Below are 68378 nucleotides of genomic sequence, written 5' to 3'. Positions count from 1 at the left end.
TACTGTTGGGGAGGCGGCGGTGGGGGGTGGCGGGGAAGCTTTATTGTTTCAAGGCCCATCAGTCTCTGTTCACTGGCCCCTGGCAGTGGATTCCTCTAATTGAGGGCACAGCATCAAGGAGTCCTGAGTCCCAGCCATCCCAGCTTTTATGCCAGCCCACAGAGGTGGACAGACAATGCCCCCAGCAAAGACCACCCTGGCACTTTCAGCCAACACAAAGGGACAGAAGGGAAGGGACAGTTTCCCACAGGCCTTTAACCATACCCCACCCTTCCTGATAGCTGGGGTCTCAGGGTCAGAGGCTGTACAGTTTGTGATCATGATCTAATTAAGTATGTGAGCGTGGAGACCGTGGACAGCCCGTCAGGAGCTCCTTCGCCTCCGTGTCCTGACTGCTGTTTATCTAACTTCCCCCTTCCCTTGCTCTTGCTTTCTCACAGTGCCCAGGTTTCTGTTCAGAGGCCACCACTCCTCCTCCACACAGCCCACGGACTTCCCAGCAGCAGGCCCCCACTCAGAAGGTTCCGATGGGTCTAAGGTTGACAAAGATCAGCTACACCAGTCAGCACCCAGCGTTCCCTGGACACAGGACTTTCTCCAGGAATGGCACGTGACCCAGTTCAGACCAATGGCATGTGAGCAGTGGCTTGCTGAGGAATGATGGAAAAGACGTCCTCAGCCTGAGGACAGAGCTCGGGAAGACTCCCTCCGTCCTAGTCTGGATGTTGTGGTGGCACATGTACCCCAGTGACAGCTGTTGCAATTTTGTCCCCACTGGGGAAGCCAGCCAGAGGAAATTGTGACAAAGTGGGGCCAGAGCCCCTGGATCCAGCCAATCCCGAGGCCCAGCTACCTCTGGACTTCCAGATCCAAGAGCCAAGGAAGACCTTTTTGTTTAAGCACTTGGATTTGAGTTTGTTGTTGTTTATAATACCCCCAAGCCCCTAAATCAACAGTGTGACTCACTGAAATAAACACGTTTAGAACAGTGATAGGGTCTCCCTCCAGATGGCACAGGGTTTGGATTGGTCCCGGCTTAAGCGGCAGAATCGTCCTGGGGGCCCTCACCTCTCACCTGCCCACACCCCGCCCCGGTCTGGCTGGCATGCTTGGGGAATCCCCGAGAGCCTCTGGCTTACCTGACCCCTCGTCAGAGCCAGAGAGAAAGGTGACATCTTTCAACTCTACTCCAGGCAAGACGCAGGGAGAAAAGGCTATCATCCACTGTATGTCAGGGAAACCCCTTAGAGGTGAGCTGAGAGATGAAAGGAGATATGTGCCCCTGCAGGTGCTCCCTGGGTCCCCAATCCTCCACCCAACAGGGCAGACAGAAAACCATACAGACCGGGGTCAGTGTTCAACTTACGGACAATCGACAACGTTGTCCATACAGACTGCCGAGGAAGCACTCAGACCAAGGCTCCCGTTTTGCAGCATGGAAGGTGTGACGTGGAACCCCAGACCATGGGACCCACTCTCTGGGAAGCGGCCAGCTGACAGGATGGCCCACCTGAGGCTCAGCGCCCCACCTTCCGCTGTGTTTCCTGTTTTCCAGGGTGTGGGGTGTGCACCGAGCCGACAGGCCGTGCATGGGGCCGGAAAGCAAGGGTGGGAGCGAGATTGGCCCCTGCAAGTCATTCTCAGGGGCCTGCTGGCAGACTTTGTGCTGCCCGCTCTGTGGTCTCCGGCTCCGTGGGGTCGGCGGTCCTGGCCCAGGGTGGTCGGAGGGGATGGCGATGATTCCACCAGGGGACAGAGCAAAGGCTCTATTGAAGCTGAAACTTGCTAGCGAGGACCTCGTCACAACGGACCACAAGGCAAAGAGTGACTACACCGGGGGTCATGATCAGCCCTCAGCCCGAGGAGCCGGGGAGGCCCCTGCCTGGTGGGGGCCGGAGGGCACGTCTGCCATGCACAGGATCACAGGGGTCTCACGGTTCTTCTGTGCCCCGGGACAGCGGTGAGTAGCGGCCAGTGATAGGGGAGTCCGGGCCCCCCTCCCAAGGCCGGCCGAGGGGGTGTGGTGTCTGTGGGGACAGGGGCGGGGGGAGGAGAGCACCCTCCTGAAATCCACTTTTGAAACCTGCACCTTGATTATTGTTGCCTCCTTTTTCCAGGCCCTTCGCAGGCTGTTGTGAAGGAGAAATGGGGGGGGGGGGGGGGGCTCGGGGCTTCTTGCAAGTAACGAGTAGCCAGACCCGCGTTCTAAACAGCAAGCCATCTGCTTTCCTGCGTTCGGCCAGTGAGAGAGAGACCAAGAGAGACAGAGTGAGAGAGACAGATACACAGAGAGACAGAGGGACAGAGAGAGTGAGAGAGACAGAGGAGAGAGGCCTCTGTGCAGCACCAGGCTCGTTCCAGGGGTGGGAAGTTACTGAGAGCAAACGCCGGGACGGGGGGTTCAGGTTCTGGTTCTGCTTCTGGTTCTGGGTAGAGCCACCTGACAGGCTCCTTGCGGAGGCAGGTGGGGGACAGAAGTCCCCCAGGGGCCAGGAGGACGGGGAACTTGACTGACTTAGCAGGGCTCTCTCTCTCTTGGCGACACGCCTCTGAGACGGGCCTGGCGGAGAAGGGACTTGAAGGATCCCAGCTGCCGTCTGTTGAAGGAGGATCCTCATCGAGCACCCGGGGGCAGATCCAAACACGGCTGCACAGGCTTCGGACCCGCAGGCCACGCAGAGCCAGCGGGCGTCCAGGCCGAGCCACCAGCTGGCCGCCTCCTGGCGAAGGCATTGAGTTCATCGTTAAAGGGCTTGGTTTGGAGAGGTGACAGAATTGTTTCGAATTCCGTGGGGTGAGTACGTGAGCATTAAAATTCACGTAACTGTGCACCCAAGCAAAGTACACTTTTGCACATGAAAACTGGTAAAAATAATAAAAACAACAGCAAACAGGGGCCCTCCCAGTGCTGGACACACATACTTTATTCACATTCCTCGCCTGACTCTGTGCGATGATCTCTGTGCCCAGGTGAGCAAGCTGAGGCTGATCGGGAGAGAGGCCTTCCCAGGGTCACATCTCTGGAGGTGGCAGCTCAGGGACCGGAGACCCAGGCCCACCCCGGTGCCCTGAAGGGCCTGGCACGTAACAGGTGCACGGGGCCAGTCTGGGGTCTGGAAGGTCGGCCACAGCCGGCCCTGCCCCTTCACTGCGTGAGGGCCGCAGAGAGCAGGAAGTGCCTGCCTGCTTGGGCCTGTCCTTCCGGAGGAGTCACTCCCGGTGGCTTATTGACCAGGATCTTCTGCTGCACAGCTCGCCTGCTGGACAGAACGGCCCGCAGCTGCCCGGAACCGAGGCCACCATGCCTGCCCCTTGGAGGTTAAGGCAGAGAGCGGAGGTCCCGGGTGGCCTGGCAAAGACAGCCCAGGCATTTGGGCCAGAGCAAGGGAAAGCGCCCAGCATGCCCCAGGGAACCTGTCCTCCCCTGTGCTTTCCTCGGGGTCTCCTGGGCCCCCACCTCACCCGTGGCCTTGCTGTGCTGGCCTTCCTGGATCCTTGGAAGATGCAGCACTCGGGAGTGCTGGAGACCCGGGCTCAGCCCCAGCAGGGTCCCAGCTGTACTGTGTGACCCAGGCGAGCCTCCTGACCCTTCAGAACCTCAGTTTACTCATCCATAAAATGGGGATGATGACAATGTGGTTGAGGAGAAATAAGACAGAAGAAGGGAAATCTCTAGGGGGTTAAGCTATCAGTCAGGACCTGCCCTGATGAGCAGCACCTGAAGGTTTCATATAATTGATTGATTGATTGATTGATTGATTTCAAAAGTCTCGGGGCGCCTGGGTGGCTAAGTCAGTTGAGCATCCGTCCGACTTCGGCTTGGGTCCTGATCTCGTGGTTCATGAGTTCAAGCCCCACATCGGGCTCCGATGTCAAGCCCCACATCTGACAGCTCAGAGCCTAGAGCCTGCCTCCGATCCTCCGTCCCCCTCCCTCTCTGCCTCTCCCCTGCTCATACACTCTCTCTCTCAAAAATAAATAAAACATTAAAAAAAAAAAAACAAAAAACTCTGGGACTCCGATGAAAAGGCAGTTGAGGGGACCTGAGGTTTCCCGGGTGGACTCTCGGGGGCAGGTGGGAGTGGGGAGGAGAGAACTCAGGCATGACCGCATGTCTGCTGGTCCATGGGCAATTCGCGTCACAACTGGGGACACCCAGGCTCAGAGAAGGTGAGCACCCTGCCTGAGGTCACACGGGCCTCCATCAACAGAGCCAGGAACACCACCGAGATCAAGGGATTTGTAATCACAGGCGCTTCTTAGTGGATCTCGAGGACCAAGAGGGCCACCAGAGCATTTATGAGACTCTCCCTCGTCTTTCCAGAAAATCAGGTCCCATTTGTCATTTGCTTACCAAGGTGCAAACAGACCTGCGGCGGTCCTGTGTTTCCTTCTCCAAATGAGGAGCTGACTTTCCGGGGCGGTGAGGGAAGGGAGCGGACCTCCCGGCAAGCCGAGACCTGGCCTCGGAGCACCGCCAACCGCCCGCACCGTGGACATCGCCTGCGCTTTGCCCCCTTCAGCCGCAAGCTTGCTGGCTCCACTGCACAGACGGGGAAACCGAGGCACGAGGAAGGTGTGCCCCCAGGGTCAACCGGAAGCCAGCAAATGTCAGCGTCAATAGATGTGCAGACCCCAAGAGTGCTCGGTGCCACCACCATGGTGTGAACCGCCTTTCGCGCCTTCCCTCAGGTACATACCCTCCGGGTGAGTGGGGGGTGGGCCCTGTGGTTTGTGCTGGCTTATGAAACATCTGTCCCACAGGTTCTGTGACTCAAGGGCTCTCGTGAGGCTGCGGTCAGGCCGTCGCCGGGGCCGTGGTCCCCTCCAAAGTTCTGCCAGGGGGGATCACTTCTCAGCTGGCTCACGCATGCGTCCCATTTCTGAGATAAAAACGGAAGCTTAGCGAGGTTAAGCGTCTGACTCAAGAAAATACAACCTAAATTGTCAGGGTCAGGTGCATTTGTCTCCCCCCACCCCTCCCCGCAAGGAGGGTGCAGCCAGGGGACGGCTTGCGCCTGTGCAGGTGGGGCGGCATTTGCGGTCTCCAAGGGAGGGGACCTGCGGCCACTCCATGGGTGGATGTCGCTGCGTTGAGTCCTGGCATGGCCCGGCGGGGCCGGTTCCTGACTTCACAGATGTCCCTCAGGCCAGGACGGGACATCTGCCCAGGGTGTCCTACTGATGTCTGGAGCAGGGGGACCCGGGCCGGGTTTGCCAGCTGAAAGCCCTGTTTCTCTTCTCCGTCACTCAGCTCGCTGCCCGTCTCCAGCGGCTGGAGCTAGCACGCGGCTGTCACCGGGACGCAGTCAGCTGACGACCCCGTGATCCCCACTTTGTGGATGGTCCCGAGTCCTGCCTGTGGGGTCCTGCCTGTGGGGTGAGTGGGCCCCACTCACCAGCTGTGTGAGTTCGGGCTCCCTGCGTCTTCTCTCTACCCTTCACTCTTAAGAGTGTGAGACCAGAAGCCCGACCCCCAGGGGGGCTTTGTGGACAGGTGGGGTGACCCATGTGAGCCCAGGCCAGGGCATTCTCATCCGTCGTTAAGCTAGTAATGCCGTTGCGTGATAAGAGTCGGGGATCCAGGGCGGGGAGAGAACCAGGCGAACCCCAGCCCGCCACTTCCTGGGTGAGCCATTGCTGTCACCAAGGAGGGGCGGTCATAACCACAGGGCCTCCGGCCTCCCCATGGGGGTGGCCCACAGGGGACCCAGAGCCGGTGAACATATGGTCTCTGTGCTCCGTCTTCTGGTTTTCCACTAGAGGGCAGTGGTGAGTAGGAGCCGTCCCTCTAGGTTTGGACAGACATGGGGACATGGGACCCGCAGAGAGCTGGCCTGATGTCTGGATCTGGACGGGGAATACCGAGGCCCAGTTGTGCGGGGGATTCGTCCCAAGCCACTCGGAGAGAACCGTCCCCCAGGCTCCCTGGGCTCATCCGTGGGCTTGTTCACAAGGGTGTCGGGGGCCTCCAGCCTGGGGCCACTGAGGCCGCCGGCTCCAGGAGCCCGAATTTCAAGTCCCTGCTGCCATTCTCAGGCTCACAGACCCGCTCAGATCCGCCTTCGTTCACAAACCTGCGTGCAAAAGACGGTCTTCATTATCAGGCTGGTCGCTTTCCCTGATTACGGAAATAGTCACCTTCAGGTTACGTTGTGAATGTTGTTTTCTCCAGTCTGATTTTGCTGCTTCCTCTAAAGAGCATTTTCAAAAGCAAAAAGGGGCTCCAATCGTCTGTGGTCCGCCCCACCCCGGAGGATGCTGTGGAGGACGTCCTCCTGTGCTCAGTGACGGGCCAGCCAGGACCCAGCACCCCCGCCCCTCCACTGAGAGTCCCCGGCCCCCGCACAGGGGTGTGGGGAGGACAGCCCTGTGGCCCCATCAGAAGCACCACGCTCCGGCTCCTTGGGGCGTGCAGAACACCCTTTCAAGTGTACAGGTGGTTGTCCCCCTCGTGGTCCCCTGTTCCCGGCCTGTTTGTCTCGCTGGCCGCAGGGAGCTCAGCGCTGTGTATCCCACAGGAAAACAGGTCCGTGAGGCCCTTTCTCCACACACACGCTCATTTCCTGGGATCTCCTGGCTTCTGTGCATCTCCCTCACTCCGATGTGACCGCATGGGCCCTCAGGGCTGCCCCGTCCAGTCGTGTCCCCTCGGGGGACAGGTGGCCGGGCCAGCCCTTTAGGGCCCCGGCTGCGGAAAGGAAGGTGCCCTTGGCTTTACTGTTAATAAGCAGGATTTCTAATATGGTGTCTAAAGGACGGAGACAATAAATTTAGGGCTTAGGTGACTTGTTTTCAAGGGAGTTCGGGGCCCCCTGGCGCCTGTGCCCGAGGCGAGATGGCGGCCGGCCACCTCATCCACACCAAGGAGGCCCTGGGGCTTCTTACACGCTTCCTTAGCCCATCAACCCTAGGTCAGAGGGCCTGTGGGACACCACTGTGTCGCCGACAGAATTCTCTCTCCAAGAGCAAGGACAGGCATGGCGCCACCCCACACGGGCCCCTCAGCCAGGACCACACACACGCAGGTGAGGAGGAGTCGTGACCCCCGTGGTCTGACCCACAGGGCTCCCAGCACAGACACTTCCAGCTTGCAAACAGGGAAACTGAGGCCCAGAGATGGCTGTGTATTGTCTGTATGGAGCCGGGATTAAAAACACAGGGCCCCTGGGGCGCCTGGGGGCTCCGTCGGTGAAGCGTTCCGACCCTTGATCTCGGCTCAGGTCGTGATCTCACAGTTCGTGAGTTCGAGCCGCACGTCGGGCTCCTTGCTGTCCGTGCAGAGCCCGCTTGGGGATTGTCTGTCTCTCCCTCTCTCTCTCTCTGCCCCTCCCCTGCTCTCTCTCTCTCAAAATAAAAATAAGCATTAAAAAAAAAGAGAAACTGCGAGGCCGGGGTAGGGGGTAGGCAGAGCTCCTAGACCCCAAGACTCCAGCAGGGGAAAGTCCCACAGTAGGACCCCTGCTTGCAGACTTTCGGGATCAGACTGTGTCCACATTGCTGTGTGGCCTGGGGCCTTTATTGTCCCAGCCGGCAGGAGGCCCAGGGCAGCCTGGTGGGGTGCTCAGAGCCTTTGAGATCAAAGGCGTGAGTGGGGTGCTGGCCCCCTGCAGGCCCTCACCCTCACCACCTCTACACCCCTCCGGGCTGGTGACCGGCATCCTCCCCTGGGCACCGTCCGAGAGCTTGGAGGACGCCCGACAGGTTCCTGGGGACCGAGCCACGGGGCTTGGCCGCTGGGCCCCCACTAGGCCCGGGAAAGCGGGGTCACAGCTCAGTCCCTGCAGGATGCCACCTAGTGAATCGGTGGAGCCCCCACGTGACCGTGGGCATTGGGAAGGTCCCCGGCCCCGAGTGGGCCAGGCGGGAGAGCCGCCCCATGCAGCCAGGCTCTTAGAGTTTCCGGAAGAGCGGGGCTCTGGCTTCCTTGTGTGATCTCTGCCCCCTGGATCCTTGAGAGGAATTCAGAAGTCTCTAGGCTGCACGTGCTGAGGGCAGCTGGCGGTGGGTGGCCCTCACGGGGGTGGCAGCTCTGGGACCCGGCCGTCCTCCCTGGAAGGAGCCCCGTCCTGGGGCAGCACCGGACACACGGACAAGCCCGTGAGGCTTTGCGGGAAGGTCTCTAGACTGGACAGCGTCGGGGCCGCCCGGCCGGTGCCATCGGCTGTCAGCCGTCAGGGCCGTGCAGAATCCTACCCCGCGCTCTCACAAAGCGGAGAACGCCTCAGACACTGCCTAGGTCATTCGTTCACGCGTCCCCACGGGTGACGAGGACGGGCGCTCAGGCCCCACAGCCCAGCGTGTCCCGACTCCTAACTGAGCCAGTGACTCCCTGCCCACCTCCGCCCGTGACGGCACGAATCACCTCCCGTGGCCGAGAGTCACCGGGATGCCTGGTGAAAATGCACAGCTGGGGTGCCCGCCCCCAACAGTCGCGAGCCGCTTATCCTCACGAGCACTGACGAGGTAGGGCAGGTGTCTGCCTCCCTTCGCGGTCAGGGGTCTGTGGAGGGGACAGGGCCAGGCGGGTCAGCGCCCACCTGTCGCTTAATCTGAAGGTAGGCGTGCCCTTTGGGGACGGGGGTGTCAAAGGTCACTTGGGAACTTGTTGAAAATCCAGATTTCTGGGCCGGACCTTGGAGTCTAGACTCCAAATTTAAGGACACGGCAGGTGACTCATCATGAGCAAATATGGGCTTCTCTGGACCCCACACGAGAGACCCTGCCCCCCTTCGCTGACCCACTGCTGACCTCACGCTGGGCCCGGCACACAGTAGGTGTCCAATAAGTGTTTGCTGAGTGCCCCAGCCGGCTGGCCCCAGGCCCGGCTACAGGAAGCAGGGCCCGCTGGAGGGGCGAGCTCTCTTCAGCCCAGCTAAGCGGTGGGTTGTCCCGCCCCCTGCAGCCGTTCAGGGGCCAGGCCTCCCTCCTCCTTGAGGGTTCCTCCCCCCCAATTCACCGCACACCAGGCCTGGAGCCTGCACTTCCCCCCAGGCCACCCCTCCCCTCCCAGCTCCGGAATGCTGACCGGGGACTTCCGAGCAGATAAGGAGGAGGAAGGTCAAGGGGGAGGAGACTCGAGGGGCGGGCCGTAGTCGTGGGCGTGACCAATGACCTGGGCGACTGTCGGGCCACCTGATTGGAGCCTGAGGGCCTAAAGCGTGTGCATCCTGCCCCGGCTGGACCCACCGACCTGTGGGGCCCGGGACCAGGAGGCAAGTGTCCGCGGCAGCCGCAGGTGAGGGACCCAGGCAGCCTCCCTCCCTCTCTTCCTTCGCTGGCAGCGTCTGCCCCCTGGCAGGGTAAGTCCCCGGCCACTGGGCTGGATCTGCCCCAGGAGGAGCCACCCCTACGCGGCGGCGGCCCGTGGCCTGGCTCGGCTCACCTGTCTGGACAGGTGGGGTCAGGGGAGGGCGTGCGTGGGGCGTGCCCTCCAATCCCGCCTGGTCGGGGAGCAGCAGGGCGGGTGCTGCTTCAGGCTGGGATTCAGGTGGCCAAGGAAAGGCCAGCCTGGTGTCCCCACGCCTGAGAAAGGAGCTGAGAGCCGGCAGGTGACGCTGGATGTTGTCGCGGTGGCCACTGTGAGGGGGGGATGTGCCTGCCCCCAGGTTGGGGCCCCGGGAGGGCTCAGGAGACAGTGGGCCCAGGGGTTCTGATCCTGGCCCAGCACCTGGGAGCTAGTGACCCTGCCCCTCTGTACCTCAGTGTCCCTGTCTGTAGGGTGAGAGAGTCACGGGGGCCCCGTGCAGGCCCACACTGGGTCAGCGGCCTCCGTCTGTGCTGATGACCATGGAGAGGAGCCACAGCCCTGGGCTGGTGGCAGGGGCCGGGGTCCTGGCTTTCCCTCGCCCTGGTGTGGCCCTACCTGCCTGGACTTCAGCACCCTGCTCTCTGCCCCCCCCCTCTTTCTCCAGCCCCCATCTCAGCCCCCAGGGGCCAAAGTCCCTGTCGCCCCACCGGCCCCAGGGACGACAGGTCCTTCAGAGGTGGGCCTGAGAGAGGCTTGGAGCAGGGAAGGGCCGTGGGGAGAGGAATGGGGCCAGATATGGACGAGACCAGGGAGGGGCCTTGCTCCCACAGTCCTGCGACCCCCGCTGTGGACTTGGCACAGGCTGACCGGGGTGAGGGGCCCCTCCGTGGCCCCAGGTGCTGCTCTGCTCTGAGCCTCAGTTTCTGCACAGGCACAAGGACCCTTGTGACCGTCCCCCTCCCCAGTGGCTGCAGGGTTCTCGGGACGGACCGTGAGGGTTCCTCCTCCTTGATTCACACGGAGAGGCCCGAGGCCCTGGGTGCCGCAACGTGGCCGAGACCCCTGGAGGGTAGCGGCTGGGCCAGGATGGGCCGCCCGAGGCCTGCCTCGGTGTCCTTGAGCCCCGCTGAGGGAGGTGCAGGTGCGGCGCTGGGAGGCTCCTGGGCTGGCCCAGGGCCACAGCAAGTGGACCTGGGACTTCGCCCCAGGCAGTCGGCTGCAGGCCCGGCTGTACCCTCAGTGTGTGGGTCTTAATGGTTCCCTCTCCACCCACATCCTGGTGTTCCACCTTTTTCACCTTTCAGAACAGTTTTAGATTTACAGAACCACTGCCAAGCTAGCACAGAGTTCTCATACCCTCCCACCCAGTCTCCTTGACCGTTGACATCTTACATTAGAAGGGTGCGTTTGCCTCAGCTGGTGCACAAGTATGGGTCCACTGTTCTTTTTTTTTAATAAACAAAATTTTTTTTGAGAGAGAGCAGGGGAGAGGCAGAGAGAGAGGGAGACACAGACTCCAAAGCAGGTCTCCAGGCTCTGAGCTGTCAACACAGAGCCCGACGCGGGGCTCGAACTCACAAACTGTGAGATCATGACCTGAGCTGAAGTTGGACACTTCACTGACTGAGCCACCAGACTTTATTCTTAAGTAAAGTCTATCCTTGGCTCAGATTCCCTTAGATTTCCCCTTAGTGTCCCCTCCCTGCCCAGGAGCCCGCCCAGGACATCACATGACATTTTGTCCGCCCGTCTCCCGGCTCCTCGGGGCTGGGACGGTTCCTCAGACTTGCCATGTTGTGACGATTTCTGCGAGGAGTCCCGGCCAGGGGTTGTGTGCGAGGTCCCTCGGCCGGGACTCGTCTGATCGTCTCCCGTGCTTACACGGGGATCGTGGGTCCCCGGGAGGAAGACCAGGGTGGTGGAGTGCCCTCTCCTCGCGTCCCGTCAAGGGCACCCGCCGTCACTGGGATGCTGACCTTGACCCCCCGGCCGTGGCCGGGTTTGCCGGGCTTCCCCACCGCCCGGCCCCCTCCCCGCCGTCCCGCACTGCGCTCTTAGCGGGGAGGTCACGGCGCTCAGTGCCCACCTGAGGACTGGGGAGGGGGCTCCCCTCCTCGGGGGTGGTGTCTCCACGTAAATCCCTGGAGGTTCTTCTGCAGGGGAGAGATCTGTCCCTTCTCCGTCCTTTATGTATTTGCTCATGGATTCATCCTGGATAGAATCATGGATATCTTACAGTTTGGGTTCTAATCTGATACTAATTAATTTTCTTGCTCAAAGCTTTCTAGCTTTGGCCATCGGGAGCTCTCTCAGTGGGCTCCTGTGTCCCCTCGACTCACCCCGTCCTGGTGGCATTTCATCCATTCGCTCAGCCGCTCATTCGCTTCCTTCCTCTGTGGCACCACAAGCCAGGCCCCACCCTGGCCCTTTGCTGGCCTGGTCCTAGAGCCGGCCGTTTCTCCAAGGGTCCTGAGTCCCTCTGTTGGAGGATGGTCTTAGGACCCAAGATCTGCCCGCACTCTGGGCGTGCTTGCGGCTACCTAGGTCTTCTCTTTTTCACACAGATCTGCAAGGCAGCGCGTGTGCGTCTAACCCGTCTCCGTACGCGGGTCTAAGTACTTTGCACACACACCGATGTGAGCACTTCCGTATGCGGAATGTGTCTGTGTCAACTGAGACCTGATGTCCCCGCCCGTCACCCATCGCCGTATGGATTCTTCCAGCCCCTCTCCTTGATTTTCTGTAACCCTACTCCAACAGTGACAAACCTGGCTTTCACCATCCACCGTCCACGTACTTAATTGTTCAAATTCCAGCGGCTCGGCACCTGTGCAGAAGTCTGAGAATGTGTCACCCCTGCCCCGTGCTGAGCGGCGATATCGGCTGGCGCCCGGTGAGAACGTGTGGCTCCTTTTGGCTTCGGTCTGGCCCACCCGCTGCCACCTTCAGTGAGGGTGGCTCACGCCTCGGTGACACGGACCCCTGCTCCGCCCCCTGCCCCCCTCCCGGCAGCCCCGACCTCCTACCGCGTCCTTATCCGCACACGTGCTGTGCACAAGGTGTCACAGCACTCGGTGACTCGTCACCGCCCGGCAAAATGCCTGCGCTTCACCTACTCAACCCCCCTGCTCCTTTCTTCCCCTCACGGTTTCCCTCCACAAACGCCAGCAAACGCAGACGCGTTCCGACCCCCTTTAGAGCCCAAGACGCAGCATGACGCACATATCCCCGCACCTCAGTCTCCCCCGTCGCTGGGTCTCAGGGACCTTTCCCGGTCGGCCGTGGGGAGCTTCCCGTTCTGTGCTGCTGGCCGCTGGGTGCTGGCTGGAGCGACGTCAGTCCCACGCCCGGGCTATTCCCCAGGTGCAGCTGTTGTAAGGAACCTGGACGCCCTGGCAGCCCCGCCATCTCCTTGGTGGGTGGCCGTGTGCCCGGGGGGAATTCCGGAGGCGGGGCTGCCGCTCAGGACCGCGGTTTTGTTGGTGGCTCGCCCGCCCTCACACCGGTCCCGGGCACCGGCTGACCGAGGCCCGGTCTCGCTGAACCGGGAGGTGACCGAGTCCCTTGGGATCGTTTTGCACGCCTGGCTGGGGAGCTTGAGCGTCATTTGCTCTGTCTTAACAGACAGGACCCGGTCCCACTGCTCTTCTGCGGGGTGCTCGGTCTCTCCTCTGGCGTGGCGTAGGGCCCGCATTGAGAGGGCCGGCTTCTCAGGCGCGCTTCAGCTAAAAACAGCCGCTGGCAGCGGGGCCCAGGCCGCCTGGCCCGACTCAGCGACAGGTCAGCAGCAGGTTTGGTTGTTGGAAATGAGAAGGGGCGCCTGGGTGGCTCAGCTGGTTAAGCATCCAACTCTCGATTTCGGCTCAGGGCATGATCTCGAGGTCCGTGAGTTCAAGCCCCGCGTCGGGCTCTGTGCGGACAGCTCAGAGCCTGGAGCCTGCTTTAGATTCTGTGTCTCCCTCTCTCTCTGCTCCTCCCCCTGCTCACACTCTGTCTCTGTCTCTGTCTCTCTCAAAAATAAATAAACATTAAAAAAAATTTTTTTTCGGGCTGCCTGGGTGGCTCTGTCGGTTAAGCATCCGACTTCGGCTCAGGTCGCAATCTCACGGTTCGTGGGTTCAAGCCCCGCGTCAGGCTCTGTGCTGACGGCTCGGAGCCTGGAGCTTGCTTCCGATTCTGTGTCTCCTTCTCTCTCTGCCCCTCCCCTGCTCTCTCTCTCTCTCTCTCTCTCAAAAATAAATTAAAAAAAAATTTTTTTTAAATGGGGAAACACCAGACCAATCGCGACGGAAGGACATTCCCCAAACATGGTTGTGGCCAGTCCTTCCCAAAAGTAAGGTCATGAAAAGCAGGGACACTCAAATATGGTGGTGCCCTCGGTGGCTCTGAGGACTGGAAGGACATCAGGGGAAAACGGAGGCAGTTGAACCAAGTGTGGACTTTGGTGAATAATGACGAGTCAGTGTGTGACTCGTTCACCAAGGGTGACAGGCGTGCCACGGGCATGGGACGCGTTAACCGCAGGGGACGCCGGGTGTGGGTGTGTGGGAGCTGCGTGCTTTCAGGGCGACGTTTCTCTAAATCTGAACTGTTTTAGATACAATTAGATAAAGAAAGAGGCTGTGTCTGCAGGTGCCCGGCGCTCGTGGCCCCGTGTCACCGGGCTCTCTCCCGTAATTATGGGGCACCCACGCCCCTGTCCCAGACCCCGTCCTGCCCATGGATAGGGTGCCTGAGGCTGACAGGTAAATGACTCACCCAAGGCGCCCGTTAGCCTGGGATTCGGGTCAGTGAACAGGACGTCGCTGAGCCCCCGCCAGGCACCGGGCACCATGTTAGAGGGCGCAGTGCCTGTCCGCCCTCGGCCGGCTCTGGGAGACTTGCAGGGGTGCGGTGAGGGGTGAGCTGTGGGAGGGTCGGCCGGGCCCAGGTGGACAGGGCAAAGGCAAAGCACTCCCTCCCCTCCTCTGCCAACCCCTCCCACAAGCGGGAGCAATCCCAGAAGGCTCCCAGAGGCGGTGATCGCCGAGTCCTGTTTGGAAGGAGGCATGAGAGTTCGCCGGGGAGGGAAGACTGTGCTCCAGGCAGAGGAGCATCCTGTGCAAAGCCCTCGCTCACGGTGGGGAAGGGCCAAGAGGGGTGATGTGCGGGCAGCTCCCTGTCCTCCCTGATGGGGTGAGTGGGGTGGCCGATGATGGGGACTCAGAGGAGAGGCCAGGCCCAGCTGAGGAGCTCCGCAGGATGTTTATTTTATACCTTGCGTTACAACCCGATTCTACTTTATTTTGAAGCTCCTAGTGTTCTCGCTTTGGCCATTGGGAGCGCTTGATTGGCTCCTGCGTCCCTTTGACATCATCCCACCAGGGTGGGATCCATCCATCTGTCTGTCCTTTGTCCCCCCCTCCCTCCCACTTCCTACTTTCTGGGACCATAAGAAGCTCTAGGCTTTGTGTTTAGCTCAAGCTGGGGGATGTAGCTCACGTGCCCAGGCTTGGCTCCGAGCGCCTCCTCCAGGCAGCCTCCCCAGCGGTCCCCAGGCGGGATCCTGGCTGTGTGGTGGCCCCGGCCTCTCTGGGCATCCCCTGTCACGGTCGCTCCGGCTGTGCTCTCTTGTCTCCACACGTTTCCTTGGCTGCTGTCACCAGTAGGCTGAGGGCTCTGCAGGCGGGGCTGTCTGACGCCCTGGGCCGGGCACCGAGTAGGGCCCGCAGGTGCAGGGCTGGGCAGTGCTGCAGCCCCCGAGCCCTGCCCTCATTGTATAGTGATGACCGTAACAGCTCTGCTTTGTGCGACCCTCTCCCCACGCTGCGCACAGCCAGCGTCGGGTCCGCGGGAACCGGTGCAGACAGCTACCCTCTCTGCACGCAGGAGAGGGAGGGGGAGGAGGTGCACATCCCACAGCGAGTGAGAGGGGACCCTGGGGGTGGCCGCTAGGCTGTCGCAGAAGCCGTGACACGGCCCATGAGAGCTCGCGGCTGGGCGGCCGGTGTGGGAAGGGCGCAGGTGTGGGGCTCAGAGCCCATGGCGGGCCGTGCGGAGGAGGCTGTGACCCTGACCCCGTCTCTGTGACATGGGTCACAGGGCACAAGTGCTGTGGCCAGGGCCCGCCCGGTGCCGTTCACACTCGCTTCGGGTCTCGTCCGCCCAGCTGGCCCCCCCCCCCGGAGGCCAGGAAGGAAGGGAGCCCCTGGATAATGGGCAGGTGGAAAAGGTCAGCGTCTGTAGGGCTCAGGGCCTCCGAGGGGCGTCGTTCAGGGATCCGCCCCTTCTGCGCAACCGGCAGGCAGATCTGTGCTCCCAGGCTGGCGCTCAGGGTCCTGCGGGGCTTGGGCCGCCCACCGCGCCCTTCAGCGGCTCTGTGTCCCCGTCATTTCACAAGCGCGTGTGGGGCCCATCGACGCCCCTGAGGCGCCCCCGTTGTGGGTCCTCGTGTGTTAACCAAGCGACAGCCTCTACGGAGACCCCAGTTACAGTGAGGACGAGCTCAGGGCGCTGGGGGCTGGGGCAGGGGGGGCTTTTGCCGCTCGGCTCAGGGGAGGCTGGAAGGAGGCAGGGCCTGCGGGACGCTTTGGCGAGTGGCGGTCAGAGCCTGGTGGAGAAGCTGACCAGGAAGAGGGACGTGCAAATGCAGGGCCGGGGCCGGGGGCTCAGACGGCCACGGGTCGGGGGCCGTGGGGGGCAGGTGTCCAGGTCCCCCCAAGGGGAGTGCTTTGTGCTCCAGCCCCGCCCCCAGGGCTCAGAGATGGCACCCTGAAACCGCCAGTGTGGACAGACAGACAGACGGCTCCAGAAGTCCCCAACTGCGCGAGCGCACAGGGCCGGTGCGGGCGGAGAGGTGTGGCCGGTGCAGGTACAGAAAGAGGCCTTCGGAGGGGGCGTGTGGTCCGTTGGGCCGAGAAAACAGGGAGGCGGACGTGGCGGGAGCAGGTGGCCTGGACGAGGCCGGTTTTGAGGCAGGGGTGGGGGTGGGGGGGCGAGGCCGGGCTGAGCAGGGAAGGAGGTGCTGCTGGGAAGGGAGCAGGAAGAGGGGAAGTAGGCAAACAATACGTGCCCCCCGCATACCCTCAGCGACATGGGGGCTGACAGGGCCACCCTCCTGCGTGTCCCAGCACAGGCCAAGGGGGCCTCGGGAGTGAGTCCTGCGGAAATTCCCGCCTAAGCCTGCCCCCCCCCCGCCCCCCCCCACTGCCCCGACGTGGGCCTGGTTTCCAGGGAGATGGGTCGGGGCTGGGAGGACTTCACCTTCACGCCCGGGAGGCCTTTGGGAAGTGTGTGCTCCGCTGGGTTAATGTTTGCGTAAGCGAGTTTCCAGATCCGCCCCCTGGTGACTGGGCTCCGGGGAATGTCCAGAATTCCAGCCGGGGTCCCACACCCAGAGTCAGGAATGCTGCTGCTCTGGGGAGCGAGGTTCAGTGGGATCAGGGTGTCCCTGGGGTCTCGTCTGTAAGCCGGGGCGACTCAGGCCGTCACTCCCGCCTCCTCCGTGCACCCCGCCCTGGGTCACCCCACGGCCCACAGCCAGACGGTCCGGTGGGTAGGACGCGCCTGTACCACAAAGGGAGAAACCGGCGTGCTCCTGAGACTTGGCCACTCGCAGCCGTGTGGCCCCTTGGGACCCCATCCCTCGTCGAGGAGGGGGCTACTGAGAGCTGGCGGGCACCGTGGCGCCCCTGCAGGCGTGAGGCACAGGCTCCCTAGGCGGGCAGCGAAGATAGTCTCTGCCTTCTAACCGGCTTGCTCTGAGGACCCGAGGCGTATTATTTGGGGTGCAAGGAGGGGTGCCCCACTTAAGTCTCCGTTTCTGGAAGCACCTGGCCTCCCTGGCCGCTCCAGATGCAGGAGGATGGTCTGGAGGAGCGCCCGGCCAGCTCTCGGGCCGCCCTGCCCGGCCGAGTCAGCGAGTCCCTGGCGTGAAGGCCGGATGGTCATGACCGGGGGAGGGGGGGGGGGAGGAGGCAGGGAGCGTCATCAGTCCCGGCCGAGGCTCGGGAACTGCTGACAGCTTCCTGCAGCCTGTGACCCGGCCCGGGGTGGCCGTCAGTCATCACAGGCCTGTTTGGTCCCAATATCCTTGTTTTGCAAAGAGCAGTTCCTGAAATCTCGCCGACTCGAGCTTTGCTCATCTTTGATTGGGGCATTTTCAGCCGCTGAGGCCAAAAATAACAAACACAGGCAGCGCCTTGCTGAGCACGGCCCCGTTCTGGCCCTTTCTGTGTGGCCGGTGGCAGCTGGGTGCCAGGCTCCAGGCCCGCGGAGTCTGTTTCCATCCCCGATGCATCTGTCCTCAGACCCGGGCGTGCCGACGGGCATGTCCAGCCCGACCTTCCGGGTTCCTAGACCCAGGTGGGGCTCGGGGACATGGGCCCTGGAGGGTGCGTGCTGCCCCGTCTGTTTGCCTGTCTGGAAAATTGCATTAGGCCGGGTCACATCTGCATCACACGGGTGGGGAGCCAGAGACCGGGAAAGACGACGGGGTGTTCTTAGCGTGGACCACGGGAACTCTGGGGACCCTCTTTCCCGCGACCTTGGCTGAGGGGCGTTCTCTTCCTGAGTCTCGGTTTCTTTCCTCAGTCACCTGGGTTTATTTGGCGCTCCTCTCCTACACGCAAAGCACTGGTTCTCGCTAATACTTGACAATTTAACCGTGTTTGCAGGTACAGCCACGACCAGGGGTTGGAGGGGGCAGGATGCAGCTTCATGTACTCTCCCCTGTGCCAGCTCCAAGCCTGTCCCCCGTCCCCGGCGCCAGGACTGGCCCCCACCCCGCTCCGCTTGAACCTTTGTACATCCCAATCCCAGGGCGGCAGGGAACGCCTGTGGGCTGGCTCCTTCCTGCCTCGGGGGGGGGGGGGGGGGGGGCGGATCCTGAGACGCTTTTCTACGTGTGCCCACTCCACCCATTCTCCAGAGCAGGGCCCGCTCTGAGGGCCGGATCCAACCCCTGTTTTTTATACAAGGTCTCACCTGCACAAGGTGCACCTGCTGTGGACCATTTCCTCTGTTTCACGCTCCCCTGGCCTGGACCCGCCTGATGAGAACGCATCGTCGCCTCCGCTCTAGAACTGCCTGTGTGGCCTCAGCGGGCCTTGTTTTCTACCGCCCAGGGCGGCTGGAGAGACCCGGAGCCCAGGGAGTAGGGAGAAGTCGTGCACCCTACCCTACCGCCCCTGGGGGCCTCTGCATTCCTGAGATTCACCACTCTGACCGGCTGTGGGTTAACCCTGGGGGCAAGAGCGTGACCTGGCCTCTCCAGCTTCCATAACGGCCGCAGACCTACGGGTCTGGAGTAGGGTTGTCTAGGTGGAGGCTGGGTTTAAGGGCTCTTCTGTCTGGCCCTGGCCCCGGGAAGACCTCTGCAACACCCCCTCTTGGCCTCGTCTTGAAAGACTCAGCCCAGAGGCCTCCACTTCCAAGAAGTCTTCCTTGATTCTCCCCTCCTCTCCTTTCCGTCCCAGGCTTCCCTTTGCCCCTGTAAGGACCGTGCTACTTTGTCCCACTCTCTTTCCAGGTCTGTCTCCCCAGTTTGCCTGTGGCCGGGACCTGATGGCCGGGAGCCTGGAAGGCAGAGCGGAGATGGGAGGGCCAAGATCGTTGATGGGGGTGGGGGGCGGGTAGCGTCGAACCCCAGAGAGCAGAGCTATCTCAACATCGAGTAGGGGATCTGGCAAGACGCTGGGCCACGGGCAAGGGAGGGTGTCCTGGGGAGCCCAGCTGGGCCGGGGGAGGCCTGGGTCGCAGTCCCAGAGAACTGGAAATACCTTAGGAGGACATGACGAAATTCAGAATTGCCTTTTACCTTCACTTGACCACAGCTGTTGCTATCTGCCCCAAGAGCTGAACAATAAGAAATAAACGAAGGGTGAAAGGCAGGGCCCCCTCAGCCCCCGGCGTCCCAGCTCTGGATCGCAGCCCGGGGTTCCATCCCCGCTGAGCAGGGGTGAGTCAGCGCCCCGGGTTCGGCAGGCGCTGCCCAAGGGCTCGGAGGAAAGAAATCTCTGCCTGTATCGCAAGGTGGAGTCCAGGGTGGAGTCAGGCGGATTTAGGGCGGGAGGGGGGCCGCCAGGAACCCTGGGAGAGCATCCTGGGAGTTACGGCCGCTGGACTGGGCTGGGCTGGGCTGGGCTGGGCTGGGGGCTTGCCGGTGCAGCTGGTCCCCTGGGTGGTGCAGACTTTCCCAAGGGAAGGACACATAACCGGTTTGGGTACTTCCCAGGGCCACCTGGGACAGCCTCCATCTGGAAGGAAGCCTTAGACTGTCTTCCCTGCAAAGGACCCTGGGGAGACAGGGACCGAGTGACAGCGTGTGGTCAAGGGACGTAGAGTGCCAGGCTCCCTGTGCTTCAGCATAACTGTCCACATGACCCCTCGGGGAGGCCCTGCCCGTGCGGCTCCTTTCCCCCGTCCCCTCTCTGAGCCTCCGTGTCCTCCGAGTCCTGCGTGACTCCCCGAGGCCGCACAGAGGACACAGGCCAGGCCAGCCTCCCACCCTGAGCGTGGGCTGTGGTGTGTCAGGCCCCGGGCTTCCGAGGACGCGCGTGCTCTCCCGGGTGCGGGGAGTCGTGCCCACGGCTTCCACACTGGCTAGAAAACGTGTCTCTTCGTCCCGAGCGGCAAAATGCGGGACGCGAGCCATCCCGCTTCCCAAACGTGCTCGCCCCTCTGTCGGGGAAAGCGCTGCCCTCAAGGTTTGGTTTGCTTTCCATCCAGCACCCTCATAGCTGCACGCGGGCTTCCTGGAGGAGGGGAAAGGCGGGCCCCAGAGGCAGGTGCTCGGAAAAGCTCTACGGACACTCGAGTCTGTGGACAGCTGGGCAGCTTCCAGACGTGCCCCCCCCCTCCCCCGGCACCTTACGATTCAGCGAGACATCGGCCGGTCCCTGTGATGTGAAAAGGGGCAGAATTGCCGTCCGAGAATTAAAATCAGACTGTGGTGCTCGAAGCATGGGGTCTGATGACTTGCAAAATGCCGGCCTCGGACCGGACTTGCTCTCCGGGTTCCTGGGAGTCAGGGCATCCGCCCCGGTGCTGGGTGGACCTGAGACCCCGGCTGGCGCCACTGCCTGCGGGCCCCGCGACCCTGGGCGGGAGCTGCCTCTGCATCCAGTGCGTGACGGTAACACTCACACCAGGAGGGCTCTAACCCACACGTCTAGCATCTTCTTGGCAAGTGTGATGGGATTTATTACCGCAGCCGTGTTAGGCACCAGAGCCGTTGAGGCGTGTGTGGGTGGGGGGAGGGCACTTAGAGACCTCCACTTGGGACTCCACCTTCTGCAAGGGGGGCAGCGAGACCCCGGGAGTGACAGGCTCTCCCAGAGGGACTCACAGCCTGGGCAGTGTGGGCCGGCCGCACACCCAGCCTCCACGAGGGACCCTTGTTTGCAAAGTCCCCTGACCTAGAAAGCTCGTGTGCTTCCTCTGGAGGGTTCCTGGGGTGCACTTGCGGGATTGGGGTGCACTCCGGAGTTGGGGGTGCACGGTGCGGAATCGGGCACCCTGTGCTTAGGCTGCACGCTCTGGGGTCGATGCGATCAGCACAGTCCGGGTGCACCATGCAAAGTCGAGACACCGGATTGGGGTGTGCCTTGGGGATTGGGGTGCATCCTGTGGAGTCTGAGTGCTCTGCAGCGCGGACGAACGCTGGGCACGCTTGGGGAGGCCCTGGGAAGCCCCCGCCCCCGGCCTTGGACCAAGAGCGTAGCTGCGGAGACAAACAGGATGCGGGGTCTCGGGCCGCAGCAGGGGACAATGGCCAGGAGAGGAAGTGTGTCCAGACCCTGTTATGGATGTGGAGCCCATCTGAGACCTCGTTCAGCACAATTTCCAGAAAAACAAAGGGAGAAGAGGCCAAGCATCTGGTGTCGTGCGCACGGTGGGGTTCTGGAGCGCAGGCTGGAGAACCGGGGGTCGCACCTCACAGGCTCGGGGGGAGGCCGAGAGGAGCAGGGGGATGCGTGGAGGGCACGCAGGGGGCGGGGAGGGAGGTCTCCGTGCCGGTGCCCAGGAGCAGCCCCCGGGGTCCCCCGGGCCGTGGCAGAGGCCAGCCCCGGGCTGCGAGGGGCATAACGAGGGGTGGGCCGCCGAGAGCTCTCGTTTGCCTGGAGAGCTGTGCCCCTGGTGCCCGTGGGCCTCGGCCACCAGAGAGCCTGGACACGGGCATTTGTAAAACGAACAGACATTTACGTGCAGCCGTAGCAACGGTCTGCACTTGGTCTGTTGGAGCATTCCTGCGTCTAGTTTAATCCTCGTGATGACCGAGAGTAAGACCGCAGAATAGCATCTGACCCCATCTGGGGCCTCCGTGAGAATCCAAAACGCCAAGGTCGTGTGGCCAGCGCGGCAGAGCTGACCTTCAAGGTGCTGTCCACGGACGCAGGTGCCCACCTCCTACCCCTTGTGGTAGGAGCTCTCCCCTCCGGTGAGAAGGCCGGAGGGGTGACAGGGGGGCCCGGGGGTGCTGTGGGCCCGTCCGTGGGCATCCGCAGGTGCCAGCTGCCCTGGGGCCCCTGTGTCTGGATGGGGGAGGCAGGCCCGCCCCGGAGAGTGGCCGCAGGAGAGGAGCACCCATGCTGCAGAGGGGGGGGCAAGGAGAATCCAACTTCCAATGCGCAGTGGGTCCTTCACACGGACGAGGGCATCACCGGTCCCCAGGGCTGTGAGGGCAGAGGCACAGGGCGCTGGGCAGGCCCCGCTGGGCTGGGCAGGTTGGAAGCAGAACTGGAGTGGATGGAGGAGGGTGGGGAGACGGAGAGGCAGGTGTCTGCGAGGAAGGGGCAGTGAGGACTCTCGCCCGGGAGGAGCCTCAGGACAGGGCACCCGGACCTTGTTCAGGCCTCCCAGAGGTGGGCAGGAGGACGCGCCCCTGAAGGACGACGGGTGGCTGAGGCGCGACCAGAGGGCGGCGCTGTGGCCAGGCAGGCGGGTGTGAGTGTTCGCCAGCTGCCGTGTCCTGAGCCTGTTCCCCACTCCCACGGGCGTTTAGGGGTCCTGGGCGGGATGGTGGCCCACGGGAACCTCAGAACACCACCTGGCGGAAGAGAAGAGGAGACGTGCAGGGGTGGCCACGTGCTGCTGGGGGAGCCCGAGCGACGTGGCCGGGAGCCCAGGAGCACCCGGGGTCCCGGGAGCTGGTAGAGGTGGGAAGGAGCCTCGGGAGGGGGCGCAGGCCTGCCCAGGCCTGATTTAGACTTCTGGCCTCCAGACGGGGAGGGACTAAGGCACCCGGTCTGTGGAGCTCTGTCACGGCAGCCCCAGGACACTGGCAGTGTGACCCTCACAGCTGTCCCTCCAGGGAGACAAGGCCACACCTCCCAGAGGGAAGGGGTTGCCCGGGGAAGCAGCTGTACCCCCTGCTCCGGCCCCTGGGACCCACAGAGGAGCGTCAGATCTGCCCGCGGCCAAGGAGACTGTGAAAACGCCTCCCCCTGACCCTTGGCTCCCGCTGTGGGGGTCTCTGTGCAGCGGGCGGGGTGGCCGGGCTAGGCGTGTGCCAGACATGGCTGTGCCCGTGACCTGCTGGAGCCCCCAGAGGGAGACCCTCGCCCGCTCTCGGCCTCAGTGGCCGGCTCCACCCAGTGAGGCACTTGGGCTCTGGCCCCGCAGGGAGGGAGGGGAATTGGTAACTTTGGGTGGCCGTGGGTGACACCAGGAACCGGTGAGAGGAAGGACAGGCGGGCAGGAGGGTGAGGACCGTTGCCCCCAGGTGACTAATGTCTGGAGATGTGTGTGGCCGTCACAGCTGGGGTGTGGGTGGTACGGGCATCTTGCTGGCCGGGCCGGGGTGCTGCTGAAATCCCACGTCTACACAGCAGCCACTCCCCACGGCAAAGAGCGATCGTCCCAAGTGTCAGCAGTGAGGCCCTTAGAAACCCCGGCCTCGGGGCTTTGGCATCTGTCAGACCCGTTCTGGGCTCTTCTAATCGTCACTGGCCTTGGGCATATCACGTGACCTCCCTGAGCCTCAGTTTCACTGTGTGTGAAACAGTCACATTTCTACTGAATTGGAGATTTTTTCCTGGTCTGATCCAGGCCAGGTGTGAAAGCCTGGCCCGTCTGAGCACAGGACAGGGGAGAAGGTGGCTTTCCTGCGGTGATTCTTGGGGTCCGACGGGAGCCGTGCCCCTGCCTCAGTGAGCACACGGGAGGACGGGGCTGCGGGCTGACCCCAGTTCATTCCCTGCCTAGCTCTCCCCCCACCCCCCCGCCCTGGTGAGCGGAGCCCAGATCCCCAGGTGGGGCCCAGAGCCGGTGGGAAGTCAGGGAGCAAGGAGAATCGTGGTCCGACCCCGATCTGTCCCTGGCGGGCCAATGGGCTGGGGTAGCACCTGGCAGAGGGACGGGGCTGCACGTGTGTCCGTGCGTGTGTGTCCGTGTGGGGCAAGTGGAAGAGGAACAGAGCAGGGCTGAGGTTTGGCGGGGCCGCTCGGCCAGCGGCTGGTGCACTTCCCCAAGCCCGGGGCCCAGGCTGGAACCTGGGTGGTTCCCTGGCTCTCACAGCCTGGGGGCTGGGCGGTGGGGCAGGCGGCCGGGCCTGGAGCTGGTCCAGGGAGGAGCTAATGATCAACGCCAGGCAGGCGCGCTGGGCCAACCTCTCGCCACCGGCCCGGGGCGCAGGGAGGAAGTGTGGCAGGAAGCAGGGGGTGGTGGCAGCCGCGGTGCGGACAGCTGGGCTGTGGGCGGCCGGCCGCCCCGGCTGCCGAGACAGCCCGCGGGGCCAGCCAGGAGGGGCCGGGAGCCGCCACCGGGTGCCTGCGGTCCTGCCGCCCACCCCCCCGGGCGGGGAGCGGCGTCTGAGCAGCAGGAGCAGGTATGGGGGGCGCTGGGCCGGGCGAGGCAGGTGTTGGCCCCGGAGTCGGGTCTTGCCGCGCACGGTGGGGTCTAAGAATGGCCTCTCAACTTTGGATTTCTCGAAGCCTTTTCTGCTGTGTTGGGACTGTGGGAGCAGAGCCGTGGCCTGGGGAGCCCGGAGGTCTGGGTCCCGGTTAGCAGACGGCAGCCGGGACTCTGGGACGCTGGCCCAGCCTGGCTTCTGTGAGCTCGCTTGACCCCACTCCGTGCGGGCGCTCAGCTGGCCTGTCCCCCGGCTGAGCACGCGGCCTGCGATAAGGGATTCCGGGTCTCGGGGGTCTCGTCCCCCGCCCTGGAATGGCGCCACCTCGGGCACACGCCGCAGGGGAGGCCACAAGACAGCCCAGGGTGGCTCTGCAGCGGTGGCCTGGCCACTCCGAGGTCACCAACCCTGGGCCTCTTTTCCGTCAACTAGATGGGGCGAGTGCCCGGACCAGGGGCACCCACCAGACGGTCGTGGGGGAGGACACGGGCCCAGGATTTCCAACGCCAGGTCCTGCCCTGGGTACGTGCTCCCAGCACACCAACTGAGACCCTCTCCCGGCGTCCAGTGACCCCTCCAGGCGCCCCAGGACCCCCAGCTCTGTGGCTGAACTCCTGGCGGGAGGCGGGGCGGGGGCCCGAGACAGGTGCTGCACTCAGCTCCTCTGGGTTCGAATCCCATGTGTGCTCCCCCCGCCACCCTGGCGGGGCCGGGTCCCTGGCTGTAAGCCTCAGGTTGGCCACCTGTGAAAAGGGCACAGTGGCAGCCCCCCCCCCCCTCCCCCAGTCATCACGACGATTAAACGGCCGTGCTTGGTTAGCACTTCGGGGTAGTGTCTGTTCAGAACATCAGCACCGCTGTCGGTGACCACGACGCGTCCCGTATGGGCCGTTCTGACTTGGTTCTCACAAAATCCCATGACGCGGGTGAGCTCCATCCTGCCTCTGGCAGAGAAAGCAGGCGCGGGGGTCACAGGTGAATTAGTTCCCCGGGGCGGCCGCGACACAGCCCCACACGCGGCGGCCGGCGATGAGACCTGACTCTCTCGCGGTCCAGGGCCCCAAAGTCCAAAATCAAGGTGTCTCCAGGGTCGAGCTCCCTCCAGGGGCTCCAGGGGAGGGAACTTCCCGCCTCTTCCTGGGGCTCCAGGAGCTCCTGGGCGGTGGGCCACATCCTCCGTCTGTCCTCTGTGGTCACACGGCCCCCACCCCGTGTCTGTCTGTCTGTGTCCCTCCTCTTCTTATAAGATGCCTTCTGAGGTTCCCTGGTGGGTACGAATCTGGGGGACACTGGTCACCCCAGTCCCGGGGTGACCAGACAGCTGTCAAGAGATGCTTCTTGGAGCTTGGACAAGGTCTGCGTGGGCCCACAAGGTATTTGTTCAGTACGAGCCCAGTGAATGCTCCGACCAGACCTCCCTGAACGTGTTCCGGGCTGGAAGGGTACGACCTCGCCCTCTGCTAAACCCACACTTATTAAGTGCCAGCTGCCACCCTGGAGTACCATCTGTTTACTGGTCGACGTCCCCGTGAGGCGCGAGTTTTCGTTCTCACCCTCTGGGTGGGCTGAGGGGGGCACGCAGGCTTTCCCGGCCCATCGACCCCACGTGTCTGTGCTCTGGGGCCACACTCCTCCCTCCTGGGCTGGGCGCTGGCCAGGGCCTGGGGGCTGCTGCGGACCCAGCAGGTGCCCCCTGGGTTTGTCCCAGATACACCGAACAGAGAGGGAAAGGCCGGAAGGGAGAGTCTGCCGTTGATGGTGACCAGCGAGCAGCCCCCCAGGACCGCAGGTCAGCGGCCCCGGCAGTGTGGGAGCCGCGTCCACGGCAGGAGCCACGGCCTGTGAGGCCAGGCAAGGCCATTATAGGAACCGGCGGGGAGGGAACTCTGGGCAGAGATTGGGCTCACTTCCTCATCTCCGGCCGCGACTAGGAACCCCGGGCTGAGGCCTGTCACTGGGGGCCCCGCCTGCTCGGGCACATCCATCACTGAGCAGGGGGGAGGGTCTGTGAGCCCAGGAAGCCTCCCCTTTCCTCAGGAAGCTGTCCCTGAGGCTGCCGGGAGCCCGGACGATGGGCCCGGACGCACACACGGACGGGCGAGTCCTGACCCGCGGGCAGAGGTGGGCAGAACGAAAGGCTGACATCTGGCTGCCGGGGCCCCTCCTGTACCCAAGGTGGGGACTCAGACCTGTCCCCTGAAGGGTGACGTGGCCGGCGGGGTGGGAGGCCTGGGGCCCTGCGTGGGCTTCGCAATGGAAGGGCAGAAGGACGGTGGACTGACCTCAAAGCCCCTTGAGCACCCCGGTCCTGACATCCACCTGTGGCGGGCAGCGGTGCAGGAGCAGGTGTGGGGAGCAGAGTTGGTGAGGCGAGGAGGGAAAGAAATCAACTGGGGCTTGGACGTGGCTGGGGGCTGGGGCAGGCGGCCGGCACGCGGAGCCATATCCAGGAAGATGCGGAGGGGGCCTCGTGCTTTCGAGGAGGGAGACGGCGCGGGGAGCAGGGGGTGCAGGCACCAGGGCCTGAGTGACGAGGCTGTGTGGAGACGGCCCTGGGTGACTGCAGACCCCGGCGGGCTTCTTCCCCTGGGCCCTGGCAGCATCCCTGGAGAGGGGAGGGGCTGCGGGGCCTGGCCGTGTGCAGGGGGGTGGGGTGCTGGCTGCTCCCTGGGTCAGGTGCCTCCTGCCCCCCCCGCCAGGCTGTGCCCCTCAGATGGGAATCAGGTCCCGGTTGGAGGAGGGGCAGGGGCATCGCCTCTGTAAGCCTTGGGGGCCTTGGGCTGCTGGGGGAGTGTTGGTCCCTGTAGGGCGGGGAGGGTCCCTGTTTCCCTGTAGTGAGGGGCTGTCTGGCAAGGCCACACGAGGGGCACCAGAAACCCGGGAGCCCTGCCTCTGCAGCTATTGTGGCCGTTCCGACTTTTCCTTCTTTCCGCCTTTGTCGTTCGGATTGTAGAGGCAATCCTGGCTTGGAATGGGCTGAGAAGGCCCCGGCAGGAGTGGCTCTAGCATTTCGGGGAATGAAACGGAGGGTCCGCGGGGCGGTGGGCCGGGCAAAGCCCCTGGGGGCCGAGGCCCACCCCCCCCCCCCCAGTCACCATCCAGGAGCCTGGGGCGTGCGTGGCCACCGGCCGAGCTGCCACCGCTTGCCCAGTGCCCCTGGGACGCCTGCTGGTGCCCAGCCCGTGGAGGACACGTGTGGCTGGACTGAGTGTGTCGGGGGACGAGCAGAGGCTCCCACGGGAGCCCTGACCACTAATCCCCAAGGCCAGGAAGGAGGGAGGGCGGGGGCCTTACTGGTGACCCTGCGCGTCCTGTTCAGCTTGGGAGGAGCACAAGGCGGGAGGGGTCGGCCTGTCCCCTGGGGTCAGGGGGTGGGAGCCTGAGGTCTGGGCCCCCGCCCTCGCTCTCCACTCGCCCAGCTGTGAGGCTACTCATGCTTTGCCCCCCTTGGGACAGCAGGGCTGCAGCGACTTTGGACGTCTGGCTGTCTCTGGGGCTCTGCCCCACCGTGCCGTTGGCAACGTGGACGGCCACCTGTCAGCCCCTCCACACGTGGTCCCCACCTCCCCCTGCGCCCCTCCTGGCTGCCCGGCGCCCTTCCCCTCACCTCCAGCGTCAGGAGAGCTCTCTTTGCCCCGGAACCAGCCCTGGCACGTGCGGGTGGCTTTCTGGGAACCCGGCTCGCTCTCCAGTCCTCGGGTTTGGGGAGTCTGGAGGGAGGCGGGAACAGGGGCTTTGAGCGGATGGGGTTCTGTAAATAGTTGTGAAAATATTCCACACTGGGTCTAGTAAAGGTCCAGCTGCCCCTTTGTTTCTGGTGAAAATTTGAGGGGAGGAAATAAACCCAAGGCCCAGGGCGGCCCTGTCTCCATCTCCTCAATTCGTTCTGCACAAGGGCCAGAGGGAACTTTCCAAGGCACAGAACCAAACCCGCTACTCCGGGCTTTAAACGCTTCAGTGGCTCCTCAGCTTTCGTGGGGGTGCTCAACGCCTCTGGGGGCCTTCGCCTCATCTGTGCTGCACCCCAGACCCACGGCGCCTCCCCGGCTGCCCCAGTGTGCGTCCTGCCTCCTGCCATGGGCAGCAGGTGCCTTGGGGAGACAGGGCCGGGGGCCGGTGGGACTCTCCAGGCCGCTGCCTCCGAGTTCTCTGTCCGCTGCCCGGGCCCTGCTCCCCAGCATCCGTCGGGAAGGGGGTGGGCCGGGAGGAAGCCACACTGGCATTGTTGTCCCCGGAGAGGGGGGCCGGGGGTGTTTTCCTGTCTCTGTGTGCTCTGTGCAGAGGGGATTCCCGCCGGCCTGTTCCGGCTTTGGCTTGAAATCCCATAGCTCATCATCAGGGATCAGGGAGGCCCGAAATAAGGGGGATTCCCTTAATTGTGCGTCCTAGCATTGTTTCACCGATCTCCATGTGAAACGTGACCGAGCAGGGCCATCCCTTGCCACCTGTGTCCCCAAGACCTGGCTGCACCCGGTCCCAATGGCCACAGCTGGGAGTCCTCCCCTCCCTTCCTCAGCCCTGCCCCTGCCACCGCACCCCCCCCCTCCTTTGGAAAGGGGACTCTGTTGCCCTGTGTCCTGAGTGGTGACAGAGCTCCCATCCCAGGAGCACCGTGTGTCCATTTGTAACAGCCTCTCATCTGTGACCCCAGGCACGAGTGAAGCATGATGACAGCTCCTGGTGGGGGGGGGGGAGGGGGGGAGGGTGGCTGGGAGGCCCAAGGGCGCCCGGGGTGGGGAGCAGTGGCCCGATCCACCTCGGTTCTGCCTCGGCCACTTCCTCCTTCCCTGCCGTCCCCCACCTGCTTCCTTTCCTCCGAGGCGGCCCGGAACCTGGCCCATTTCCTGACCAGTGGGATGGGACCACGTTCCAGCGGCCCCACGAGAGCCCAGGCCGAGCCCGCTGAGCCAGCTGGAGCCCAGGGGGTCGCTGTAAGGGGCAACGGGATCTCTTGGGAACCCGGGGCCAGAATCACAGCGACACTGAGGCTTGTGCGAGTCGGACCCGAGTGGCTGCCTCTGGGGGAGTCTGTCTCAGCTCTGGCTGGACGGAACACGAGGGGGGACTCATCTCAAATGCAAGGTGCCGGGTGCCCCACGAGGACTACTCTGCTCCCTGTTCCCACACATCCGTCCAGTGCCTGCAGGGATGTTCGAGCACCAGGACGGGTCAGGCTCTGAGCTATTTCCTAGTGGCCCGTGGGCCGGCAAGAACGGGGCCCCGTCTGTCCACCTGCAGGCGAGGCCGGTGTTGGCCTCATCACCGGGCAAACGCCGCACGTGTCTCGGGAAGAGCACGTGGCTGGGGGCTTGGGGGTTCGGAGGGTCGTCCTAGCCGGGGAAGCGGTGACACACAGACGGACAGACCTCTGAAAGGAAGCGGAGACACCCCCCAGGCAAAGCGGAGGCTTCTCTCCTGACCCCGGCCCCTGTGGCGGCCTCTCCGTGGGCACCCGTGTTCCCGGAGAGGCCTCAGCGCTGACCACCACCCTCTGCTCTCCCCACAGCGGCCAGCGGGCATGCGGAGCCCCCGGTGCTGATGGTGCCGCCACCCGTCATGGAGGGCCCAGGGGACGCGGCTGGCGAGGGGCCGGCCCCGATGGGGAGGGGGCCTGCGGGGCCCTCGGGAGGCAGTGGCCGCGGCCACGAGGTCCAGAGAGTGGCCGTGAGCTCGTCGGTCGCCTGGGAGCGCGTGGGGCCCGAGGAAGCCCAGGTGGTGGTCAGAGGTGGTGAGTACAGCTCGGACCGTCCTCCCTGTTGTCCAGCCGCCCGCGGACGGAGCCGTGTCTGCGGCCAGAGTGTGGGTCGAAACAGAGTCCCGTGCCCAGTGAGTGCCCTCTCACCCTGCGAGAGACGGGGGCCCAGCTAGTGTTTCTCCAGGGGTGCGTGTCCACGATAGCAGAACTTGGCGTGGCGAAGGGGAAGGGGGCTGGGAAAGTTCTAGAACGGCTGCACCTCGATGAATGGCTCTGTTACAAACCTTTGCGTTCCCGCAGTCCTGCTTTGTCCTCAGGACATAAAGCCCTGGGGTTGCTCAGGATGGGACAGCCCATTCCTCTGAGGAGGACGCCCTGGGAGGGGCCCAGTGGCCAGGAAGGACCGGGCAAGGACCAGGCAGGGCTCTTTCTGGGGGGGGGAGGGGGGAGATGAACCCAGAGACGTGGGCTCAGGAGGCTGTTCTGAGAAGCATGGCCGCGCTCCTGCCCGGGCCCTGGTGTAATCCTGATTGTCACTGGTTTCCCCACTTGGGAACCTGAGGGGTGGCGAGGTGATCTCCAGGACCCCACTGTCTACCTCCTTGGGCTCTGGAGATGAGGGAAGGAGGGGAAAGACCCTCCCCGAGGCAGGGACGGCCTGTGCCTCCTGCCCTTCCCCAGGCTCCCCTGTCCTCGCGTCTCCTCCCTCCTCCCGGTCCCCTGCCTGGCTGCCCGTTGGGGGTCTCCCAAAGGGGGCTTGCCCTGCGTGAGCCCCCTCCACCGACCCTGCACTTCGGGGTGCGTCCACAACCCTAGCCAGGTTGTCAGCCGCGCCCTGCTCACCTCACGAGGCCGAGGGGGCGCGGTTCACCCTCGGTCAGCGACTGCTGCAGACTGATCAGCACACAGCCTTGTCTGCCCCGGACTCTGGGTTCCTTCCGGGCTGTCACCTCTCCTCTGGGGTCAGCAGAACGGTGGCCCCAAAGAAGTCCACGTCCTGATCCCCAGAACGTATGGCAGAAGTGATTTTAGGGGTGGGGGTAAGTCGAGGATCCTGAGATGGGAAAAAAACCCTCAGGGTCAGAATCAGAGTCACTGAGGCTGCCGGGCTTCTGGCTCTGAGACTGGAGGAAGAACCAGAGATCGAGGGGGGCGGACGAGCTGGAGACAGACCACCCCCCGCCCCCATCCCACCCCCCGGAGCCTCCAGCAGGAGCCGGCTCTGCCGAAACCTTGGTTTTAGCCGGTGAGAACTTTCTAGACTCCGGCACAGCAAGACAACACTCGTGCTGTTTGTTGCACAGCACAGGGAGACCCTCACACCCGCCCCGTCCTCGTCCCCTCGCAGGTGTGCGGACACACCTCTTTTCCTCCAGAAATATTGGGGGGGTTTGTGCCTGTTCTGACCTTGACCCCCAAACCTGCTGTGTTACAGATGCCTCCCCGGCCCCTGGCGGCTCTGGGCCGACTGCTGGGACCCCTCCCGGCCAGATGGGAACCTGCCCCACAGGTAGATGTCCTCACATGCCACATGGCACCACAGGGTTCAGTGTGGGTGGGGACGTGAATGTGGGGTCCCTGGGCACCCCCCCTTGCGCCCACCCTCACTGTCCCATGGCCTGCAGGTTCAGGAAAGTCTAACGCAGAGATTTCCTCTTCTTCTTTTTTTTTTTATGTTTATTTATTTTTGAGACAGAAAGAAACAGAGTGTGAGCAGGGGAGGGACAGAGAGAGAGAGAGAAAGAGAGAGAGAGAGAGAGAGAGAGAGAGAGAGAGAGAGGGAGACACAGAATCCCAAGCAGGCTCCAGGCTCCGAGCTGTCAGCACAGAGCCCAAGGCGGGGCTCAAACTCACAGACCGTGAGATCATGACCTGAGCTGAAGTCAGACGCTTAGCCACCCAGGCGCCCCTAACCCAGTGATTTTCAAAGTGTGGTCCCCAGACTTCCTGCCTGAGGATCCCTGTGGGGGTAGGGAGACTTCCTAAATGCAGATGGCCGGGTCCCGTGCCCAGGTTCCCATCCAGCCCCGCTGGGGGAGGGCCCAGGACTCTGCATTTCCACTTGGGGCCCGAAGGCTGGAGTTTGTCTGCCTTTGGAAAGGGCTCCTGTGGAGTCTGTGTTTGCATCTGCCCGAGGAGGGGACACGGCCCAGTAGGCTGGACCACATGCAGGGGAAGTGACACTCTGGGGAGGCGTCACAGGTGGGACATAACCGGGTTAGGGACGCAGAGGAAGGAGCAGGGCCCTTGGGAGCGGCGGCCGAGGACTGACTTCTGGGGAGGGGGCCCCGAGGGCCAGGGGGCTTTCTGCGGGGCGCAAATGCGGGAGGCAGCCCTGGGTGGCGGGGGGGGGGGGGGGGGGCGGGCAGAAGCCCCCTACCCCTGAGCCCCTGCTCCTGACCCCCAGCGGTGGCGGCTCACCTTTGCCTCGCCACCCTCCTCTTCCGACTTTCCTTCCGGGCAGCCGGCTCTGCCTGTGGTCACTCGGGATGACCGGGCGCGTTGAGCAAGTGGCAGATTATTTCTGGGTCCCGCCCTCTTACGGGAGCAGGGGCACATCTTAGAACCAGTTGTGAAATGTCGGCCACGCTTCCTGCTGGGGGAGTGGGGCCGATGCCAGGTTCCAGAAATCTCCATACCGCCCTTCTCTCCCCTCCCTTCCCCTGTACTCCCCTCCCCATCTCCCTTCTTCTCTTTCTCCGCCCCCACCTTTCTCTCTCCCTTCCCCCTCTCTTCTCCTCCGGCATCATCCCCCTCCACCTCCTTGGAGCAGTCCATGCCCTGGGGATCTCCGTAGCCTGGTTCGGAGGCCTCTTAGGAGGACAGGGGTGGGGGTGGGCTTGGGGCACTTGAACCGAGATCTGAATTGTAGGGCAGCCAGGCAGGCAGGCCAGGATTTGATCTGGGAGAGAGTGCTTTAGGTGGAGGATGTGGTGAGTGCAAAGGCCCTGGGGCAGGGTGGGGGATGTCCTGATGTCCTAGGGCAGCCGAGAGGCCGCAGGCTAGATGGGAGGGACAGAAGAGGCTGGGGGGGGGGAGCTTTTGTTCCGATTTAACTTAAATAAAATTTAAAATCTAGTTCCCACGGATGCACTGGCCACATTTCCAGAGCTCGACGGCCCCGCATGGCTGGCGGCCGCCCTTCAGGACACCGGATGGCACTGCCTGGGGGGGTGCCGAGAGCTGGGGCAGACAGCGAGCCAGAGCTCAGTGTCAGGGACCCCCCGGCTCTCCGTGGACCAGAGGATGGTCTGGAGGCGGGGGGCGTGACCCGGGGCCCCGGGGAGGGGTGCCACGGTGGGTTGGGCCTGGTTTTACAGCTGGTTTTACGAGGTGGACCCTCGTGCCGTGTGGTGCAGGGAGGTGTCCTTGGTCTGCAGGGCGGGGGCTGGGGGCCCTTCTGGAAATGGGACAGAGGCGGAAGGGTCAGTTTGGGGGCAGGACGGTGGGCTCTGGGGTGCCTGAGGGTGTCCGCTGACACTCGAACGCCCCCGTCTGGAGCTCGGCGGTGGGAGAGGTCGGGGCTGGAGGTCACGGTGACCCCCGTGACTTTGCTGAGTGCTCGCTGGGCGCCGGCCCCTTCCAGACCTGACCCTGCAGCTGCTGGCCGTGCGGAGGAAGACGGGGCTTCCAGACCCCAGCCTGCAGCAGGCAATGCGGGCCCGGCTCCGCCTGCTGGAAAACGACAGCCGCGAAGTGGCCAGCGTGCTGGGGGTGAGTCTGGCTCCTCGGGGTGGAAAACGAGCCCGCGGGAGCGAAGGAGCAGGGGCTCCGGGCTTGAGAACGGGGACAGAGGCCAGGGGTGGCCCCGGGAGGAGGGGGAGGTCCAGACGGCACGCGAGCACGAGCGCGGTGCCCCGGGACTGGCCGCCCTTGGCGGGGCCAGGCAAGCGGCCGAATCCCGCGGGCCGCTTACTGAGGGTCGGGCTCCAGATTAGAAGAGTGGCTTCCGTCGTCAGCGTGTCAGGTGGGGCCCTGGTAGCTCCCCTTCCCCAGGACACACGACGCTGTGCCTTGTACCCGCTGGTGTTATTCCAATGCCCCATCACCAGCAGGGGAGTTAGTTCACGGGACGGGGGTCAGAGGAGACGGGTGCAGGGTGAGTGTGGACGTCTGCATCAGTGCCGCGGGAGGGGCTGGGAGAGACAAGGGGCTGCACGGGGCTGAGAGCCCAGCCTGCCCGAGAGCCTGCTGTCCCTGGTGCGGAGTCACCGAGAGCGGGGCCCAGAGTCTGAGCCCCCAGGGGCTCAGGGAAGGAGCAGGGCTGGGCAGAGGCACTGGGGAGCCACGGCTGGCTCCTCCCGGCCGTCGGATGCCTGACGGCCCCCGGGACTGTTTCTTCCCCATAAGGAGTTATCGGCCAGGCTGCTGTCTATCCACAGTGACCAGGACCGGATTGTGGTGTCGTTTAAGACTTTCGAAGAGATCTGGAAGTTCTCCACTTACCACGCTCTTGGTAAGGTGGTGACCTTCCCAGAGCTGGTTATGGGGAGCCCCCCCCCCCCCGGAGGACACTTGTCACACGCCTAGCACGTTATGTCATAGATCGGGCTTCGGGTTAGGGTTGTTCACGACGGCCTGGGCAGTGGGGCTCGCTCACCTGCTCTCGGGGGGGAAATGGCGTGATGGGTGGGGACACAGAGGCACACCCGTCTGTGCCCACATTTGGGCCGCGCCCCGAGTTCCTCCCGGCGCTGCACCGTGTGGTAGCTTTGCACGGCCAGACCTCGGGGGACGCTGAGCTCAGACTGGCTGAGTGCAGACTGGGTTATTTCCAGCTCATCCAAAGGGCTCTGTTTCTAAAGCGCCCCCAGCCCGCCGGGAGGCATCCGCGAGGGTCTGGCCGCGTCCTCTCGGGGACCTCGCCCCACCACCTGGGTCTGAGGACGGACAGAGTGGACAATGAGAGCAACGGCATCTTGCACACCTTGAGCGGGGCCTGTGCCAACCCCCCAGCACACTCGACCTTGAAGCCTCTTGTCCCGTCTCAGAGACGAGGAGACTGAGGGTCACAGAAGGCCAGTGTGTCGCCCACGGTCGCGGCCGGTCCACTCACAGCCCAGGTGGTCAGACCTGGGGCTGCCTGGGTTGTAGACGGCACCGCGAGGCCCCAGGGCAGGGCAGGGCTCCCCCCGCGCCGGCCTGTGAAGGTTTCCGTGTCTCCCTTTGGGGCCTGCCGCTCACCAGGCCCGTCTGGCCCCCAGGCTTCACTCACCACTGCCTGGAAAACCTGCTCGTGGACCAGGCCTTCTGGCTGCTCGCGCCCAGCGAAGACGAGGAGACGACCATCCAAGTCCACGTGGACCAGGAGGCCTTGACACGGACACAGGAGATCCTCCTCGCCCAGGAGGGTGAGCGCTGCATGGTGACGGTGACGTCGGCCGGGGGCACACCACGCTGGGGCCACGGGGGCCACGGGCCGCAGGAGGGTCCTGGAGGCCCCGGTGTGCACGCCGGGACAGACGGTGGCTTCGTGCAGGGAGGAGCATGCGGGGGGGGGGGGGGGACCCCAGCCATGAAGCGCCCAGGCCCTGTCACTTCGCTGTAGAAACCTGGCCAGGCCCCCAGGAAAGAAGAGAAAAAGCATTTCTGCCAAGTGGCACCGCCATCCCGGGTTCCTGACCCGACGCGGTCTTGCTTTGAGCGCCAAGGTGGCCTCGTCATTGGGTCGGGTCAGCAGCAAACAGAACACGCAGCTGCCGGTCTCGCCCTGGCTGCGGACGCGAAGAAAGGCGGCCGGCCGGCTGTGGCCGGGCTCCCGGGGGTGGTCCCGGCAGGCAGGACCCTGGGGACCACAGGAAGGGAAACTGAGGCCCCGAGGGTCTGAGGTTCAGCGAGGCTCCCCGGGCAGGTGTGAGCAGAGCTGGGACTCCAGGCCGGCGCCGGCCTTCCAGTCCCGGGGGGGGGGGGGGGGGGCGGCCGGGACCGGGGCTGGGGAGACCCCGCAGGACTGCCTTCCCGCGTGCGGCCTGGAGGGGACGGGTGGGTCCCACACTGAAGGCCACTGTCTGTCACTTCGAAGGCCCTTTCTTTGTCCTGTGTCCCGACCACCGCGTGAGAGTGACCACCAGCCCCCGGGGTGCAGGCCCGCAGCCCCCGAGGCGAGCCGCAGCCCCGGCAGCGGACTCTAAGGCGCCCAGCCCCGGCACGTGCTCCCAGGACACGGCAGCGGTGGCCGCTCCGGAACCTCTGATCCCATTTCATCAGTAGGTACCGACCTTTGTGTCTCCGCTTCCGGCCCGTCCCGTCCTGTGTGTCGTCAGGCCTCCTGGAGCCCCCACCGCGCCCCCCGCCCCCAGGCGCTGGTCCAGCCTCAGCCAGAGGGGCTGGACGGTGCTCCAGGCAGACCCGGTCCTGACCCTGTTTGTGGCTTCCGGTGTGTGGCCGTGACAGTGAGCCCAGCTCTGGGCCTCAGGGCTGCGAGCTGCCCGAGGACGCTGACATTCCCTGGCAGGGCTGGCATTCGATGGCACCAGACTGTGCAGCGTGGAGCTCTTGCTTCGTGTTCTAGCTCGTTCTGAAAAGCTTTTGCGGGAGCCAGCTGCCTACCGTGCACCCGTAGGAAGGAGGCATGTGGAAATCTGTACAGATGAAAACCAAGGCAGAGGAAGCTTGGGTAGCACGCCAGTTCTTGCTCAGGAGCTGAGCGTGGGGCGTTAACTTGGCTTGGAGCTTCCTGGCAGCCAAAGCAAAGAGAGAAAGTCGATGATGACCTGATGCTTAGAATCTGTGAAATAGTTGGCAATGGCTTGGCTGCTGTCCCGGGCTAATGGAGGGAGGTTTCTCAGGAGGCCAGCCGGAGGAAGGGAAGGGGACTCCCTGCAGGCACGGCCACATGCCGAGGTCTGAGGCTGCCCACCTGGGCAGGTGTGTGTGTGTGCCTGTATGTGCATAGTGGTGGCAAGTGGTGAGATTTGCTTGGGTGTCTGGGGGCTGCTGACTTATCCCGTCTACGCATCGTCCACTCGCCTCACATCTGAAATCCTCTCGTGTCTCCCTCCAGGTGGGCCCTCAGGGTCGCCTGGGACCCCATCGACGACTCCGTGAGCGGCCCTGTGACGTCGGACGTTCCGCTGATGGGTAAATGCTTTCGCTGGCCTTTCTCCCCTGGGAAAGGCGTGGGCAAGGAGGGGCAGGCACCCGCATTCTGGAAGCTTCTGTGCTCGCCCTGAATCCTCCCCAAGCCAGAGGGGGTGGCTAGAATCCCCTGCAGTTCATGCTGCGACAACGAAGCTCAGAGAGGTCCACCGGCTGGCCCGGATTTCGTCTCACGGGGTGCGGGGAAGCCGGGCCGCGTCCCCGTCGCTGCCTCCGGGGAGCCCCGAGGGTCCCATTCACAGAGCACCCATCAAGCACTGCTTTCTCTCCGGCCGCACTTGAGACACCTCAGAGGGCCCTGGGACGGGAGGGCTAGGCTCCCGCTGATGTTGCCGCGTGAGCTCATGAGGGTCCGGAGGCTTAGGTGTTGGGTCTTCTCCCGAAAGGCCAGAGTGGGGCTCTGACTTGGGCTCCTGGTCCAGTGCTCTCTGCTCTGCCCCAAGCTGGCAGGGCCCTGTATACCTGTGAAGTGGCTGCGAGGCCCCGAGGGAGAGGGATGTATGTTTACAGCCGCGTCCGCCCTGGGCCAAGTTAGGTAATGTCTCTGGGCCTCAGTTTCCCATGCTCGCTGTGCGGAGGAAGCGCCCCCTCCGGGGGCCCCTAGATGTCCAGCCCCTTGGGTGCAGCGGCCACACTTCGTGGCAGCCCTGACCAGCTGTTCTTGGACAAGAGCCCCGGGGTGCGCCCCCAGCACTGACTTCGTGGCCTCCTTTCCGCAGCCGTGGGCCTGGCCTCAGCAGTGGCAGACTACCAGGGCTCCGGGCCTGAAGAGCTGACCTTCCGCGGCGGTGACGTCATCGAGGTCCTGGGCGCCCGGGTGCCCGGCCTGCCCTGGTGCCTGGGCCGGCACACGGCCTCGGGCCAGGTCGGGTTTGTGCGCACGAGTGACATCAGTGTGCAGGGCCAAGTGTCTGAGTGAGTGGCTGAGGCCCTGCCCTCTCCCGAGCCCGCTCCCCTACCCCCGGGGGCAGCCTGGTGACACACGTGGACGAGGTCCCGGATGGCACCCCTGACCCTCCCCCTCGCCACCGCCCGGGCGCCTGTTCCCTTGTCCCCAGGGCTGGCGTCAGCCTCCTACCTGGACCCCTCGTATCCCTCCTCCAAGTGCAGCCCGGGGCTGTTCTCTGAAATACACGACATCCCACGCCGGGGGGCTTGGCTCAGCAGGTGGAGATTCTGTCCCAGCCCACGGGGCCAGGAGTCCAGAGTCAAGGTGCCACAGGGCCCCACTTCCTCTGGAGGTGCCCTCCTCACAGCTCCTGGTGGCCACATCACCCCGGTCTCTGCCTCCGTCTTCCCACGGCCTCCTCACCCCAGCACGTGTCTCCGAGCCTCGTCCTATAAGGACACCAGTCATTGGATTAGGGCCCACCCTGCCCCAGTGTGACCCCCACCTCAACTGGTTATATCTGCAAAGACCCTTCATTGAATAAATCACCTCCCGAGGTCCTAGGTGGACATGAATTTTGAGGGACACTATTCACCCCCATACACCTTGCCACTCCCTTTTCTTTTCTTTTCTTTTCTTTTCTTTTCTTTTCTTTCCTTTTCTTTTCTTTTCTTTTCTTTTCTTTTCTTGATGTTTAAATTTGAGAGAGAAAGAGACAGAGTGTGAGCAGGGGAGGGGCAGAGAGAGGGAGACACAGAATCTGAAACAGGCTCCAGGCTCCGAGCTGTCAGCACAGAGCCCGACGCGGGGCTCGAACTCACAGACCACGACATCATGACCTGAGCCGAAGTCAGGTGCTCGAGATTCTAGGCCTGGCCTTCAAGGCCCCCCACGACACAGACCCTGGTGACCGCCGATGTCAAAGGCTGCCCCTTGCCATCAGGCCCCTTCCGGAACGAGTCTGCTTTGACACGTGTGCCCCTACGTGAGACACCCCCTCCATCCCTGCCCTCCAGTTTTCCTGGGGCTCTCACTGGCCCCCAGGCCCCGTCTCCGACGGCTCATCCCTGGGGACCTGCTCCTCTCCCTGTGGGACCCCCCACACCCTGCTGGTGACATGCCCGCCCCTGCCCTTCTGGAGAATTCTGAGTGTCCCCATGGTGCGGCCCTGGGCAGCAGCAGGGGTGTCCTTGGGGGGGCGGTCAGTGGGAACAGCCGTGCCCATCCTTGGGTGGCAATTCCGTTCCCCTGGGCTTGAAGCATCATTGTCAAGACCTCAGTCATGAGCCCAGAGAAGGTGGGCGTAGGGACAGGGACTTTACTGGGTCTGGACCTGGCCTCCCACGCCCGTCTTCAGGGGTCCTCTGGCCCTGACGTCCCGCGGCCTGGGCAGGAAGCCTGGGAAAGCCCCGCGGACCCCCTCATTCGCTCCACAAATGCTGATTGCACATCTTTCCTGTTCCAGACCCTGGGTTTTCATCCTTTGTTTCATGAACCACCTCCTGGTGCCTCTGCCCTTTCTTTTCCTTTATTTTGGCAAAATTTCAGACTTAGGGAGGTTGCAAGACGAGCGTCAAATTCCCGTAATCCCTTCCCCCCGGTCACCCAAGTGTTGGCACGTTGTCACATTCGTCTCCCGCTTTTCCTTCTCGTACTGACGCCGTCGGGGGTGGTTGTAAGCAGGATACCCCTTTCCCGGCGAGTGGCGCGGCGCGTGTCTCCTAAAGCCAGGACGCCCGCCTGGGCACCGCCGCGCGCCCTTCGGGATCGGGACGGTGACGGAGCAGCGCCCTGCAGGCCACACTCGGGGTTTGCCAGCGTCCCAGTCGTGTCCCGGAGAACCAGAGAAAGTTCCAGGCCTCGTGCCACCAGCCTCTCCTCCCTCGCCTCGTGGTCCTTTAGGACACTGACGTCTTTGAGGCACACGGGCCTGTTCTGTTGAATGTACCAGAAGCTACTCTGAGATTTTCTTTAACGTCTCAAAACAGCTCCTTCCAGTTTCCAGGCGCATTTCAGAGTTTCACGTAACGCTGGTGATTTAGTCCCACGAGCGAAACGTGCCTGTTCCTTCTCTCCCTTCTCCCCTTCCCGTTTTTCATCTCCCGGACTTGGCGGGGACAGGAGCGCCCCATTTCTGTGCTGGGCGTCGTGGGGAGCCCGGGAGCTCGTGATGCGAAGGGGTTGACCTGTACATCCACACGTGCACACGCACACATTTGTAACACATACTTGTGCACACCCACGTGCACACACACGTACGTGTGATACGTACATTCTGCCTGCAGCTGGACCAGGCGGGCCTTGTGGGCCGGATCTATTTTGTTTCTGTCCCGGTGACCTGGCCGCCGGGCACAGAGCAGGTGTGACGGGGGTGTCTGTCACACGAGAGAGTAGATGGGGGTCTTGGGCAGGAAACGTGCTATTGTAAATAAAGCACCTTCTTTCCTCCAGGCTGGAAAACGTGATTTTTCTCGATGAGGAAGAGAGGTCGTTCTTCAGCAACGAAGGGCGCTTCTCGGACGAGGACGCCAGGCAGTTGCTGAGGAGGATGTCTGGCGCGGACACGTGCACCGTGTACAACTTGGGTAGGTGTGAGGGCGCCGCGGGGGCGGGGGGCACGGCTCCTCCCTCCCCTCCCCCTGGCCGCGGGGACGTCGCAGGACCTGCATCAGACCCTGGGTGCTTAGGACGGTTTCTGTGGGCAGGTTCCCAGAAGGACAAGAGGGTCTGCAGCCGAACCGGGAGAACCCGAGCCCCGGCCGGCTGGCACCGGGGCTGCTCGGGCTCCTGTCCCCTCGGCGGAGCGCGGACTGTTCTGGCTTCCGTGCCCCGCTCGGGACGCCCCTCCCCGTGTCCCTTCAAGAAGGCCCGCCCCGGGGCACCTAAAGGTGACCACACAGGTGCTGCTGCTGCCTGAGGGGCCCGTAGGGACGGCAGCAGGCCAGAGGCAGAGAGGGGGACGGGGCGAGCGGCAGGGAGATGCCCGCAGTGGCCGCGAGGCGTGCCCGCCGTGCACGGGGGCCCGGCCCACTGCCCACGAGCTGCTGCTCCGCCAGTCTGGGTGACAGTGACCGCCCTCCGTGACAGGACCAGGAGCCCGGGCTCACGTGGCTGTGGGCTGGCCTGGTTGCCTGACCGCCAGGGACCGGGGCCGGACCCCAGGGCCACCAGCGCCTAAAGACGGTGCTGCTCCCTCTCCCCACACTGCCCTGCGCTCAGGAAGGACCCTCTGTCGGCTGCCGTGCAGGGGGGGCGGGGGCGGGAGCCGTGTCATCGGCAACAGAGGCGACAGAGGAACAGACCCGCTGGGGGACTGCCTGGGGCGGGGGGTGCAATCTAGCCGGTTCCTTCATCCTGTGCATGGAGGTGAATGCACGTGCGCACACACGCTTACACACACGCACAGTATACACGTGTGCACACGCACTCACACACATGTGCAGCACACGCATGTGCACCCATGCTTACACATACGTGCGGCATGTGCGTGCACGCTTACAACACACGCAGCACACTCATATGAAGCACACGCGCACACACACATGCGCGCACACACACGCACACACATGCGTGCGCACTCACACGCGCACACTTACACGCGCACACACACTCACACATGCGCACACACTCACGCGCGCGCACTCACACACGCGCACACTTACACGTGCGCGCACACACGCACGCGCGCACTCACACACGCGCACACTTACACATGCACACACACGCACACACTTAGACGCGCGCACACACGCACGCGCGCACACTTGCACGCGTGCACACTCACACACGTGCACACACACTTACACACGTGCACACACTTACACATGCGCGCACTCAAATAAGGCAGCACACACATCCACATGCACATACACCTACACATCCATGCACACACACGAGCACAGTTACACGTATGTGCACGCACACACACACTCCTCACGGCCCTGGAGCAGACATGACTTGCGCATCGGGAACTTTTCCACCAGTAACACAGTTAAACTTTCCAGGTCCCACAAATTGGTTTCTCTTCCTAAACAGGCAAACTTAAATTTGACCATAGCACCCATGTCAGCCCCCCACTCGGGGGGGACATTCTGGGGGCCCCCTTCCGCCGGGCGCCCCTTAGCTTCCCGGACCCTGTGCATTTGTCAGAGTTGACATCACACTTCACACGTCTTTTCCCAGCAAATTATCGTCAGCCCATTTTCAGGAGGTGGAAACTGAGGCTTAGGGAAGGGCTTGGCCTCTTGACCAGGGGATTCCCCCCAGCCCTGCAGCCCCTCAGGTCACTGGAGTGTTTTTGTCCTGGTGTCCCCACCCGTCCCGACACGGCCCCGACCTGGAGGTGCTGGCCGGAGGGTGATGCCTCTGTTCTCTCCCTTCTCAGACAGATTAGAAGAGGCCGACTTTGAGCCGCTGGAAGAACAAGGTGGGTTCTCCCCACACGGCAGCGTCCCTCCGGGCAAGGGGCTGGGCCCGGGGGTGCAGAAGCCACAGAGCTGGGTGCGGATGGGGCTCTGGGCGACGACCTCACACCTCCGTCGGGGAAGGCGGGAGGGGGTCCGTCCTGCAGGGGGAGGGGATGAGGTGAGGGCAAAACTCCCCCCTGCTGTTGTAGTGGTCCCTGCAAATGCACCAGCCCTCCAGCTAAGGGGGGGGTGGTCCCCTCCACTGCCCCGGCCGTGGCTGTCCCCGCTCTGTCCCCAGCTAAGGTGGGGGTCCCCTCCACTGCCCGGGCCTGTACTTGGCCATGGGTTCTTTTCTTGAAACCTAGAACATCTGAAACTCTCGGCTTTGAGAAAGTGAAATGCTGGGTCTGGAGGGTGAAGGGGGTGCGGGGGGCTGGGTTTGGAGTCTCACGCTGGAGAAGCCCCTCAAAGATTTGCTTCTTCCCCTGGGAGCTGGTAAGGGAGACCCCCTCCTTCTCCCTCCACACCTCCATCTTGACCGCCCCACAGAAGGTCTGCATCGGGGAGAATCTGGGGACTTGAATGCCCGAGGACCCTTTGGGGTCCACCTAAGTAGAAACAGGGAGGGGCCACTTGGGGTACTCGATGGGGAGGCTCAGGACATCCGGGGCCATTCCGGGCCCTCCCTCCAGCCCGGGCCTCTGCTGGGTGAGGAGGGCAGGACTCGCCGGGATGGGAGGGGGTGGGGGCGGCGAGGTTGGGGGGCGCATTCGCACCTACACGTCGGATTAGTCAGGTCAGACGTCTGCTGCTGAACCACACTGAATTCTTCTTTATTCCTCGACTTTACGGACGAATAAAGAGAGCGTTAGTTTTGAACGTATTTTTTATGTGAACTCGAAACAGAAGAGTCTTTAGATTCTGGTTCTTTCCTTGCAAACAAATTCCCCTTTAAGCTCGTGTTTTTCCAGCAGGAAGCGTAGCTGTTTGCTCGTTGGCTGTGTCTTCGGGTACTGACCCCATCTGAAGCCAACAGCCCCGCACACGGGCACTTTTGGGTACGGGTGCCTCCAGGTTCTCCAGCGCCTCGTCCCTTTCCTTCTTAACCCTTTAGTAACTGTGGGCCTCACATTCTCGAAGCAGCCAGGGTGAAGGTGGAGACCCGGGGGTCCTAGCTGACGTGGTCCCGGGCGAGAGCTGGACCAGGGACCCAAACATTGTCCTCCATCGAGGCGGGTTTCATCAGTTCTGGGGGTGGCTTCCGAGCACGTGCTGCCCCATAGCTCTGGTTGGCCCATGATGATTTCACGGGAGTCCTGCACCCGACAGGAGACCCCCAAGTGCTGAGGAAATCCCACGGAGGCGGGGGCAGCCAGGAATGTGGACATGTCCATCTGTTACGTGGCTTTTCCTGGAGGGGAAAGGACCCTGGTCGCTGAGCGGTGCTCTCAAACAGGAAGCATCGGAAGGGGTTACTCGGCAAAAAGCTCGGCCAGATCGATCCCTATTCTCATAACCACGACCGAGTCCGCACCGGGTGCGAGGCGCTGGGCTCGGCGTTGCGCGTAAATCTTGGGCTTCAGGCAGGGGAGGCTCGGGCAGCACCTGACAGGGGTGCCGAGGCTCGGAGGGATGTCTGTCCCTTACCCCAGCCTAGGCCCAGATCGGCCTCTAATCCACCCGGGGGGTTTTGGTGATTTGCAGAATCACCTCACCTGGACCCAGAGCCACGCGAGACCCTGCAGAAGGTGAAGAACGTTCTGGAAGAATTGAAATCCCGCCAGGACCGCCCCGAGGAGCCAGAGTCCTGGGGTCTCTGCGCGGCCTCCGGCGGCGCGAGCCCACCGGACCCTGAGGAGCCCCTCTTCTGCCTGGACGCGGGGGCCGACTGGACCGACCCGGAGGCCCTGGGCTCGCTGCTGCTGTTCCTGGACGCGCCCGGCTACAAGGCCTGCTTCTGCGGCCTGTACGACCTCTCCCTGCCGGGGCTGAGCGCCCTGTGCGGCGGCCGCACCGACGAGGAGGAGCTGGCCGGGCTCCTGGCGCGGGCGCGGGGGGCGGCCAAGAAGGCCGGCCTCCCCATGGCCCTCGCCAGAGTCTGCTTCCTCCTGGGGCGGCTGTGCGTGCGCCGGCTCAAGCTGTCCCAGGCCCGGGTGTACTTCGAGGAGGCGCTGGGCGCCCTGGGGGGCCGCTTCGGCGACCTCTTCCTGGTGGCGGCCGTGTACTGCAGCCTGGCCACCGTCCACCTGAAGCAGAGGAACAGAGACAGGTGCGCGCAGGTGACGCCCAAGGCCGCGGCCCTGCTGCTGGGGACGCCCGGCCACGGCTGCGGCACCGAGGCCGGGTCGGAGCTGCTGGCGCACGCCCTGCGGCGGGCCGTGGCCGGCCGGAGCCCGCAGGCCGAGGCCCGGGCCTGCTTCCTGCTGGCCAGGCACCACGCCCGCCTGCGGCAGCCGGAGGAGGCCCTGCCCTTCCTGGAGCGGCTGCTGCTCCTGCACGAGGCCTGGGGCTCCCCGGAGGCCGCCTGGCCCGCCGACTGCTACCTGCTCCTGGCCGACACCTACAGCCGGCGGTGCCTGCCGCGCCTGGCGCTGGGCTGCGTCAGGGCGGCCTCGCTGCGGGCCCGGGCCTCGCTGCGCGCCTCGCTCCGGAGCGTGGACCTGGTCCTGCGCAACGCCCCCCGCCTGCCCCGCCCGCCCTCCCAGGCCGCGCCCCACCTCCGGCGGGCGCTGGCCTCCCTGGGCCCGGGCGCGGGCCGGGCGCTGCGCGGGCCCCTGTGCGCCAGCCTGGCCCGGCTGCACAGCGGCCACGGCCAGCACGGCAGGGCCGTCGCCCTGATGGCGCAGGCCGCGGAGGCGGCCGCCGGGGCCGGGAGCCGCCTGGCGCTGGACTACCTGCTGGCGCTCGCCTGGCTGCACGTGCTCGGCGGCCGGAGCCCCGCGGCCCTGGGCGTCCTCGAGTGCGTGCGGGAGGGGGCGGTGGCCGGCGCCGAGCGGGAGGGCGTGATGGCCAACGTGGCGGCCGTGGCGCTGACGAGGACGGGCAGGACCCGGCAGGCGGCCGAGGGCTACTACCGCGCCCTGCAGGTGGCGCGGGGCCGGGGCCGGCGGAGGAACCAGGCGGTGGCGCTGGCCAACCTGGGGGCCCTGTGCCTGCGGGCCGGCGCCGGCGGCCTGGCCCAGCACTACTGCCGGGAGGCCGTGAAGCTCTTCTCGCGGCTGCCCGGCGGGGAGGGCGGCCAGGACTTCACCTGCGTGCTCCTGCGGCTGGGCTGCCTGTGCGCCCGCAGGGCCCGCGCCCGGCAGGCCAAGTGCTACTACGAGTGGGCCTTTCTGGTCGCCGCGGAGATGGACCACCTGGAAGGTGAGTGGCGGGCACGCTGGCTTCGCGGAAAGGAAACGCGTCTTCTCCCCGCGTCCGTCCAGAGCGCACCCGGGGCGCTCGACTCTCCCGCCGTCGAGAGTGTCGAATGGCGGGAACCCGCAGGTGTTTGCGGGTGCCTTCGAGGCCGGCTGCGGGGCGGCTGTCGTGGGAGCCCGCCCGCCAGGCTCTGGGCAGGCTCCAGCCACAGACGGCACCCGTGCGGTCCTCACGGGGGCCGGTCGCCAAGGGTGGGAAACAGATGCCCGGGTAAGGGAGCTGCAAAAGGGGGTGTCATCGTGACGACGGGGGCTCCCGGTCCCGACGAGTGGGACCTCTGTGTGGAGGAGGGTTTAGCCAAGCATAGGATGGAGGGCAGGCAGACGGTGAAGCCCCTGCAAAGGCCCTGGGGAAAGCTGGGCCATGCAGGGAGATGCAGAGTTTGGGGTGGGTGCCTCGGGTGGTGCGTGGCGAGCACCTTGGCTGGGGGCACTAGGCAGGGATCCGGGACCCCAGGCTGCGGTTTGGCATTTTTCCCGAGAGCCCTGGGGAGCCGTTGAGGGTTGTAGAACACTCGGACGCTCACGGAGCCTGGAAGGGGACCCTGCGGATCTCCAGAAAGAAGCAAGAGCTGGGTCCCCAGATGTGCCCGGTGGCCTCGGGTGGGTCCTGTCTGTGCTCACAGCCCTGTTGTCCCCTCTGCCCCATGCTGAACCTCGAGGAGCCTGAGGGCCACTCTGCTCCTTTTTGAGTTGGCTTTGGCAGCCTGGGTCTCCCCGGGTTCATCCGTTGTATCTGGGTTGCCCTTTGTTGGCGTAAGCCCTTCTGAAAGGCCGGTGCTAACACCCCGTCTTTCACGGCTAATCCCGATCATTTATGCCTTTTCTTCTTAGTCTGGCTGCAGATGAGCCCATTTTGTGAACCTTCTCAAAGATCCGTCATTCAGTTTCTTTCGTTTCTCTCTCTTGTTTTTTCGATTCTCGACGTCACTATTCTATCTTTACTCTTGAATCTTTATTTTTCCTTCCTTTTGCTCGCTTTGGATGTAGGTACCTCCTGTCTTTCTCGTTCCTCGAGGCGGAAGCTGAAACTTTGCGTCTGAAAACTTTCTTCTTTTCTAAGGTAGGCATTTACGGCTAGAAAGTCCCTCTAGACGCGGCTGTCCCGCGTCCCACGTCCCGCGGGGTCAGGGTCTGCCGTGCGTTTACTTCCACTCATCTCAGAGTACCTTCCGGTTCCCGTCGCGATGTCTCCCGCGACCCCCGGCCGTCTGGCAGTGCGTTTGTCACGTCCACGTATTCGTGGATTTCCCGCACTCCCGTCCGTTACCGATTCCTGGTTTCATCCCGCTGTCGCCGGAGATCACGCTCTGTAAGACGTCAGGCTCTCGCATTTACGGAGCGTCGCCCGCTGATTCGGCGACTGAGAACGCGATATGTGCGGTCTCCCCGGTCACCGTGTTGTTCTGATCTTCTGTGTCCTTGTCGGTGGTCCGCTTGGTGGGGAGCGCGCCCGGCCGTTCTCTGCCGGAGCCTGGCTTCGCGAGGGAGCGCTGGCTCCGGAACGCCGGGAGCTGGGTTTGAATCGCAGCCCCACTGCGCGCTGTGTGCCCCAGACTCAGTGTGCCCGCCTGCGGCATGGTCAGCCCGGTGCTCCCTGCCTCGTCGGCGTGGGGTGAAGGCAGCGCCTGTCCGTCACCCCAGGAGGGGTTTTGTGAAGCAGAAGCAGGCAGCCCGGTGCGGTGGGAGAGGCTGGCCGGGACCCCCGGGCCCGGGACGTGTAGACGCGGTCAGCGCGTGACTGTGACGTGTCCCACCGGCCTGGGGCGGATCGCGTAGCTGGTCTGGACTCGGTTTCCCTGCTGCACTGACCCCACCAGAGTCATGGAGGAGGCAGGCACACGGCAGGGGCCTTCAAACCCTGCAGATGTCACCGCCGTGCGTGACGGCGATGCCTTCCTCCCGTTCTCCCCGCCCAGGCCAGCTGCTTGCCGTCCAGAGGCTCTGTCACTTCTACAGCACGGTCATGCCCAGCGAGGCCCAGTGCGTCGTCTACCACGAGTTCCAGCTGTCGCTGGCCCGCAGGGTGGCGGACAAGGTGCTGGAGGGGCAGCTCCTGGAGACCATCAGCCGGCTCTACCTGTCCCTGGGCACCGAGCGGTGAGGGCCGGTTCCGCGGGCGGGGCGGGGAGGACCCCGGCCCTGGTCCTGGGGTGGCCCCTCCTCAGGGACCACTTCATTCCTTAGTGTCAGATTAGCTCCGAGCTGGCCGGCCTGGGGGTGTCCCCACCAGCGCTCGTGGCACAGGGTTCCCCTGAAGGGTGTCCCCTCGTCTCCACGTACAACCACAGTGGAGGCAGACCGTGCGTTCCTGGGCCATTCTTCATGACACAGTGGCTTTTGTAAGCTGACCACTGCCTGCCCTGAGTGTCCACCAGCCAGCCCAGCTCTGGGCCAGGCAGTCTGTTCCCAGCTGTCCCCTCAGATGTGAGGACAGTGGCCACGTGTACCTGAAGGATTCTCATCCACGGGGAAATAGCTGGCTGTCCCACCTGCTTCTCCGGGGCAGGGTTTCAAGGTCCTCTGTCCCCTGTGACGCCCACACTGACCATCCCGATCAGATGGACGGTCCCGGGAACGTCACTGGTAACACCCCTCCCGGCTGGGGACTCAGTGAGAGGCAGGGAAGGAGCCAGGTTTCCACAGGACTTGGGGGGCCCCTGCCCCTCCCACCTGGGCCTCCGTTTCACAGTAGGACCAACGGGCAGTGACCTTGATCACTGCTTCTCAAAGTGGGGGAGAATATCGCCCGGGAGCTCGCTGCAAAAGCACATTCTCGGGCCCCACCCCAGACCTGCTGCGGCAGAAACCCTGGGAATAGGTTCCCGCGGCCGCACTGGAGTTTGAGAACCACTGGCCTAGGCTGTCTCTCAATTTCTGCCCACACACACGTTCCCCGCTGCACCCAGAGAGGTCGCGCGCCTGTGTCCGGGGAGTGGGGCAGGGGCAGGATGGCCCGCTCCCCGTCCCCGTTTCCTTCCAAAGAGCCTCCCTTACTTTCGCCGGGCGAGCCAAAGCCGGCAGACGGGCACCAGGAAGAGCCCGGTCTGCTCCCCCGGGGACAGCGGGCCCGGGAGCGCGAGCTCTGACCCCCGCTCTAATCCCAGGGCCTACAGGTCCGCGCTGGACTACACCAAGCGCAGTCTGGGCATCTTCATCGACCTGCAGAAGAAGGAGAAGGAGGCGCACGCTTGGCTGCAGGCGGGGAAGATCTATTACATCCTCCAGCAGAACGAGCTGGTGGACGTGTACCTCCAGGTGCTGGGGCGCCCTGTGCTTCATCCCCTCCCACCCCTGGACACCCAGCCTTGGGCCCTTAGCCCTGGACCCCCAGCTCTGGAGCCCCAGCCCTGTATTCCCAGCTCTGGACCCCCAGACCTGGGCCCCCAGCCATGGACCCCCACCCCTGGACCCCCACCCCCGCCCCCCAGCCCTGGACCCCCCAGCTCTAGACCCCCATCCCTGTATTCCCAGCCCTGGACTACCACCCCTGGACCCCCACCCCTGGACCCCCACTGCCCTGCATCTTCCACAACAATCCGAGCCCCACCAAGGGGCCGGAGGCGTGTGCCCCTCACCACGGCCACCACCGTGTTGGTACACAGTAAGCGCTCAATAAAGGTGCAAATGCCGCGTCCACCGCGTTGGCACACAGAAGAATTTTCTTCAGTGGCTAATGGCGTGCCTCCTTAAAAAACCCACTTATCACAGACGCTCCATTTCCAGTCGCGTTCCAAGCTTGACATGGCTTGGAATAGATTGAGAGGCTCGTGAGGCCAATGAGTGTTTTCACTTTTGAGCGCTTGCTGTGTACTTCCCTGGGCCATGGGCCGAGGGTCCCGGGGCTCACCGCTGACTGGGGGGGGGCAGGCACCTCGGGGCTGCGGGCAGGGGTGCGGTTGTGCACAGAGGGGCCGGGAGGGTGAGCTCCGTTCAGTTTGGGGTGCAGGGTGCGTGGGGCCAGTGCCCAACTGGGAAGAGGGCTTCCCGGCAGTAGGGGATTCACAGGGGCAGAGGCCGAAGGTTCATGGGACTGTGGAAGGTTCTGGATTGCCGGCAGGGCTAGGCCACTCTTGTCCACTCAGCTGGTGTTTGTTGAGCACCTATTATGGGCCAGGCACCGTGCTGGGCCCCAGATGCAGCAGAGAAGCAGCGGTCTTAGTCGTCTGCTCGGGGAGACAGGCAGGTGTTGCTAAGGGCCACGGAGGGACACAGTGGAGGGGACCCCAGTGGAGAGAATGCCGGGGTCCGGGTGTGACCGCCGGGACCCGGAGGCCACCTCTGAGCCGGCTCCCAAACTCCTCAGCAGCCCGCACTTGCGGACCCCCGGCGCCCTAGCTGGACGGGCCTCCCCATGGGACATAGTGGGAAATGATGTCCCCAGCTGCACAGGGACTGAACAAGGCCAGTCCCTCTGGAGGGAGAGGAAAGAGTCACCCGGAGCACGTGTTGCGGGTCCTCGGGGTTGCCTCGAGGGGCTGGGGGAGCCCTGTGGGTCTCACGAGAGCTTCTGCACGCCCGCAGGTGGCCCAGAACGCAGCCCTGTACACGGGGGACCCCAAGCTGGGGCTGGAGCTGTTTGAGGCGGCTGGGGACATCTTCTTCAACGGGACCTGGGAGCGGGAGAAAGCCGTGTCCTTCTACCGGGTGAGCCGGGCGGTGAGGGTGGGCCTCAGGGGTGGGGGCGCCTTCCATGGGAGTTTGGGGGGGCCGGCAGAGGCCTCCCGCCAGGAGGGAGGACTGCCCCACGACCCGCTTACTTGCTTGGTGGTTTCGCCAGGGATGATCTTATCCCCCACCCTCACCTGGGAGGGACAGAGAAAGGAGAGGCCGTTTGAGGGACGGAGGCAGCTTTAGGCTTACAGCACCTCAAACCTCGGGCAGGCCAGTCCTGTTCCACTTTGCAGATGAGGAAACTGAGGCTCAGAGAGGCACAGGGGTGTATCACGGGACACACAGCATCGGGGCCCAGGTCTGCGTGTGCCTGCCCGCCCAGCTCACGGCCTGCGGCTCAGCCCTGGGGAACAGAGAAACGTGCGTTTTTAGAGCGCGGGGTTGGGCCCTCCTGGTCAGGCTCTCACCGTCCGGGGACGGGCTGGTCCCAGGCTGCTGAGACAGATGGGCTGCAGGCCACATCCCAGCTTGCTGGTGGCTCAGTGCCCTGGGGCTGCCGGGACCTCTCTGAGCCGAACACAGATACAGCGGGATGACGGGGAGGACGCTCCCAGCGTGCGGTCGGGGCTCTGAGGGGGTGCTGGCCTGGGCCGGCCGCCACGGGTGAGGCCTGACCCACCCGCCCGTGTGGCAGGATCGGGCGCTGCCCTTGGCCTCCACCACAGGGAACCAGGAGGCCGAGCTGCGTCTGTGCAACAAGCTGGTGGCACTGCTGGCCGAGCTGGACGCGCCCCGGGAGGGCCTGGAGTTCGCCCACATGGCCCTGGCGCTCAGCATCACCCTGGGTAAGCCCTGCACCCCGGCCCCGGCGGGGGAGACCTGGAGGGCGGGTGCAGAAGGCCCGAGGCCGTGGAACCCGGCCCGCGTGCAGGGCTGCTTCTGTCTGCAAGCCGCCTCCTCCGTGCAGGCGGGCTGGGATGCCCCGGGGGACACGTCACGCTCACGGGGCGGCTGGGCTTTCTTGGCCAGCTGACCACCAAGGCCGGCCACCGTGCCCTGCGGTCTGGACACCCCGGCTTGTCACCAGCCCCGGCACGCGCCTGTCTGCGTGCCGTCCCTTACCCTTGTTCCTCGCCACACTCAGCCAGCCCCGCTGTCACCCGGCTGGTGAGATCCCCTCACTGCCGGGCACCTTGTGTCCCGGCACCTAACTGTGCTGTTCCCAGCCACCTGTCTTCCCCTCGGAGACAGGACTGGGTGTGCAGACCCCACAGTGCTCGCCTGGAAGGGGGACGATCTGGAGACATCCGGAGGGCGTGGGGGGGGGGGGGCAGCAGCTCACACACCAGGAAGGGTGAGCGTCGTCGTGTGTGCGGGTGGACCAAGCCCCGGGGTTTGCGACTGCCTGACTTTGGGGCTCCCTGTCACCCCTTCCGGGCGCCACGGGCAGGTACAGAGCAGGCCCCACGGGCAGGTCCACCTTCCTGGGGTGGACAGCGAGCCTGCAATATCAGGCCCATTGTGCAGATGGGAAGAGTGAGTCTCGGGACAGGAAGCGGCCGGCTTGGGGGCCGGAGCTGGCCTGTGCCCGCCGCCACCCGCAGCCGTAGCCTCACGCGTGCCCCCTCCCCTGCGACCCTAGGGGACCGGCTGAACGAGCGAGTGGCCTACCACCGACTGGCCGCCCTGCACCACCGGCTGGGCCACGGCGAGCTGGCGGAGCATTTCTACCTCAAGGCCCTGTCGCTCTGCAGCTCGCCCCTGCAGTTCGCCGAGGAGACGCTGTACTACGTGAAAGTGTACCTGGTGCTCGGGGACATCATCTTCTACGACCTGAAGGTGGGCGCGGGCGGGGGGCGGGGGAGGCGGGGCTCGGGCGCGTCGGGAGCCCTTGCCCCCGCGTGGAGGGGGACCGCACACGGGCCCCGGGGCCCCGGCGTCTCCGGGCCTGGCTCTGCGGCACAGGCAAGGTCAGCAGACGCCGTCGGAGCTCCCCCAGCCCGTGGGGGAGGCTGACGTGCGAACGGACCCTGGCAGTCACTGGGTCAGAGCAGACACGGCCGTGTAGTCGGGGGAGCCTCCCGGGCACGGTAACGGCAAAGCCGAGTCGTGACGGTCAAGCAGGAGTTAGCCGCCGAGGCAGTAGGAGGGGGACAGGACGTTCCGGGGGCAGGGGGACGAGTCACTAGAGACCCACCGGAGACCCAGGCTGTAGGGTGCTACCCAGATCCCGGCACCTCCTCCAGGAAGCCTACCACTGTGGGCAGAGCGACTCCTTCCTGGAATCCCGAGTCCCCTTTAACCCTCATGTCCCCCGGGGGTTTGTAGCAGGGACACCACTCTGGGCAGTTCCTGCCCTGTGGGGGCTGGAGGCGCTGGAGCTGGGACCTCACAGACCAGAACCCGGAGATGTCTCTCCATCACTCGCCTGCACAGGCAGGGGCCCCCATCACCCCACCGGGGCCTAGCGTCGTCCCTGCGCGGTGTCCCTGCTCCGTGTCGGCTGAAGGGCGGGTGCCCGAGCCCAGGGGCCGACTTCTCCCTCCCCCTCCCCACTGAATGGCCCCTCGGAGCTGGGGTGGCACCAGAAGACCCCCACCCAGTTGGTAGCCCCCAACCCCCTTCCCCGGGGCAGCCTTGGCTGTGCACCGATGACACCTGGTGGTCACAAGTGGTCACTACAGCCTCCCGTGTCTTCTGGGTGGTTCTTGGGGAGCCTGTCGGCCGGTGGGGGGGGTACTGCAACGAACGTAGCCTCACTACCTTCCAGTCTGTGTGACCCAGGCTCCGTGTGACCCAGGCTCCGTGTGGTTGGTTCTGCCTGCAAACGCTTTACTGTTCTAGAAGAGTGGAGCCCCCTGGAGGCAGGGCAGAGGCTGAGGGCCAGGCACGGTCAGTTGACCAGGGTAGGATTAGCAGAGCTCCGTGGGGCTCCAGTGCCCGGGATCCTAGAACCCACGAGCCTCTGACCCTGCGACCTGCATACACGTCTATGTCCCAGGCTGGGCTCCGGGCCGGGCCCTCCCCTGTGTCGGGGCCACGGAGCCTGGCGGTGGGGCAGGACTGGCCAGCCTCACCTGAGCTCTCACACCCAGAGCCCTGTGTCGTCTGCAATACATGCCCTTGACCCCTGGCCCATCCGAGGGTGGGGCCTGCCCCGGGTGCCACGTGACTGATTCCTAAGCAGCTCTGTACGAGAGGGGGAAACAGGCTGGGAGGCAAAAAAGGTGTCCAAGATGGGGGTCAGGAGGCCGGGCCGGGGGCAGCTGCAGGCCCAGAGGTAGCTGATCCGACGCCCAGGCCCTGGGGACGGGGACCTTATCTCTCCACGGTGTCACGGGGCAGGGCTGCAGCTGAGAAGCCCAGGTCCCTGAGCCCGAGAGGCTGGGACCAGGCAGCTTCCCAGACGCACCATGGCCGCTCTGTCGACATCACGTCTGTCCTCACCGTGACGACGGCTTGGAAGTTCCATCAGGGGCCACGGGCTGACTTCACACCGTCAGCCACGTGCCCAGGAGGGCGAGAGAGTCCTCCGAGCCCCCTGTACGGGACAGGCCTGGGCAAGTGCCGCTCTAGAGGTTGGGGGGCCATGGGCATCTTTGCCAATGGTCTCCCTGAATCGAGGTCATCTGTACGCGGGGCCTCAGGGACGAAAGAACAAGGCTGGAACGGGACAGATTTGGGCGTGAATCCTGTTTGCCGCCCACTGGCTGCTCCAGGCACAGGTGTGCACGTCCACACGCACACACACGCACACACATGCACACGGATACACAACTCCCAACCACCCACTTTGGCCAGCTCCTTAGTGAAGCTGTCCCCTCCTCCAGGCAGCCCTCCAAGTCCACCTCAGGCTGACTCAGGTGCCACCCGGGGCTGCCACCGGCTGCCGGTCACCCCTGTGGTCGACGTGGCCCCAGAGTCGGCCGTGGCTCCCGCCCTGCACGGGGTCCAGTGCCTGGTGGGGGCTCGGGAGTGTTTGTTGAACTGCTCTGCGTACCTGCTTTTATTTCCTTGTCTCCTCTCTCTGTGTGGGGGCAGGGAGGAGCCAGGGCTGCTGAACTGGGGCTTGTCCCAGTTAGAGTGGTCCGTCGGGAGGGACTGGGTGGAGGTGATGGGGGGCCGGGCACGGAGCAGCCTCTGGGGACACAGGCCGGCCAGCCCCTGCCTGCAGCCAGGGGGCGTGTTAATGTGGGGCCTCCTTCAGGACCCCTTCGACGCGGCGGGGTACTACCAGCTGGCCTTGGCAGCGGCCGTGGACCTCGGCAACAAGAAGGCCCAGATGAAGATCTACACGCGCCTGGCCACCATCTACCACAACTTCCTCCTGGACCGCGAGAAGTCCCTCTTCTTCTACCAGAAGGCCAGGACTTTCGCCACCGAGCTCAACATCCGCAGAGTCAACCTGGCCCCGGGGCGGTGCTGGGGGCGGGCGCCCTGGCTGGCCCCCGGCTCCTCACCCTGAGGTCCCCTGTCTGCCCTGGCTGGTCCCCGGCCCCTCGCCCTGAGGTCCCCTGTCCGCCCTGGCTGGCCCCCAGCCCCTTGCCCTGAGGACGCCTGTCTGCCCGGCTGGCCCCCGGCCCCTCGTCCTGAGGTCCACTGTCCATCCTGGCTGGCCCCCGGCCCCTCGCCCTGAGGACCCCTGTCCACCCTGGCTGGCCCCTGGCCCCTCGTCCTGAGGTCCCCTGTCCGCCCTGGCTGGCCCCCGGCCCCTCGCCCTGAGGACCCCTGTCCTCGCCTCTCCTAGTGTCTCTGGGAGGCTCATTTTCTGGGAAACAGAGGCAGGACAGTAGGGGTCTGATAGCAATAAACGATTTTGCGGCAGCCTGCCAAAGCCCGCAAGGCCCCCTCCCCTGGCCTGGGGAGCGTCCAGGGACCAAGCCCCGTCCCCGGGGGCCCGCCCTGCTGCTGTGAACTGGAAGGACTGAGTCGGACCGACCCGGGCCAGGTCCCCCTGCCGGCCCCGCGCGGTGTGGCCTCAGGCAAATCACGCCCCTCGCACCCATTTCCTGGCCTGTCAGAGCGGAAGGCAGTGGTGGGATCCCCTGGGCATCTTCCCCCTTCCTCGTGCCCTCACTGTGTGTCAGGCTCTGTGCTCTGCCTTTAACCCTCACGCCGACCTCACCGGGCCCGCAACGTTGGGTCTGTTATTGTCCCCATTTCCGGCCAAGGCACAGAGAGGGTAGGTGCCCTGCCCGCCGTCACACAGCAGGTAGGTGGGGCAGAACTGTAACCACTGTACCACCTGCCCGCCTGCCTCGGGGGGATGTGTCAGCATCAGGACCCAGGGGCGCGTCCTGGAAGAAGGTGCTAGCACGTCATTGCACCTCCGCCCCTTCCTGCGTCCTGAAGGCGAGCTAGGGGAACGCGGCCCACACGCTCCCTCACCTGAGAGTCCTCTGGCCCAGCCCGGCCGTTCCCACCTGCTCCCGCCAGCCAGCCAGGCCGGGGAGAGGGGGGCCTCCAGCCCTGTGCGGAATGTGCTGCTGTGAGTGCGTCTAGGGGCTCATCTGGGCCCCCACGTGCCAGGAACCCTCCATTTACAGTCAGGGAAACTGAGGCTCAGAGAGGCCGTGGGCGTCCCAAGTGGTTCTCACCCGCACGGCACTGTTCCGATGTCTTTTTCTTTAATTTATTTTGTCAAACAAGGTGACATGCACGTAAGATCAAATGAACCATTTAAAGTGACCGACTCAGAGGCGTTTTGTGCCGGTAGATGTGGCTCAGCCACCCGCCTGTGCCTGGTTCAGATACATTTTCTTCACCCCGCAGACGCCGCCCGTGTCACTTCTCACTCCCCCTCCTCCCCGACCCTCCTTTAGCAGAAGGGGAAACTGAGGCCGGCAGGGGCCCTCCGTCATCCTTCCTGCCTCTGACGCTGGGGTCTGGGGGAGCCCCCGCTCCTGGCCCAGCTCAGAGGCGGCCTGCAGGCCCCGCCCCGGCCTCTCCCACCAGGGGGCAGCAGAGAGCCTTCCAGAAGCTGGCGCAGAAGCCGGGGAAGCTTCTTCTAACCTTGACCCCAAACTGGCTTCTTGCGGTCGCTGGGAGGGGAACATGGGAGGAGGCCGTACTGTAATTGAAAACAGGACGACCCGACGACCCGCGCTGGGCCTGCAGCCTCCCCGTGTCGGGTCGGACTGTTGGGCAGGTCACTCGGGGGCCACCACCTGCCTCAGAACCCGCGCCTTCCCTGACCTCCAGCTGTGGCCCTCACCCCTCCCGCCCGGGGTTCCCAGCGCCCCACCCCTGTCCGCTGGGACACCCCCCCCCCCGTTGCCCTGGGGCAGCGGGCCTGGTGGCCCTGAGGGCACGTTCTGTCGTTCACCTCCTGGGTTCCACCCGCAGCCCCCCACTCAGAGGCTGGGGATTTGGGGTGAGTTCACTGGAGCCCCAGTTTTGGTCGGAAGTAAAACGAGACCGATGACCCCCGTACGGGGGTTGAGGGAGGACTCACGGAGCCGAGGGCTCGGTGCCGGACCCCGGGCTAAGAGTCGCCTGCTTCCTTCTGACGTTGCACCGCGGGATGCGGTCCAACAACCACAGGCTCCGGGACTCTGAACCAAAGGCTGAGTCACTGGTCGCGTCTCTTAGCCTCTCAGACCCTCAGTCTCTTCTTCATCTGTCACCAAAACCAAACCTACCGCAAGGTCCTGAGGAAGAAGAGAGAGCACGTGCCAGGCACAGAGCTGGGCGGCCAGTCCCTCGTTTTCGGCCAGGGCCAGGCGGGGGCGGGCAGCGGGGGGGCCCTTCAGAGACCAGGGCCCCAGGCGGTAACCCCGGAGCCCCTCTTGGAGCAGAGCACGTGTGAGACGGGCACGTGCCTGGCACCCGTGCGCCGACCGGGCACGCAGTCCAGGAGCCCCGCTGCCCCAGCCGTAGAAGGAGGCATGTCCACCGGGTCTGTTTCGGGGACCCGCGTGCGGGATCACCAGCTGCTGCAGGCCGTGCTCAGGGCTGAGCCACCTGGGGATGATGAGGGGGGACAAATGGCCCCTCCTCCAGGAAGAGCCCCCGGGCCAGGGATGAAACCACTCCTTGCCAGGGGTCCCGGGACACTCCCATCCACCTCCCCTAACAGAGAGGGAAGGCAACCCCCCCAGGGTCACACAGCCTTACTTCCTAACTTCAGGGTCCCGGACATCCCCACCCCGGCTTGGCCGTCTCTGCCTCCGTGGAGACCACCTCTTTCTCGGCACCGGCTTCTTACGAGGGACAAATGTTGACCCAAGCGTAGGTGGGTCCTGGCTTTGGAGAGGGAAACTGAAGCTGAGAGAGGGATAGCGACCGTCCCAAGGACACACAGCATCCGTCATCCTCATCGTCACCGTGGAGCGACAGCAGCCCTATCACCTGCGAACAGGGAGCGGGCGGGAGCTGCGGGCGGTGGTCGTGCCTGGTGTGAGGCTGGGCGCTCTCCCAGGCCGGGTCTCTGGCGACGGGAGGGGCCCCCTCAGGGAGACCTGGACCCCCGGCTGCAGAGGGCCCTCCCTCGCCAAGGAGAGGTGTCTCGGCGGCCCTGACACTCTGCTGGGGACAAGAAGGTCTGCGTGGCCCGTGGTCGCAGCTGCGTTTGGGGGGGGGGGTCAGCCCGAGCTTCCTGGGCCGCGTGCACCTGGCCTGGGAGGGGGTCTGTCAGCCACCGGCTGCACGGCTCGGGGAACCTGTCTGCCGGCCGCGGGGTGGGGGGTCTGTGCGAGCCCAGGCTTTGCTTCTCTCCGCCCCTGTGTGACCCGGGACGCCCGGCAAAGTCACGTGTGCCGATGGGCCTTGCCCTCCGCGAGCCTCGGCTTCCTGTACGCGAAGGACGAGAGAAGTTCCGTGCCAAGGTGTTAGGAGGGTTGACGGCGGCTTTCGAAACACTGGTGCCGTAACAAACAGGGGCTTATTGGGGTCACCACGGCCGACGTGCAAGGTGAAAGAGGACAGGGTGTGCTTTCCCCCAGACGGAAGGCAGAATTCCAAAACGGCCCTGGAGAACCCCCTTCCCTGAGTGAGCTGCACCCATGGGGTTTCACTCCTAGAAGTAGGTTATGTTCCATGGAAAAGGTGAAGTGGGTTTGCGGATGTAATTATGTCTCGTCAGTGGACAGGGTTACTTAAACAGGAGAGTATCCTGGTGGGCCTGACCTAACCAGGCGATCCCTCTAACAGAGGGTCCAGCCTTCCCTGCAAGGAGAGATCTAAGCTGCTCTCCATGTGGCTTTGAGAAAGCAAACAGCCACGGTGTGAACTTCCCGTAGAGGGGCCACATGGCAAGGAGCTCCGGGGTCCCCTGCGGCTGCCCTCGAGCATGGGGACCTCAGTCCTGCAACCACAAGGAACTGAGTTCTGCCAACAACCATGTGGTTTGGGAGGGGTCCCCGATCCTCAGCTCAAATCACAGCCCCTGCGGACACCTTGACGGCAGCCAGCTGAGACCCTGAGCAGAGAGCCGGGCCCAACTCCTGACCCCCAGAAAGTGTGAAGCAGCAAATGCGTGTAGTTTTCAGCCGATAAGTTCGTGATCCTTTGCTACGAGGCTCGGATAACACACACCAAGGCCAAAGGCCAGGCGGCCCTGCAGCCTGACCCCACCTTGCAGGGGCCGCGTTCAGCCTCCCCGCTGGCTGTCCTCCCCAGCGCTGTCCTCGCCTGTGCACCTGTGCGCCCACCTGTCCGTGTTCTCTGGGCTCCACTCGTCCACGTGTGAGGCCTGGGCCTGGCTCCCGCACCTGCGGTTAAGGAAGGAGACACGGGGAGGGCCGGGCGTCGGGACCCCGGGCTCTCAGCCACCCTCCGCACGGCTGCGGGCCCCAGACAGTCTGGGTCCCCCTGAGCAGAGGGGGATCTTCCGGGTGGGCCTGCGCCCCTGGACACGAGGGGCGGTGCAGGGCCTTGCCGTCGCCCCGGGGCAGCCGTTTCCAGCTGCGAGCACGGCCCTCGTCCACCCTCGCCTGTGCTCCCCAGGCCGGCCCTCACCTCCAGCCAGAACCGAAAGCATTTCACAACCTCTGTGGCTTTGGGCTGGGTTTGCATGGCGTCCCGGGGAAGAGGGAACACGGGGCCGGGGTGTCTCCGGGAAACAGGGGCGTCCCCCCCAGAACACGCAGGGTGGGCTCCGCGTCTGTGACAGCTCTGGTGCGCCCCTGCAGGGCGGGGGAACCTCTCTGGAGACCCATCAATTTGGGGAAGTGGCGAGGCTAGAGGAGGGCTGGGCGGGGTTTTCAGAGAAGGGCAAGGGAGGGAGCTGAAGCTGTCTCAGGTTCCAGAACAGGCCCCACCCCTGGGGCAGGACAGGGCGCGGGGGCGGGGGGGGCGGGGGACAGGCCCAGAGCAGGCCCCTCTCCTCACATTCTGCACCACCCCGCCCCATGGGGGCAGCCCCTGTGCACATCCGGCCCTGAGCCTGTCCTTACCCAGGCTCAAGGCCCGAGGGCCAGCAGGGAGGATCCTGCAGAGTCCGGTCATGGCTGATGCCCCCAGGAATTCTCGGTCCAGCACGACAGACACCCGCTCCTGCCTCGGCCTGGATCCTGGAGCCCAGTGCGAGGTTGGGGGGGGGGGCCCTGACCAAAGGGACATCTGCTTTCCAGGACACGGCCCAGACGGTCCTGCCTGGGCAGGGTCGCCTCCCACTTCTGCCTGGCCCTGGGGGACGGTCCTCCCTGTGCAGGAAGGGACCTTCTTGGGGAGCCAGAGCACTCTGGACTCAGCCGCTCATCTGGCTGCACCCCAATGTCTGCCAACACCGTGGGGCAGACCCACAGAGGACCCCGGAGCCACTCGGCGGATGCAGGAAGGCATTCCGCGTCCTCCCAGCCCCCCCGGGGATAAACACCCTCAGCAAGTGAGACCCGCCCCAGCTCACGAGGGCTTTCTCCCCTCTGTGGAGCCTGAACGGGTTCCGTGTGGGCCCAAGGGGGGCCGGGTGGTGCCCCCCCACTTCTAGTCCACCTGGTCCTGAAGGTCACAGAAAACCATCAAACCAAGGAAAATAAACGAGTGGGGGCCACCCGGGGGTCTCAGTCGGTTAAGCGTCCAGCTCGTGACTTCGGCTCAGGTTGTGATCTCATTGTTCGTGAGTTTGAGCCCCACAGTGGGCTCTCTGCTCCTCTCCCATTTCTACTCTCTCTTTCAAAAATAAGTAAACTTAAAAAAAATTTAATGATTTTATTTATTTTTAAGAGAGAGAGAAAGACAGAGAGAGAGGGAGACACAGAACCCAAAGCGGGCTCCAGGCTCTGAGCTGTCGGCACAGAGCCCGACGCGGGGCTCGAACCCACGGACCGCGAGAGCGTGACCTGAGCCCGAGTCGGACACTTAACAACCGACTGAGCCACGCAGGTGACCCTAAATAAACATTTTTAAGAAGTGATAAGTCATCCTGCATGAAAAGACATCACAGACATGGTGTTAAGACAAGACACAGACTTGGAGAAGACACCTGCATGCGTCCCAAGCGGGGGTAACTCTGTGTGTGTGTGTGTGTGTGTGTGTGTGTGTGTGTGTTTACTATATGTGATACGTGCAGCATATATATGCACGTGTATACAATGTAACCACACACACAGGGTGGACTGTTTTAAATAAAGGGGCAAATGCCACAGCAGACGTGCACACACAGTCCCCGGCCAGCCTCACGCAGTCGCCCCGGGAGACGTCCAGGTTCGTGCCCAAGCACCCTTTGTGTCGGCAGATGTGATAGGAGGTCGGGTACCGTCTTCCCTGCAGAGACGGCGTCTCCTCCCCCCTGAGCGGCTCTGGCCGGTGCACATGAGCGTGCAGGACGCAGGCAGAGGCTTGGAAAGCGTGGCCGCACGCTCGGGGCTCGGCTGCTTACCGCGGGCCGGGAGCCCCGAGGCCTCGGCGTAGCCAGCCGAGCCCCCTTGGCGAACACAAGGCCTCCGGCAGGAGAAACAAGGTGCCCCCGACAACCGCCATCCTGATTCAACTCACGTGAGGTTTGCCACCTTGAGGCTGATTCCCGCGGAGGGGACCCTCCCAGCCTGGCCAATCCCGGGTGCCCACCCGAGGTCACTGAAGGCAGCTCTGGGAGCAGACGCCGCTGTCCGGCTGTCCTGAGCCTGTAGCAGCCTCCCCGGCACCCCTCCCCCCTTCTCCCCTCCCCTGTCCCGGCCCCGCTCAGCAGCCCTCGACATCGGGTGGGTTTTGTTTTTAATTCCGGGAGGGCCGGGCTCGTAGGGCTCAGAGCAAAGTCTGGAGGGCTGAGAACAGCTTGGGACGATGAACCTGTGTTTAACAAACGAAGAACGAAGCCACCAGAGACGGTTTCCTATTAGAAGCGGCTACTGTTACAAAATAACCTACAGGAATAAAATACATAATCGTAGGGATGAAAGTACAGCACCGGGAACTCCGCCCACAATGTTGTGATGACGTCGTCTGGTGACAGGTGGGAACCACTCTATCATGGCGAGCATTGCATTAAAAAACAAAAATGGGGACATACATGTATTACACACTTATTCAAACGGCCAAATCCAGGACTCTGCCCCCCCCCCCAACACAGGGCGAGGACACAGAGCGACAGGAGCTGCCGGTCACGGCTGGCGGGAACTCAGAATCGCGGTGCGGCCGCTTCGGGAGATCGGCGGCGGTTTCTCACGGAAGTAAACATCCGCCACCAGATCCCGCAATCGCGCTGCTTGGCGTTTACCCAAAGGAGCCGACGGCTTATGTCCACACCAAAAGCTGAGCTCGGGTGTGAACGGCATCTTTATCCATAATCACCAAAACCCAGCAGTAACTAACGTGGCCTTAGCAGGTGACGGACGAATAAGCCGCGGTCCCTCCAGACGGCGGGATATTACCTGGCGCTAGAAAGAGACGAGCCATCAAGCCGGCAAGAGACCCGGAGGAAGTGTGGACGCGCATGACTGAGGGCGAGCAGCCGGTCTGAAAAGGCCGCACGCCGTGTGGCCGACCATCCACGGGACATTCCGGAACAGGCAGGACGGTGGGGACGGTAAGATCAGCGGTGGCCGGGGGCCGGGGGCCGGGGAGGGCAGAACAGCTCGGGGCCCAGGGGTGTCGAGGGCAGTGGACCGCGCCGGGCGAGACCGTAACGGCGGGTCTGCCTGCCATCACGCGTGCGTCCGAGCCCACGGAAGGCACACGCCGAGAGGGACCTTGACGCGAACTGGGGGCTGCGTACCCACGCGGGTTCGCCAATTTAACAAAAGCACCCTCTCGTGGGGGCGCTGGGAGTCGGGGAGGCTCTGGGCCAAGGGGGGGGGACTTTGACTACAAAGGGCCCCTTCTGCCGTGGGGCCCCCGAACTCCCTTAGGGAATCAGATCGGGGTGGCGGGAAGAACATTATCCGACGCGGCTCCAGCAACAGAGCGACTCTGGCCGAGGGCGACGGCCTGTCAGACCCCCCGGCGTGGAGGCCGTGGACGTGTCGAGAGTCCTCCGGGGGGCACCCGGCTGGCAGCCCCCTCGAGGAGGGTGTGAGCGAGGGCCGGCAGGATGGGACACCCCGCCCCCAGCACCAGACCCCACGGCCAGCAGGGGCGTCCAGGGCTGGGGGGTGTCTCAGTCCCCTGAGAACCGAGGGCAAGGGGAGGAACACCCCAAGTTGGCCAAGTTCCCATCCTAAGGTGGCCACACTTAAAACCAAAGTGAGGGGCGCCTGGGGGGCTCAGTTGGTGAAGCATCTGACTTCAGCTCACGTCGTGATCTCACGGTACGGGAGTTTGAGCCCCACCTCGGGCTCTCTGCTGTCCTGCCGGAGATCCTCTGTCCCCCCCTCTGTCCCCCCCCTTCCCCCCCTCTGTCCCCCCGTCCCCTGCTGCGCACTCTCACTCAAAAATGAGTAAACAGTAAAAATACATACACAAATAAAACCAAAGTGATTGGGTCGCTACGAATGGAAAGAACATGGTCTCTGCAGTCACTGGGGCCCGACTTTCTTGTCATTTGGCCCGAGGTGGAGACCCGGCGTTGGAATTTTTGAAAGCCCACAGAGTCCAGTGAGCAGTCTTGGGGACCACCGAGGGACTGAGTCTCCGCTCTCAGACCCTTCCCGCTGCCCGGGTTGCCGGCGCTGGTGGGCTTGGTGCCGGCACGTCCCTCTCTTCCGCGGGCTGGGTGGGTCCTTTGGGGGAAGGGGCAGGGGTGAGGGAAACGCGGCAGGTGGACGTAGGGGTCTGGACTGCGAGTCAGTATTTCAGGATTTTTTTTAACTTCATATTCATTTGTTCAAGGATAGGAGTGTGTTAGCTTCCTGTGGCGGCTGTAACACACGCGGGGGGCTTAAAACGACAGAAATTGCCCTCTCACCGTCTGGGGGCCAGACTCTGAAATGGGGGAGTCGTCAGGGGCTCCTCCCTCCGGGGGCCCGGGGAGAATGGCTTCCTGCCTTTTCCGGCTTCGGGGGCTGGGCTGCCGCACGGCTGGGCCAGTGGCTGTGTCTCTGGAACCTTCCAGGGTGCATCCTGGAAACCTCCCCCATCCCCCCCCCCCCGCCCCGTGTGTGTGCTCACACTCTGCTCCCCCCACCCCCCGAGAAGGACGCTTGCGAACCCAGGTCGGACCCACCAGCTAATCCGGGATAACCCCCCTCTTCATATCCTTCACGTAAACTCATCTCCAAACTCCTTGTTTTGCCGTATGAGGTCACGTTCACACGACCACGGTTAGGATGTGGACATTTCTCGGGGGAGGGGGTCGTCTTCCTGCCGCTCCCACCTGTCGAGGGCCATTCAGCCCCCCTCCATTGCCCCATAGAGGGCAGTGAGGGATGTGGGGCTGTGGGTGTAATGTCAGGTAGACCCCTGGCTGTGGGCCCCCCACCAAACACAGACGGAGGCGGGCAGGGGGCGCCGGTCCCCTCCATACCAGCTGCCCGAGTCCCCCCGACGGAGGGACAGGGGGAAGCCCGTCCTGGAGCCTGGGAAGGAGACCGGAGACCGGCTTCCCGGCAGTGGTGGGTCCCTGGGAAGGTTGGGCCGTGTGAGCGCGGCTGGCCCTGTGGGAGGCAGGAGCCCAGGCGGAAGCTGGCGGTTTCCTCCGGGGAAGCCGGCGGCTCAGGGCCTCCACGGTGTGTGTGATCCTGCCTCCCCCCAAGGGCTCCTTTGTTCTGGGTCTGGGGTCTGGATTCTGAGAGCTGGGTTTCCTTTCCTTTGGGAGGGGTGAGGGGAGGACCCGCCCCCATCACCTGTGTCTGTTTTGACACTTTGCTTACTCACTAATGGCTCATTTCTTTCACGTTCATGAGGGCCGCGGGCCTGCGGCTGGGGGACAGAAGCGGCACCGGGAATGGGGGGGGGGGGTCGAGAAATTAACAGCAAGTGCTATTTGCCAACAGGCTGAAAATCTGGCTCGGGAGCCTGGAGAGAGCCTGAGGACAGGGAGCGGGTTGAATAGCGTCCCCCCAAATCATGTCCACCTGGAGCCTGGGGTGGTGGCAAAGCTCTGAGCCCAGGAGTCCGTGCCCCGCGGCCGCTCGCCAGCTCCGTGATTTGGGCAAGTTTCTTGCTCTCCCTGGGCCTCAGTTTCCACATCTGTACAATGGAGGCGGCTGCTTCCCGGCCCGGCCAAGCCCTGCTCCTCTGCGGTGACAGATGGGAAAGTGAGTGTTTTTCCCTGAGGTTGTTGGTGGACCTGACCTTCCGCCTTCCGGGCGCCGGAGGTCACTCCTGAGCTCTGAGCATCCCAGACGCCCGCCGGCCACCAGCTGGAGGCGGCCAGCCCCCCCCCTCCGGAAACAACCCCAGGACCGCAAGTCTGGGAAGAACCCTCCTCCTGGCCCTGGGAATGGCCCTGGGGACCAGGACTGTCTGCTGGAGAAGATAGTGACCGGCCTGGAAACACTGACACGCCCCCAGACGGAGCAACGTTCCCACAACACCTGCCCACACCGCTCGAACTCACACGATGTGCACACAGGTGTGTGCGTGCACACCCACGCCTACATTGCACACGCGCACACCCGCACACACGTGTGCACACACACGAACACGGCTCCAAAGTAACTCTCGACCGTCGTACCCTCAGTACGTGTCTATGTAGAGAAAGGCAATCATTAAAGGAAAAATCAGCCCGAGTCCCACCTCCGAGAGGCGCAGTTTGGAGAATCTCCTCCCAGACCCGGATAGGAGGGACGAGTAGGCACATACCCTTTCTGATTTTTACAAAAAGGCATCATACGGCCCTTCCGTGCATATTGTCGTCTCTTTCACCCCGGGGACACCCTCTTCACGAAGCATGAAGCCTTCGTGCCCCGTGGGGCACACTTGCTAGAGAGCACCCCCAGGGGGCCGCGTTCACGGAAACGTGGCCTTATAACACCCTCCTTCCAGTGGACTCCGTGGCCGCAGTGAACACAGAACGAGGCTCTGGGCACCTGGCACGGTTGAGACCCTCCCGGTGCAACACCACCCAGGACGCAGCTACGTGCCCGGGAGCAGGTGCCCAGGGAGGGCTGGGGAGGCTGGGCGTGGGTGAGAAACACTGGGGTCAGACCTACCCTGGGCACCAGCCTGCCCGGTGACCCCAGGATGGGCGTTTCGCTGCCTGGGGCCCCGAGTACAACTGTGTGGGTGGAGGACAGGACCTTGAGCCGGGCCTTAGGGACAGGGGCAGGTGGAAGGAAGGCGGCCGTGCAGAAGGCACAGGCCTGAGGTGGGGACCGGGAAGGGGTCGCATGGGATGGCCGAGGCTGACCTTGGCTAGAGCACGGGACCATTCCGTCCTGTTAAAGGAGCTGTGATGTCTTTTTAATTGTAGTGAAATATATTTAAGATAAAATTTACCTTTGAACCATTTTTAGGTATACAGTTCGGCAGCATTAAGCGCATTCATAACGTGCAACCACCCGCATCTCCAGAGCGTGGTCACCTCCCCCGTGCATTCTGGACACTCGCCCCTCGTCAGATGTACCACCAGCAGGTGTGTGTGTCAGTCGCCTGTTCCCTCTGTTGACCGATTGTGTCCTTGACATACAAGGGGTTTCGTTTTGACAGAGGCCTGTGCCCTTGGCGTCCTATCCAAGAAACAGTCACCAAATTCAACGTCATGAAGCTTTTCCCTAATTTTTCTCCCAAGAGTTTTATTGTCTTATTGTTACGTTTAGGTCTTTGATCCACGTTGAGTGAATGTTTGGATATGGTGTGAGGTAGGGGGTCCAGCTTCACTCTTTTGCATAAGGATGTAAAAAGGCTTGTTAAATTTCTTTTATTTTTTTAAGTGTGTTTATTTATTTTGAGAGGGCCAGAGAGAGCAGGGGAGGGCCAGAGAGAGGGGGGGAGAGAGTGATTCCCAAGCAGGCTCTGTGCTGTCAGCATGCAGCCCGATGCAAGGGCTCAAACCCACGAACCTCGAGATCATGACCTGAGCCGAAATCAAGAGTCAGATGCTCAACTGACTGAGCCTCCCAGGCACCCAGAGAAGGATTTCTTAAAAGGAAATTTAATACATATATATATGCTGCTTACAGAAGCAGTTCAACATTTCCCACCCCCACCGCCCTCAGCGCCGGCAGCCCCCGCTCTGCTCTCTGTCCCGACGAGCTCCGCCTCCGTAGACCCACATACGGGCACCGTCGTGCGCTGTTTGTCTCTCTCCGCGCGCCCCAGGTCCGCCCATGTCGTCGCAAGCGCCCGCAGTTCGTCTGTCTCACGGCTGAGTCACGCCCCATCGTCCACACTCGCCACATCCCCCTACCCGCTCGTCCCTCGGCGGACGCTGGGGTTGCGTCCGTGTCTCGGCTGCGTGAATGATGCTGCCAAGACCATGGGGGCGCAGAGAACCCTCCGCAGCCTGCTCGCACTTCCTTTAGGTCCATCCCTGAAGCGGGTCGTAGGGTAGTTCTGTTTTGACCTTTGGGAGGACCCCACACTGTTCTCCAGAGCGGCTGCCCCAGTGTGCATTCCCACCAACAGCGCACGAGGGTTCCCCTCTCTCCACATCCTCGTCTACACCTGTTGTTGCCTGAGTTGCTGACTTTTCGCCATTCTGACAGGTGGGAGGTGCTATCTCACCGTGGTTTCGATTTGTATTTTCTGATGATGAGTGGTGCTGAGCATCTTTCGTATGTCTGCTGGCCATCTGTGTCTTCTTTGGGTGCAGGGGGTGCAGGGGTGCAGGGGATGTGGGGGTGCAGGGGGTGCAGGGGATGCGGGGGTGCAGGGGATGCCGGGGGTGCAGGGGGGATGCATGTGGGTGCAGCAGGACCCGTACCTCATACGACACACAGAATGACCCGAAGGGGTCCCAGGCCCATAGAGAAGCACCAAGGTTTTATCGCCCTTAGAGAAAAACACAGGTGTCCTCGTGACGTTGGGGTAGGCTAGGCCTTCTCAGATATGACACCTAAAAACGCAAGCGAACAAACACAAAAACGGACAAATTGGGCTTTATCAAAATTAGACTTTTGTGCCTCAAGGACACCGGTTAAAATACAACCCATAGAATGGGAGAGAACTGCTCACAAATCATATATTCGATAAGGGACTTTTATCCAGAACCTACAGGTAACTCCTGCGACTCAATAGTTTCAAAAGGCCCCCCAATTTAAGGACGGGCAAAGGATCTGAACCGACATTTCTCCAAGGAAACATACAAATGGCCGAAAAGCACACGAACATCATGAGCCGTCAGGGAAATGCAAATCGAAACCACAAAGAGACGCCCTTCACATATATTAGGGTGACTTCTAATGCGTTTTTAGGAGACGGAAAGTAGCAAGGGTTGGCAAGGAGGCAGAGGGCGGGAGCCCGGGGCGCTGCCGGCGGGGGCGCAGGGCACTGCGGTCACCCGGGAAGACGGGCTGGCGGCTCCTCCGGAGGTCGGTCCGCGAGCCCCGGCAATTCTGCTCCCGGGAGTGTGCTCCCAAATGCTCCTTGACGGTCACTGGATGAACCAAGCGTCGCGTGCCGTGCGGTGGACCGACCCCCTGTGCAGCCGTGAAAGGGAACAGAGCGCCGACAGGTGCCACACTCTGTAGGGCTCCATGTGCCTGACATGTCCGGAGAGGGCGGGTCTGCAGGGACAGAGGAGGCACATTGCTGGTTGCTGGGGGGCGGGGGGGGGGGGGGAGTGGCAGCTAACGGGCGCAGGGTTTGTTCGGCGGCGTCCTAAAATTAAGTGTGGGGACGCCTGCACACGTCTGTGAACACATGAAAACTCACTGACGCGTGTATTTGTGTGGCGTGTGAATCACGTGTCACTGAAGC

The 68378-nt window shown here is 63.7% G+C and overlaps 1 protein-coding gene across 5 annotated transcripts; it reads left to right on the top strand.

Moving 5' to 3' along the window:
- The first annotated feature begins 9143 nt into the window (after window positions 1–9143).
- Window positions 9144–55893, top strand: SH3TC1 (SH3 domain and tetratricopeptide repeats 1). 5 transcript variants are annotated; one of them, XM_049630233.1, is made up of 20 exons: window positions 9144–9302; window positions 29587–29808; window positions 31211–31285; window positions 33362–33489; window positions 34126–34231; window positions 34980–35126; window positions 35798–35981; window positions 36779–36855; window positions 37593–37788; window positions 40214–40347; window positions 42147–42188; window positions 43873–45531; window positions 47507–47687; window positions 48695–48845; window positions 50112–50234; window positions 50896–51046; window positions 51844–52040; window positions 54409–54795; window positions 54839–54881; window positions 54925–55893. In XM_049630233.1, the coding sequence occupies exons 2-18, from the start codon at window positions 29619–29621 to the stop codon at window positions 54664–54666; spliced, it is 3999 nt and encodes a 1332-aa protein (XP_049486190.1). In that variant the 5' UTR covers window positions 9144–9302; window positions 29587–29618; the 3' UTR covers window positions 54667–54795; window positions 54839–54881; window positions 54925–55893. The 5 variants fall into 5 exon arrangements, with proteins under 5 accessions (XP_049486190.1, XP_049486191.1, XP_049486189.1 ...); XM_049630234.1 differs by lacking the exon at window positions 9144–9302 and adding an exon at window positions 23226–24056 and having other exon boundaries at window positions 54409–54710; XM_049630232.1 differs by lacking the exon at window positions 9144–9302 and adding an exon at window positions 23226–24056.
- Window positions 55894–68378: the final 12485 nt, after the last annotated feature.

The sequence above is a fragment of the Panthera uncia genome, chromosome B1 (genome assembly GCF_023721935.1).
Source record: "Panthera uncia isolate 11264 chromosome B1, Puncia_PCG_1.0, whole genome shotgun sequence".
Classification (NCBI taxonomy): Eukaryota; Metazoa; Chordata; class Mammalia; order Carnivora; family Felidae; genus Panthera; species Panthera uncia.
The sequence above is the reverse complement of the archived record's forward strand: the minus strand, read 5'-3'. Positions and strand labels throughout refer to the sequence as shown.

Bases quoted from the DNA above. Each gene is read 5' to 3' on its own strand.
- SH3TC1 (XM_049630233.1), top strand. From the start codon at position 29,619: ATGGTGCCGCCACCCGTCATGGAGGGCCCAGGGGACGCGGCTGGCGAG. The intron at 37,789-40,213 runs GTGAGTGGCTGA...TCTTTCCTCCAG, and splicing joins GTGCAGGGCCAAGTGTCTGA to GCTGGAAAACGTGATTTTTC. The intron at 50,235-50,895 runs GTGAGCCGGGCG...CCCGTGTGGCAG, and splicing joins AAGCCGTGTCCTTCTACCGG to GATCGGGCGCTGCCCTTGGC.